General features: G+C 35.7%; 1 protein-coding gene and 7 non-coding genes across 8 annotated transcripts; 2 read left to right on the top strand and 6 right to left on the bottom strand.

Moving 5' to 3' along the window:
* Positions 1-3,986: 3,986 nt before the first annotated feature.
* Trnad-guc (transfer RNA aspartic acid (anticodon GUC)) lies at positions 3,987-4,058 on the bottom strand. Its single transcript has one exon. It is a non-coding gene; the product is annotated as a tRNA-Asp (tRNA).
* A 6,104-nt stretch (positions 4,059-10,162) lies between these two features.
* Positions 10,163-10,234, bottom strand: Trnad-guc (transfer RNA aspartic acid (anticodon GUC)). Its single transcript has one exon. It is a non-coding gene; the product is annotated as a tRNA-Asp (tRNA).
* An 18,045-nt stretch (positions 10,235-28,279) lies between these two features.
* Positions 28,280-28,351, bottom strand: Trnae-uuc (transfer RNA glutamic acid (anticodon UUC)). Its single transcript has one exon. It is a non-coding gene; the product is annotated as a tRNA-Glu (tRNA).
* Positions 28,352-33,446: 5,095 nt separating this feature from the next.
* On the bottom strand, positions 33,447-33,518 carry Trnae-cuc (transfer RNA glutamic acid (anticodon CUC)). Its single transcript has one exon. It is a non-coding gene; the product is annotated as a tRNA-Glu (tRNA).
* A 1,362-nt stretch (positions 33,519-34,880) lies between these two features.
* On the top strand, positions 34,881-35,672 carry LOC105221868 (general odorant-binding protein 56h). The gene is made up of 2 exons (XM_011199002.4): positions 34,881-35,064; positions 35,149-35,672. The coding sequence occupies exons 1-2, from the start codon at positions 35,011-35,013 to the stop codon at positions 35,503-35,505; spliced, it is 411 nt and encodes a 136-aa protein (XP_011197304.2). The 5' UTR covers positions 34,881-35,010; the 3' UTR covers positions 35,506-35,672.
* A 912-nt stretch (positions 35,673-36,584) lies between these two features.
* LOC125777984 (small nucleolar RNA U3) lies at positions 36,585-36,798 on the bottom strand. The gene has a single exon (XR_007422464.1). It is a non-coding gene; the product is annotated as a small nucleolar RNA U3 (small nucleolar RNA).
* A 4,294-nt stretch (positions 36,799-41,092) lies between these two features.
* On the top strand, positions 41,093-41,164 carry Trnae-cuc (transfer RNA glutamic acid (anticodon CUC)). The gene has a single exon. It is a non-coding gene; the product is annotated as a tRNA-Glu (tRNA).
* Positions 41,165-46,664: 5,500 nt separating this feature from the next.
* LOC125777996 (small nucleolar RNA U3) lies at positions 46,665-46,878 on the bottom strand. Its single transcript, XR_007422467.1, has one exon. It is a non-coding gene; the product is annotated as a small nucleolar RNA U3 (small nucleolar RNA).
* Positions 46,879-72,089: the final 25,211 nt, after the last annotated feature.

Raw genomic sequence — 72,089 nt, forward strand, 5'->3', positions numbered from 1 at the left:
GAACACTGATTTTGGTAATAAAATTCAATGATTTGCAAGCGTTGCTCGTTAGTAAGTCTATTCATGATGAAATGTCAAAGCATACTGAGCATCTTTCTCTTTGACACCATGTCTGAAATCCCACGTGATCTGTCAAACACTAATGCATGAAAATCCTAACCTCAAAAAAATCACCCGTTATATTGAAACAAAGGAGTTGAAAGCTCACCGAAAGAGTTCTCGAAGATTTTTATTTGCACTTGTTTCCAAGCCTCATTAATGTCATTCACTTTTGATAAGGGCACCGAAATTTTACACTATTTAATATGGAGGAGTCGAAAAGCTTGCTTAAGAGATCGAATTAAGATTATCGATTAAGATCTTGTAGCGGAATACGGGTGCGTGAGAGGTCGAAGGCCTTTTAGTCGGAAATGATCGGAAATTAATTCAATATCTATAGTAAAAGTAAAGAGAGTCTCTCATCTCAATCACATCGAAAATTCACTTAAGATTTGCTTTTGTCTATAAATCACCAGGCACTTGCGGAAGGCATAGTTAATAACTATCCCATAAAGCATTTGTTTTAGTGAAGAAATCAACCCGGAGGCAGCAGTAGTGACAGAACTTCAGACGTCCAAATAGTCTCTCAGTAGCTAACTCCAGGAAAAAATTGAATTTTTATAATTTTTTGAAATTCGTATCCATTTTTCATGTCTCTCTTCTGTTGCTGTTGCTTCCTTTTCATTGGTGGCGTTTTTTCGTGGCGGGCCCCAACCCAGCGTAACACCCTGACGATGAATGGTTTGCCTTCTCACTTTAGCTCGATTACAAACGGATGTTCTTTGGTTACCTAGAGGATACTTAGTCTAAGACCGGAAGTCGTGAGCTGCTTGAGACATATGTAAAATAATCGTTTCTGACCACTCCCAAGTAAATGGCGCGCGGAGAACTTTCTCACTTGCGTGAACTTCTCCACATGACTCTATCGTCCTTGTAGTGAACAAGGGAAAGACGAAATATCTCATGTCATCAAACAAACAGTCGTCGCACTCGTGGCTGTGATCCAACGTCACTGTTTACAGTCATAACTTCAAAGTTGTAGATAATTTCGTCTATCCTGGAACCAGTATTAAAAACAAAAATAATGTCAGTCTCGAAATCCAACTCAAATTAACTCTTGCCAACAGATTCTACTTTAGATTGAGTAAGTAATTGAGAAGTAAAGCCCTTTCTCGACGAACGAAGGTCAAATTCTACAAGTCACTCATCATCCCCATCCTGCTATACGATGCAGAGCCATGGACAATGACAACATATGTTGAGTCGACGTTACGAGTTTTCCAGAGAAAAGTTCTGCGAAAGATTTATGGTCCTTTGCGCATTGGCCACGGCGAATATCGCATTCGATGGAACGATCAAGTGTACGAGATATACGTTGACATTGACATAGTTTAGCGAATTAAAAGACGGCGGATACGCTGGCTAGGTCATGTCGTCCGTTTGGATGAAAGCACTTCAGCTCCGAAAGTATTCGACGCAATACCCGCCGGGGAAAACCAAGGAAGGGCCAAACCAAGGCCAAGACCTCCACTCGGTTAGAAAGAACAGGTCATATCGCGAATTGATAGAAAAACCACAACGATTACTATTTTTCCGTTTTTTTTTTTTTTAGATCTACTACTACATATGTATATAGTGACCCTAAATGTTGGCAACATTTTTCCTAATTTAACTATTTATAAATTTAGCCGAACTCCTGCTTCATTCTCCATATATTTAGCTATTTTTATTTCGATTTTAACAACTCTCCACAAGTTTTCCGTTCAAATGACGCACAGCCATGCGCGTCGCTTTTACATTTCCGCTTGTCACGAAGTTTTCAAGTTTTGTTTAGGAAATTGTTGATATTTTTTCGAAGTACCAGCAGCAAAATAACTTCATTTTAAAACAAAAATTTATTTTTTATTTGCCCATATTTGTTAAACTTCATTTTCGAATTAGATACAAAACAGCGGCGGATGCGCAACCAGACTAAAGCCATTCACCAAACTCCAACTCAGCGCTCGCAAACTCGAAACAAATGTTTGCAGTCAAGTGGAAAAGGCGCAAAAAGTTTGTTTTCGCAGCAACTAAACTAAATAACAAAATTGGACTTGGGGAAGGCATAGCTATGTGCGCTTATACATATGTAAAGAGTGCAGCAGACGTTTTTTTGCAAATGTGTGTGTGTGCACTTTTGCGCCTCGACGCTGCAAATGACTGCTCAGTGTCATATCTTTTTCCACATTTTCATTTGGGACGTGTGTATTTTTTTGAGCATAGGCGGTCGCATTTCATGTTTGTATGTATGTGTGGCTTATAGGTATGTGCATATAGTCATATATATAATAAATATATATAAATATGTCTACCAAGGGCTTTATATCATTCGCAGTGGCTGCATGTCTACGCTAACTTTATTTACATAGTACTTTGCAGCTGTTATTTGTTTAGTAAAAATTACAAAAGCAAACATATCTACGAACAAACAAGCATATTTTTATTTTCGCATGCCATAAAAAGAAGTTGCATGGGCGAAAAAAACTTTATTCTAAATTAAATGCATTTCTGCCTCTAAACCCAGTCGAATGTGTGCAGTGGAAATGACAGACACAACAGACAACAGAAATGCTGCATGGCGTATGCGCAACAGTTAAGGTTGAACACAGAGTGGCACACCGAACAAACTTGTTCTTAATTTTTCAAAGCAGAAAGATAGAGAAAAATGCATTACAACCTGTAGAGCTATACTAAATGATCAAGAATCTGGTTTCTATTTCATGTTATCTGCGTTTTGTGAACTAGTTTTTTCTACGCTTCACTCTGTGCTTAGCCTAAGACGCGCTGCCCTGTTGAAGTTTGCTTTCAGTACGTGTTCAGAACGTGCCCTTTCTCTAATAGTTTTGTACATATAGTATTTTACACATACTTTTTGCTCTAACTTTTTTTTAACTTTTAACTAAACCAATTTGTAAAGTTAATTTAGGGAAAAAGAGAAAATTTATTAGATATTCATTCAGTTTCAGTATATTCAAGCTTAAATTCTTAGTTCACCAGTCATATTTGCCAACCAGTAAGACAGTTTACTATATCTTAATGATAGACTTTTGAGCACTACAGCTATCAGTTCAACAAACTCAATAGCTCCAGTGAAAAATAGAACCATACATGTTTACCAAATTATCTTTTTCGTGCAAATTTAACTTTACTTTGATTTTAAGGGGTTAGGTGGGTTTGAAAATTTCAAAAAATCGCTTCTTGGTTTTTATCTTATTAAATTCTACAATACCTCTAAAATATTGTCCAACATTTTCAAGTTGATCCGGGTAATAGTTTCGGAGATATAGGGCTGAGATCTTGTACGCTCGAGGCTAGCTAGTGAGACACACAGGGAGATGAGGTCTCAACGGCTGAATTTTCAACATTTTTATATCAAAATCCCAGGAGACATTGTTCATATATGTGCCTATGATATGTCTTATTATATTTTCCAAAAAATAATAAAAAAAATCATAAAAATACCTTTTTTGTACGTCTAAAATCCACCTAACTCCTTAGTGTGAGACTGATCTAGAGATGTTCCCTGACTGATCGTCATTACTACGAAAATGTTTAGAGCGCCACCTCGCGTTTGTTAGTCAAAGAGCTTTACTGACCGATCGCACAATTCAATTTTACACCATACCAACATATATTCACCACTCCCCACCATAACGTATTTCTCCATAAATAACTTCGTGTTGTGTTTTTATTCACCATGTAGTCTCTTTCTGATGATCTTGAACATAAATAATACATTAACGGTGAAGGTCGTGTGTTCTTAGCAAAGATCTTGAACAAAATTTGTACCGAGTAAGGGCTCAAAATATTTCTTTTATATTTTGTAATATTTTTGGGAAAATTAAAATGTTTTTGTAATGTTAATGTAATAAAAAAAGTAAAATAAAGTTCGTACAGAACCACAAAGACTCCCCGACGGGGAATTGAACCCCGGTCTCCCGCGTGACAGGCGGGGATACTGACCACTATACTATCGAGGACCGTGAATTATGCATGTCAGATTAGCTATAAGAAAATAATGCTCGATTAGTCGCTTGAATGTGGTATTGGACTATGTTTTGCATTCTCGTTTTTCTCATTAAATGCGAAACGATTCGATACATTTTTCTTTAATTCATACCTCCTATTATTATTCCACCTTAAAACACACTGCACTTAGAAAACCGAGACACGCTTAATGAAATAGTCACATGATCTTTAACAGTTGTCATATCATGCTTGGTGAACGCACTGAAATTGTGCCATTAATTACGAAAGTCAATTAAAAATTAATGAGACAGCTGACAGGCAGGAAAATACCTGAAAAATGCGTGTATATTGTAACGGTATAGTTATACACACACACGCTCACTAGCCGTTCAACGCAAGCATATCAAGTAAATGATCCGAAAAATCGTACGACAGCCGAATAGTCCTGCCAGCAACTGTTATGCAATACAAAAACAATAGCAACAACTATTCAATAGCGCAGTGAAGCAGACAATTGACAAATATTTTCATTTCATTTTCCGAATTTTATGACAAAAAGACACATTATCAATAAAGCGATGCCGAGCAGGCGGTTAAAGCGCATGCGTGTGAGCGTACATAACTCATACACGTGTATGTGAGTGTTTGTAAGGACTAGTTATGCGAATGTATGCAAAGTTCGGTTTGCCGTGGCAGACAAAAAGTCATTGTAAAATTAATGACAAACCCTTGAAAATGTCAACGAATGATATATGGCGCACAGATAAACGATTGCAATGATGGGGTGTAGAAAGGACGAAGGGAAAACTGCAGCAAAAAATACAAATTTAAATGACGCTGCTTAATCAGCGGGCAAATGGTATAGGTAAGCGTGTAGAAAGGATACAGTCAAGCAGTTTTCAATTTATGTGCGAGCAAGTGCATACAACTGCACATATATGTATATGCATATTTCTATGTATGTTTACCGTGTGCGTTCACTTGCGTGCAATCACGTGAGCAGTTAAAAGCTGATTTGACAACAGTCAACAAGACTGGCCGCTAGCGCAACGAAAATCAGGCTGCAGTAATGCATAATACACCCCATTCAAAGACAACCGCGCGCTCTCAGCACCCCTGCTACATGCCACACGCGCAAGTCAAATGAACTGCAGCGCTGCAAACACGCCTAAAAGTTTACTATACATACTTTTTTCATACTCCCTCACAGCTTGTACTTGTGTTTGTGTGGCTGTTGTTGTTGCAGTTGTAGCTGCATTTCGTTGCGCAGTTGTCAGCTGCAATAAAATAAACAACTGCAAGCAGCAGCAAACAACTAACTTTTCATTGTTGCTGACAGTGCAATAAATATTGGCCGGCCAACTAGCTGCCGCCACGGTGCACCAGCACACTTCTTGCAGCACTCTTTATTGTTATTGTTGCTGTTGTGCTAACTGCAACACCACCTTGCATGCAAGCAGCCATCCGTCCATTCGGAGGCAGCCATTCATTTGCTCGTCGCCAAAGTTTTGTCCACTCACATAAAGAAAATATATGAACTCAGTGAAAAGTCAGTAAAGTTCCTCAGCAGTCAGCACCCACTTCCCCTTTGGCGTCGGCTCTTAGCTAAACTGCTTTGCGTGTAGGTGTGTGTGTGTTTGTTTACTTTTGATTGTAAACATAATTTAGTTGGCTTTGTCACGCAAAAGAAATTCCAAATAACTCACCGAATAAAGCAGCAGCTGAGTGGCTTTTGTTGCAAGATAAATATATTCGTTAGACCATTGGTGTGGATGTGTGTGTATATGTGTACTTAAATTTCTTAGAAACAATGCAGTTTTGTGTATTTATGTCGTACACTTTAGGTGGGCGCGTGAGTATGTAAGTGTGGGTGTATGAGTGCGTGTTGGTAGCCCCAGTGAAGGCGTTCATTGGCTACTGAGTAAGTCGGTTTTCATATGAATAATACAATGTATTTAGTTATCGAAGATTATAACTTGTGTAAACTCATATAAGTAAACAATCGGAATTGTACTGTCATGTCATAAATAATTTATTTAATAATTATTGACAAAGTTTACTCACCAGCAGGATGTCTTCTGCAAGGCAAATATGAATTTATAGTTTCGAACATTTTTTTTAAGAAATACAGTTAGCAACTTCACAAGCAGACGTAGATTTCCGGTTCAGAGCATAAAGCGAAGAGTTAAGAAGCTGAAAAAACGGATGGAGGACACGAAGACCGCTGTGTGCAGAATACAGATTTTTTTTTAATATATACCCTAGTTTCGATTCAAGAAACTCCAGTAAATAAAACCGTGAGCTAGTTAGCATAAAGATATCCAAGCCTAATCACTACCAATACAACTGGTTTACCTGTAACTGTAACTGAAGCTGACTTCGGAGCTGGTGGCAAGAACAAATCAAGATTATCATATTACTCATAACACTTTAACTGGTAAATATATCATCACAAGGTTTTCAATAGAACTGTATTTTTCTTCTTTATTGGCGTAGACACCACTTACACGGTTATAGCCGAGTTTTCAACAGCGTGCCAGTCGTTCTTTTCGCTGCTTGGCGCCGATTTCCAAGCGAAGCCAGATCTTCTCCACCTGGTCTTTCCAACGGAGTGGACGTCTTCCTCTTCTTCCACTTCCCCCGACGGGTACTGCGTCGAATAGTTTCAGAGCTAGAGTATTTTCGTCTATTCGGACGACATGACTTAGCCAGCGTAGCCGCTGTATTTTAATTCGCTGAACTATGTCAATGACGTCGTATATCTCATACAGCTCATCGTTCCATCGAATGCGATATTCGCCGTGGCCAATGCGCAAAGGACCATAAATCTTCCGCAGAACCTTTCTCTCGTAAACTCGTAACGTCGACTTATCAAATGTTGTCATCAACCATGCCTCTGCACCATATAGCAGGACGCGAATAATGAGTGACTTACAGAGTTTGGTTTTTGTTCGTCGAGAGAGTTTAGGTTAGGTTAGGTAAATAAGTTGGGTGTATCGTGAAGCCACGAGTGATCGCACTTGAACTGCTAGGGATTCTTTTCCATTGTGATTCCCGAAACTCCTAGGTATGGAACAAAAAGATTGAAACATCTCGGTAATCTTACCTTCGGCACACCAGAAGACATAGTCGTCTCAACAAATTTATGACAGGCTAAAAGCGCTTTGTCGAACTGTAACCTAAGCTAACTTAACTTTACTCGATGCATTGCTAGTGAGGTCATACACTCCTTGCCTAGCTTTGAACTCACTGTCAGCGAGCTCAATGCCAGTATAGCAACACTGCTATCATAGTTTTCAACAAAGGCATGTCTTCAGTGTAACTGTGTAAAACCAAACAGAGTCTCAACAAAGCAAAATAATTTTAAGCCCACAGATGTTTTTAACCAGTATTAATCACATAAAATTAGGGACTGAAGAAAAGTTACAGATCTTCATAGGAATTACCCAAGTAGTAATTGTTCGTTCTACTCCTTTTGTGCTTGCAAAATTATATCTACATATTATAGTACTCGTAAATCGGCATTTCAAAGCCAACAAACAGCGGATATTGCTTATTCTATTTACTTTCTTTCAACAAAAAGTCAAAGACATAATCTTGAGTACCAAAAAGCTGTACAGATATATTCCTATTATATATTCGCGGTATGAGTATTCTCAAAAGCATTCGAAAAGGCATTAAATAAATTATTTATTAAATAATTCTTATCGCCCACTCTTGCACAACCACTCACTCTCACCATTTTTCGAATACTCGCTAGTAAATAAAAGCACTCGCCTATTTTGACAGCAAAAGTTTTCATTGCCAAAACCGTTGATGATCGGTTTCCCGACAGGAAATGAAATAAAACCTCAAATGTGGTGAATGCCCACCCAAACAAGGACCCGAATTGATACAGCGAAATAAAATTGGAAATTGAAATGAAAATGAAAACGACAAAGCCGAATTGGAAATTCGAATGCGCTGAGCAAATCTGCCAAGCGAGCGACAATACACGCACGCTGAGAGACAGACAGGCAGGCATGGCAGACGGCATACAAGAAAAAGGACTAAAAGCCGCTGAGTGGAGCTTGAAGCATGGCGCATGGTTTGGGGGTACGAAAAATTTGCATGGTTCGTTTAGCAAAGTGGATGTTAAGTGTAATGCGATTTTTATGTAAATTTCACAGTGGAAAATGTATTGTGCACACAAGCAGGGAGGCGGGCGGACACGCAGGCAGACAGACAGGCGTATCGACAGCTGAGCAGCTGCATGAAGTAGAATGGTTGGCTCTGCGGACAGACAGTGACTAGTTTGGCAGCTGCATTGGTGCTATGGCAACAATCCAATATATATTGGCGACTCATTTCATGTTATTGACAATATTCGAGTGTATCGTTGAGCAATGGCAGTGGCGGGCGCTGTGTCGGTGGCTGTGGTTGCCACACTCATGGTCATGGTCACGGTCAACCAGGCCACACAGCAAATACGCCCGACCGCAGCGGCTGCAGCCAACGCTCAGCTTTGCAAATATATCAAATGCTGGGATAATTCAAAATCATCGAACAAATCGGCAGTCAATGCACGCAAGCCTTTACACTTTTTATGCGATTTCCCCCAAAATCGAAGAGGAATGAGTTTTACTTGCCAAAAAATCGCCCTGCGTTAGTAAAATGTTTGAACGAATTTGTGGCGCTTGTGTGTCCACAGCAAGTTCAGCTCAACATTGCTATTATCAGCAGCAGCAGCAGCTTTAACATCATAATCACCTTCGGCGGCTGTCGGCGTTGTTAACCCCTTTCGCTCGCGCCACACGGACTATTGGCTGCCGTCTTGTCTGCTGCTGGCTGGCCGCCACGCCATGCCTGTCTGACCCATTGTCTGCCCTTGGCAGTATTGAAAATCTGAATTAAGCTGCAACACCAAAAGCCGTCATTTATCGGGTGCATGCCTCCTCTACCGCGACACACTTGAAAGCTTGCTGTTCGGCCTTTTTTCGCTTGGCCAATATTTCATGAGTGCATGGGCGTATTTTAACTTTGATTGCCCGTGTGGCCGGCACAGCCCACAATCTCTACCCAGCGCATGCCGCCGTTCGAGCGCACATCCACTAGCACCTTTGTCGTTCCCATGTAAATATGAATATTTGCACAAAATTCACTTAAAATTCGAGTGCCAACGATTGACTAAACCGCGTATTTCACCGCCTTTTCTACAATTGTGTGTATTTTTATGATTATTTGTTAGTGTTGTTGTCTTTTTTTTCCAAATACTGTTCGTTTACTGTTCATCAACCTGCGCCCGATGGCCGGCAACCTCTCCTCTCTCTGTCGTCCTTTTTGTTGACTACCGCAGACTTCGTCACCCACTCGCTTCGCCCACTCGCCACTCAATTTTGCAAGTGTTGACCACTCAAGTGTTTGGAAAAGCAATGAAATGTAATGAAAATCAAATTGAAAATGCTCATATTTGTATTTTGTAATTAACGAAATGAAGTGCTTCGCTGCTATGTATTTACCGCGAGTGTATTTGGCGATATTTGTTCTTTTATTGAACAAAATCATTGCAGAACTAGAAATGTGGGAAAAACAAAATTAATATCTAAAATATTTAAAAGGTGAATTTCAAATTTAATAATCAATCAAAATTTAATAATCAGTGAGTTGAAGGGCTCTGAGGCATACTATTGGAGCCTATTTAATATATTAGTCTAACTCGTTCGCATGAAACAGATTCAAGGTCTACGTTCAAGACTATATATATGTACTATGTATATTATTATTTATTTATTTATTTTTTAGTCCTTCAAAAAATATTCAAATCAGCTCAGCATACACTTTGTCTCCACACCTATAAAAATTTACATGCGAAGCACATGCAATAGCAAGGCATCGACATTTGAACGAAAATTACATATAAAGTGCAATTCTCAACGTTTTTAAAAATATGCACTGTTATACACATATGTATATGTATAGTACTTAGAAAGGTGACCTCCAATTTCATATAAGTAAACTAAAAAAATTCAGTTAAGGGAAAACTTTTCTGTTTTTATTTCATTCGTAAAAAAAAATAATTTAAGTAACAGAAAATTAATAAAAATTAAAACCAAAAAAAACCAACCTTCGTTGTTAACTCCCCGACGGGGAATTGAACCCCGGTCTCCCGCGTGACAGGCGGGGATACTGACCACTATACTATCGAGGATGTTGTAAATTTTGTGCCAAAAGGCTAATATAACACAACTCAAACTTTTCTGTCTTGAATCAAATACAAATATACAACAACATCAAAATTAAAGCAAGAACAAATAATTGTTGAGAGAAATATTCAGCGTATGCACACTCAAATCAAAGTCGAGAACTTTCTTTCAGAAGAATTGCAGACATGATATTTTCACTTTCTTCTCATGCAGCAATTTTTATTTACTTTCCAAAGTCTCTAACAAAGATCATCTCTACTTCGTCAAATGGAAACAGATAAAAAATCAAGCAGATTGTCAAAAACCATGCGCATAGTGTGCACACCATTAAATAATGAATGCACATTAGTATAGCAAACAATAACAAAAAAACAATGCTTGACAACAGCTGCGAACTTTTAGCAGAAACACAATGAAATCAAATAAGTTATTTATAGCTAATCGAGCTGTGAAGGTCGCGACATTTACTTGGTAGAGTTAGAGATGTGTAAACTGATGACGTATCGGGATTAGGGACATACATATAAATATATAATATATTAATGATGTTCTTAAATTTGCACACAACATCATTCATAGCTGGATATATTTCGAGATGGATATTATCTCGATTTTCAAAATTTACAAAATAAGTACATATGTATATACCATCTTTCAGAATTTATAGGATTTTCGATATTTAAAAAATTTTTGAAATTAACACAATTTCCGGGATTTATAAATTCTGTAGCTAACTTTGGGAATTTGGATATTACTTCAAATTTCTACATAAAATGGATAAAACATTTCCCAGCTTTTCAGCATTATTCATTTTTCGGGATTGATATATACATATTATGTAAAAATACAGTAAAAATTGTTACAGATTGCTTTGAATTGCAAGGAAGATCTACAAAATAACTTGTCATCTACAAATACTATAAAGAAGCGTAGAAAATCGGGATCAGGCTTGATCACTACGAGACATACTCATCACTATCACAGACAAACATGTATTTCTTGTACCCCTTGCTTTATTAACCACACTATTTTGAGGTTAAGTGCATATTTTATAAAGTGAACATGTGGTAGGCAAGAACAAAAACAACAACGCCATCAAAAATATTGTTTTATGATCGTATTGATTTTACCACGGCAATATTTTGACAACAACACAATAGAAACGGCGACTTTTCACCAAACCAACCCTTGTTTCACTAAAATATTTATAGCGCGATCCAAACCAAATGCGGTTAAGGGTTAAAAAATTAAAGCTAAACAAATAAACCGTAAAAAAAATGTCAGCATTAAATTAGCAGACGCGCGGGGAAATGAATTACACAAAATACCGCAGGTTAGTGCTAATTTATTTCCATTTGTAAGCGTGGCGAGCTGCTTGGTAATCGTGGCACTGTCTCTTCGTTGTCTGCCACCGACATCGGTGTTTACTACATTTTTGTACGCACCATCGTTAACTAATATCTAGAGAGCATCCTTTCTCAATTTTTTTATTTATGTAGTTTTGGGACCTGCCGTTGACGCAAAAGCAAAACAATACCAAAAAAAAAGATAAAAGTAAACTCATGCGAATGCAACACTGAAATTTATGTGTCTGGCTGAGGACCATCTCGCTGCACTGAGCGTATCCTGCATAAGCGCCCACCCAAGCACCGAAACAACTAACCGAGCAAACCACCAACCCCTTGGGCGTATTTTAATATTATAAACACCAAGGATGTGCACGAATAAAAGAATAAACCACAAAAAAGTAGACGAAAGCAAATAAACGAAGGATTTACCAAACGTACGCAATATGAATAAATATATTTGCACGCGAGTGTGTAAAAAAAAGCAAACAAATGATAGTAAGTGGCAGAGTAACACTTTCCACCCAACCGACGATACATTTTTTTTTTTTTTTTTGTTCATTTGCTAATACACCGTCGTGTGTTCGTTTTATCTGGCATCCCGTTGGGAGTTGCATTTGTTGTTGGAGAAATGGCGCACCATAAAGCGTTAAATGCACCCACTAATGAGAATTAATGGCGATTAGAGACCGGCAAATGAGCAGGCGGGCAGGCGATTGGTTGATAAATGCCCGAAAAGGAGCAAGATTTGATACGATTATGCAAGGCGGGAAGCAAAAGTGTTTGGCGGATACATTTATTTTTGTTTTACTTATTAAGAAAACAGTTTAATATATGTATGTGGTTAAGCTTACCTTGCTTGAAACTATTACTTCAGCAGGTTGAACTAATTAAACTGGATAACTGCACTAAGTGTTCTAGAACTACTGAGACAAAATTTTTACCGAAGAAATGCAAACATATATTATAAAGATTTATAGGTTAAAATTCCAATTTTAACATTATTTGACGAATGTGAATATCTTTTATTTAGATCAAACGCAACGAAAATTTTGTAGAATTGACGAAAGAACGGAGTTCCGGAAAAAATTTAAAAGTAGTCTGAAAGATATATGTACATACATACATATATACTGAAGAGTGGGTTTCGATAATGTGATGATTTATTAGCTTACGAGCCACTGTTTTTAGTCTCTCTTATCAGAAGATATTCCTTTCGAGAAGAAGTTTCGACTTTCCCGATTATGGACATGCGTCCTTTCACCTAAGTTTGGCCACTGTTTTTGTCTCTCATGTAATAAATTATTCCTAAGGATAATCTTAGAAGCTTCAGATATCCTGGATGGTTTCATGCTATCGAAGTTGGGTGTTTAAAGGGTTCAGTCCCTCCCCGCTTTGGAGTTGCTGTCTTACACTTCAACTCTATAATACTTTCTGGATGAGACGTATATTTATATTGTTTCTCAACAAAATGACTCAAAGCTGTCTTCAACCTATCAAAACTTGCACAAAATCGAAACGAACAAACTAGTCTTATACAATAAATAAGGAAAAATTAAATAAAGTCAGTATAAAAAACGGTTAGATCTTGAAACATAATCTGACAAAAAATTACAGCTCAAATGTAATGTAGGAAGCTGAAACAAATCAGAGAGGACTATTATAAGGCATGCTATATGTATCATATATTAATTTATATTTATCGTAGAACAACCACTTCCACTTAGACCACGATACACTCCAGTAGCTTCGTGCGACACGCGCCAAAACAAATGAATCTCAAAAATTCATTTAATATTCATTGAATATGGTGCAACTCCTCAGAATTTTTCATCCCCAAATTAATCTAGATTACGGCTAGAACCATTTGATATATGAAGGTAACGGCATATCCAATATTTATGCACCCCACAAAGTAGGCTATAAATAATAATGCTGGTAATTGCATGTACTTGAAAGTAATTTGACGTGTGCATAACTAAAACTGTGTCCATTGGGAATCAATAAAATGCAATCAACGAAAAAGGCAGCATGCAGTTGTAAATATATACATACATACACCCGTGTATGGGAGTGAAAGCAGTGATACTAGAATTGAAGTCGAATTGTTAGTTTGGCTTGTTAAATATTAGAACAGCTTACTAGACAGCAATAAACTTTAATCAACCAAATTAAACATTTTATTTTGCTATTTAAAGAGTTGAAAATAACGTAATAAAATTTCATAAAAAACATTTCTGCTCTTTTAACATCACACTGCGCACATTCAAGTTTATTTCCAGCATTCAAGTATTTTAAAATATTATGACGTTTGCACAAACATTAAATTTTTTAACAGAAATATGCTTCCTCGTATAATATTTATGCACTGCCGACACAAATACATTCACAAATGTGCTTGCAAGCGCTTGCATGCTGCATTATGCCACAGTCTATATGGCAGTTTGCATGCTACAGCAGACGAGTCTATCCGTTGCGACAGTGATGACGGTACAAATGCGTTTACACACAACTTACACATATGCGCATGTGTGTGTGTGTTTACATAAAATATACCTTTACATGATTTTCAAGTGTATTCCGACACTGAAACCGGCAAACTTGACAGTGAAAATGGCAAATGTGGCAGGAACATTTGCCACATGGCAATGCGTATATGTCTCATTTGTGTCTGCTTGTCTTGTTGGCGGACAGGCCAGATGCCATGAGTGAAGCAACAGAATTATGATATTAAAATAAATAGAAATATGCAAGCTTTCGTGGAAATTAAATTGTTTAAAAGTTTAAGTGGAGAGTTTTGTGTGGAAAAATGAGTTAAAATTTTAGGGTGCATAATTATACACTGAACAGGTTATATGAAGACTGCCTCGAAGCTGCTAAGAAGCTGCTAGTTTGTCAGAACCGTTGATATCAGACCATAGAACGATCCGAATCAAGTACTTGTATGGGAATCTTTTTCATTTGATGAGTTATCCTAACAAAATTTGGTGTGGCTAGTTGTACAAAGCATTGATACAATTTCCGAAGAAATTCTTTAGATTGGACAACTATAACACATAGCTGCCATACGAACTGAACGCTCGAAATGAAGTTTTTGTAGGGAAAACTTTTTTATTTGTTAAAGTATCACCATGAAATTTAGCACAGATTATTAACTAAGACATTGAAATAATATATGAAGAAATTATTCAGATCAGATCTTGCATAAAAAGATTTTTTTTTATTTGTGGCGGCTATTCTAGCTTCAGAGCAACTGAAGCTAATGGCTTATATGCTCTTTGAGTTGAGTATACAATTATATTTTCTTAGACACTCAAGTTAGTTTTTGAGTTACGAAAAGCTTCTCATATTTTAAGCTCAATGATTGAGATTTGAATCTCTTCCTCTTTTCTTCTTCAGCTCAAGCAACCGAAGTTAACTGTTTTCCTTGTTTAATATGCTCGTTAAGTTGAGTATACAATCATATATTCAAGTTAGTCAAATTAGCTTTTTCGAAGTACAAAAAGCTTCCTATCTTCGGAGATGCAACCAGCAAGAAGGCTCATCTAATCGGATGTTTCCCAGTTGTTTGAAGAACCATAGCTTACAACAAAAGCACTCTTGCTCAGACAACAAAGCCTAGCTTACCAAAAAAATCTCTCTTTTTCCACATTTGAAAAAAGTTTTTATTTAATTAATCACCTAAAACACACATCATACATGCTTCAATGAGGTCTTTGCCATTTTAGCATCCTCCCAAACACAGCTCAGCTCAGCTCATTTACTTCCTAATGCATGTCCTTGCACTTGTCATCTAATGCAATAAATTATAATTGCATATAAGAGCAGTCTTCCCCCCATTCATATAAAATTCTAAGCTCATAACTAGCCTTATTTCTATGATTGTACATATGTCAGGCTGCCTGCAACAGCAAATGAGTACCTAACCTAATAAATATTTTATACAATTTATTTTTATAAATTAAATTATGACTTGTAATGTGCTGCACATCGACCGTGCAGACATAACAACAACAGCGTAATATGCGGTTTTGTCGATAATAAGCTTGCTGCCGACAGGAAAGCACCAGCATGGCGAGCAACCCTCGCAGGCGCAGTAAAACCTCTTTGCAACGTTGCTGGGGCTCCGTAGTTGTAAATACTCTTATCTGCCACTTGTAGACGCAAACAATTGTGCGGTCTGGCAAATAGTAGTTGCATCTTCGCACAGTCTCTTGTGCAGGGGGTGGTTGGTTGTAGTACACCACCCCACAGCGGGTTCAATCTGCAAACTGCCGCTGCTGCTGCGTTGCTGTAATGCGTGTAAATGCGTTACGGCTGCATGGCTTTGATGTTTTTTTGTTTCTATGTAACGCACGCATCACCCTCATTCACATATACACGCCGCAAACGTAACTCGTACACAACAAGCGCTCATAGCAGGGTTGTTGCGCCTTCAAGTATGCACTGGTGTATTGTTAGTTTTGATATATGGCGCAAATTGTAGTTCAGCCGCCGCCAAATGCACTTGCCACATGCGCATACAGGCAGACACATGTGTAAACAAGTACGTGCACCAATTTTTGCAATATTGCAAATTACAAAATATGCCGTTACTTGCTATAAAAGTGTAAAATGCGTTGTTGTGTGTCAAAAAAAATGGGAAACCCAAAATAAAATCTCGCACAGATGTTCTAAATGACCGTGAAAGTGCACTTACATATGTGATTGTGTGGTATTTCACTGGTATGTTCCAGCTCTTGACTGCTTTTATTGGCACTCGTTGGTGTATATCGCCCTTTCAAAGCGTGGAAGCGCAGCTAATGCTCATCCTTTAATCTTGTGCGTTATTAAATATTAGATTATGTTTCATATGCGTTGCCTATTACTGACATGCGTGCAAAAATTCGACCATGCATGTACGTTGGTGTGGTAAATGTAGTCGAAAGAGTCAAGCTACGATATGCTGAGGCATATTTATGCCAATATAATGAAACTAATCAATTTTTTCATAAGAGTATGGAATGGAGCCATAAGAGCCTCAGAACTCAGAAAAATAATATCTAGCAAAAACCATTGACCTTTGACCAGTTTTGGTAGAAGACCTCCAGCCACTTGAACCGACAAATCCTGAAGTCGATATAACTTGCTCTCAGATTAACTAAAAAAAAATTTGACAGTAAAATGAGCCAAACGGGCGGCCATGGTAGTTATGAACAAATTGGAAAAGGAAGCGATGCTCTAACTGTAGCTTACAGCTATTTTTATAAAATTTTAGCCAGCAAAAAGCCCCAAACTCTCGTTGTGCGTCTTGTTTTAAATTTTTAAAACTCTCATAGTGTTTACTTCGAAGCACTTATTCATGAATAAGCAATTCTATAACACATATTTTATAGTCGCAAGCGCCTAAAAGTGCACTAGCTAATTTTATTGTTAATTACTATTACCTACATTTAGGCTAAAATGACACTGAAGAGTTAAATTAAATATTATTATTATAAATGAATTAAAATATATATGCCTTGGCATAAAGCAAATATTTTTTAAAGTTTTTGTTTAATTATTTATTTTTCTATTTTGAGATAATTATTATTATTTGCTGAGAATCATATTTGATTTATTTAAAATATCGTTAAATGTAATAAATTAATTAAAATTGAAATTAAGTGCAATTATATGCAGCGACACAAGACAAAGTAGTTTAAAAAATAATTTTGTTGAAATGTAAACCTTTGCTGAAAGTCATACATAACTAACTTAAAAAGTTCTTGAGCCGGTTAATAGCCACGCATGAAGATATGAACACACCATCAACTTTCATATTAAATCTTCTACCCTCAATATTATAAGTGGACTGCAGAAATTAAACTTTTTATGGCAAGTATATGGCGTCGCGTGTTTCTATATTTAGTTTACCACACGAAAATGTCTGCAAACTTCAAATAAACGGTTATATATAGACAACGAGTATTTCCAAAGTAATATACCCGCCTTTCCCAAACATTATAGCATAATAATCTTTATACTAAAAATTTATGACACAAGTCGAACCTTCCGCTGCACTAAGAAACTTTTTCAACTTCCTTCCTTTGAAGCATAAAGCGCTTAACGAGTACACGCGCCTGTTGCTGCCGCAAAAGAAAGCAACGCAATAATAGAAATAAAAATTAAATGCTCTACAATGTTGATACGAGGGTCGATAGTGAAATTTTTATTGCAAAAACATTTACAAGAAATAGTTAAACCAGATATATATGTGTGTGTGTGCGAAAGGGTTGAATGACATGCGCTGCTGACACTTTAGCACTTGTTGGCCAACAAATCGCAGAAACAACTTGGTGATAAAGTTGACGACTAATACAAAATTTGTGGCACTAAATAAAGAGGTCGCCATAAAAGCAAAGGCTACGCCGTGTGGCCACTACAAGCAGATTATGAGTTTTATGCATGAATATATTTAGTTTTATAACCACTACTATAGTTGCACACTTAAATTGGCATAAACTTATATCAAAATGTAGTGGTAAAAAGTTTAATATATTTTATACAAACATTAAAGCTTACAGTTGCGCTCATTTTGTTGAACATTAAGTTATGCCAACACGTTGCTTTTCTTTCATTTCAACTGCAACTGTAAAAGCTGACCATAAACGGACATTTTAACGAGGAGTTAAGCGATTTGTAGGGAAATATGAAAGCACACAGTTAAGGCGGCAATAAAGCGCGCACGTCATGTTATGTAAGTTCATGCAATTTAATTATGTTTTAATGTGACAATAAAGTGCGAAAACACATATTTGGTAGTAAATCATTGATACGATTAAAAATAATAATGCATATTTTACCAAAGTGAGGAATTCATTAAAATTGTGGACAAAATTACATAATAATTTCGATAAAAGACAAAGTACGGCATTTTAGTAGTTCACAGGCATAATATTTTTTATTGGCAGCCTGAAGATATGCTTTGAAAAATATATATTTAGCAACTTTTGTTTGTTATAATTAAAATGTACTATACTTTTAGGCTAATATAAGCAAGATCGATGAAATTAAATACAAATAGATCATCTAGCTAATATTTTGCTCCATCAGCCTTAAGTTATGCTTTTAAAAATATATGTTGAACAACTTTTGCGATTTATAATTAAAATGTAGCCTAATTTTGGATTCATAAAAGCAAGATCAATGAAATTAAGCACAAATAGATCAGCTAGCTAATTCTTATGGTATATATTTATGACACTAATAGATATATATTCCCTACATTTTGGCGCATTGGTATGAATTTTTATGATCAAAAAATAGAGATCCAATTTAAGTAATTTTTGGCTAAGTTTTATTTACTTTTTTTATTACCTTTGATTTATTGAATATATTTCAAAATATTTAGTTTACGAAATCAGAAATTTGAACTATAAAAATTACAAAAAAAATATTACAAAAAGGTGTGTCTTATGCAAAAATATTACGGTATTCTAATATTATACTAATTTAACTAATAATTTATAAAATTTTCAACTTCAATATTGTGTTTGAAAATTAAGTTAAAAAACGTTGCCTACATTTTCGGGCACCGATATCATCGAAACGAATAAAGCAAGGCTGAAAACTATAACGAAGTTGTCACAACACAATTTATGAAAATATTTTCTCGTTAGAAGGAAAATTGCACGAAAGGACCATTGTTGATACTTTAATAAACTAAAGAATATAATTTTAGGATATTTTACCCAAACAATAGATTTTTAAAGGCTGTGAAATTTATATAATTTGCTATGAAAATAAAAGTAGACAAATTGAAATTCAGCATTCTCAACAAAAATTAAATTGTTTTCCAACCAAGCAACACCGCATTCGAACACCACTGCGTCTACACAAAACAAATTTAGTGTTCATTCAATGCTTTGAGTCTCGACAATTATTTTCAGTCAGCACCTCAAAGTCTATTGAACTCTTTTTTACAAATGTGGCTGCATACATACAAGCTATCTACGCAAATTGGCCTAAACACTCTTTCCATGTGATCCAAACCAAATATCGGTTGTGCAACAACAGACTTGGTCAGCTGAGACCACTCTTTATGGCTACAACCGCAGCAAGCCACTGCCCAAAACTCCGCTGAATTCCCTAGTATTTGCACCCGACAAAAAAAGAAGAAGCGTTGCATAAATGCCGGAAAACGACACCCAATCAATTTATTCCACAGCTTCAATTCGGCATGAAAGTTTTTGCTTAATTCGTCGCATTTTGGTGTTTTGCTTTTATCACAATACATACGGACAATTCATTTTCCCAACTTGTTTGCCAGCGGCCTTTTTATTTGCAGCGATTTTTGACTGCAGCAACATTTGGTTGCAAACACTTTTGTGGCGCATTATTTGTTTGTTTCTTTGGTTCATTCTTTTCTTTCTTTCACTCATTCATTTGGTGGCTGGCTCTCAGTTGGCAATGAAAATTGCTGCCGACTGCTCCATTGCGTCCGAATCTTTGCCCATTTGTGCTCGATTGTCTGGGTTGCCTGTGCGCGTTGCGCCTGTGTGCCTACATAGCCTTCTGTCTGTCTGTCCGTCCACATAATTTGCCTGCCAGCTAAAGCGTTTCCTGAGCGCGGCTTTGTCTGTTCACTTTGAGTGTGTGCATGTTTGTGTGTGTGTGTGTGTGTGTGACTTTGTTTGTCTGTCTGCCTTTGCCTGCATTTGAGTGAATTGGCCCTTTTTGGGCATTTCATTGTGAACACATTGTTTGTGCGTCGCTTGCCGCACGCCGTCGCAGCCATCGCCGTATCGTTGCTGCTGCTTCCGTCAATGAAGCGCACTCATTGCACTCACCGCTTATCTCTTTGCCAATTATTTCAGTTGAATGAATTTGCCAGATTTGGCATTTTATTTATTTTTCGTTTCTTTTCCGGCGCTTGAAATACTGGAGATTTTGCAATTTTTGCATTCTGAAACTTATATCGCCAGTTTATTACTATGGCAAATATTTTTACTGAAATCCACAGACACCAACACCACTTAAGCAACTTTGTACACAGATTATAAGCTGCAGGTTGGTGTCTGCAACTTCGGATATTGAAGCTTTTGTGAAAATATTGGCGATGTTAAGAAGATGAAGCTTACCAAAAATGTATACGAAGGATTTAATCTATCCAAGATCTGAAGACCAGGTACCTCGGCTCGATTAAGCGGTGTAACTTTGTAATGACAGCAAACGGCGCAGCTTTTTAGTCGTGATCTTCGGCAACTTTTGCTACTGCATACACTTCCAAATCTTTGTAAAACTCCCAAAAGTATTCGAACTTATTCTGGAAATTAATAATATTCCAGGTGGGTATAAAATCGGAGCATTTCGATGGTTGTAGATCTAAGGAAAATAATTGGTAAAGAGTCTAATGATACCTCATGGGCTCTTCGTTAATTATAAAAACATTAAGCAAATTAACTGATATTAGCAGTCCCAAAATTATACTTAGGACACCCCTCTTCCTTCGTTCAAGATATCGGTTCATAATATTGGCTTACGAATCAAGTGAGAAACTTTTTCATTTTCATTTTTTCATCTCCGAAAAAATTGCTCACATCGGATTATTATGTAATATAGCTGCCATATAAAAATAACTATCGAAATCAAATGCTTGTATGGAAAACTTTTTCTTTTGTGAAGATATCTTCACGAAATTTGGAATGAAATATTACCTAAAACAATAACGCAATCTCTGAAGAAATTGTTCAGATTGGATCACTATAGCATATAGCTGCCATACAAACTGCACGATCGGAATCAAGTGCTTCTATGGAAAACTTTTATATTTGGCGAGAAATCTTCACAAAACTTTGTATGGGGTATTTTCTGAAGTAACGCCACAATTTTTCAAAAAATTGTTTAGATCGGACCACTTTAACATATAGCTGCCATACAAACTGATCGATTAAAATCAAGTTAAAGACCTTTTTATACCCTTTATGTTATAAAAAATGCAATTTTGTTGTGTATTTTTGTTAAGGTCCAGCCGAATTGAAGGTTCTTCTAGTACTTTTTAATATTTTTTTACTTTTTACCACCATCACAAGTCATTTATTACTCATAAATCAAGTAGTCAACAAATAAATTTTATATTTTATCAGCACGAATTACAAATTACTGCGCGGTTAGTAGTAATTTTTTGATTAAATTACAAATGTAGCTACCTTACCATATACATTTATGTACCATATATAGTAACAGACAAGTATATATGTACTCACATATACCATATAAACATACGAGTACTTGTTGGTTTACCTAAGCATAAGTAAGCATAAGTATATCACATGTAGTACACATAGAATACATTTATCGTGCTTCTAAACCGCAGACACATTTATATTAATTAAATTAAATGCATATACACTCATTGTTAGTGTTACAACAACAATTAATAAATAATTATTTTAATTAGAAATTTAAATAAATGCACTTGTCAAGATGTCGATGTAAAGTGGAGAGGAAAGCAGTCGTGATACATTACATTATATAGGCAGCTATACGTACTAGAGCGGGTCGATATTTTTTCTATTAAATGCGGGAAATGTTTTACGGATCATTCTAAACATCTTTGCGTAATGAGTATGGGTCTAAAACCAGTTTCAGATGGGGAGTTTTAAGACAAAGTTTAAATAATCTTAAAATCGTTGTGCGGAAGATATGTGATATAGTTGTCCGATCTGGCCGATTCCGCCAAATGATGAATATAATATCGATGTGCAAATAAAATTTTCTAAAAATTTTTCATTTAAAATTTTTTTTTAGCTCTTGTAATTTACGAGACAAACACAAAAAAACGCGAATTTCATCAGAAAAATCAGGTTTAGAGGCTCATACTACCTTACCGCTGTAAGTTACGACTTTGTCGCAATGTGCACTTTTGTAGAGTGTTCAATTCTGAGGAATACATATCTAAAGTCAAAGTAATGCTATAAAATGCCTCCAAGCATTACGTATTAATTTTCTTTCGGTTATCTCTGAAACTGACAAAAAAGTTTTATTTTCTCTTAAAATCTTCGCCTTGAAAATCGCTGGTTCGAAACGGGTTTTAAACAAAGGCGAGGTTATTTTGAGTAATCCGTAGAATGTTTTTTTTTAATTTTTTCTGTCTTCCTGTAAATCGACTCGCTCTAATGCACACATACACCTACATATCATCTATACATATATAATATGATGCATACTTGTATTTCTAAATAAATTAAACTTAAACTTTTTAATTGAAGCACTGTTTATACATAAAGCTTATGTTTACACAGACTTTTATGCATGCATGCTGATAAAATTTACTTATGTTACAGCATGGATCTTAATAAGAGTTCACATATCTATTGGTATGTACAGACTGTTAAAGCCACATCATTAAATATTTTGACGAGTTAACTTGGGGAATACATGTAAATGTATGAAAATCTCAGTCGTTGCAGTTGCAGCAACTTTTCGCTCACATACTTCGAAACGTAGCGTTATATAAGCAATTTACAAATGCATATTTACCATATATACGTAGTATATGCTTAAAGTGTGTCTGTGCTTTGCTGTTGTAGACGAGCGCACAAGAACCGACATTTACTGCATATTTTATTTCTTCTTATTTTTATTTCATTTTATTTTATTTTATTTCATTTCATTTTATTTTATATCCATTTCATTTTATTTTGTTTTCTCCAACATTGTTTAACTTTTTTGCGACATTTAAACCTGGGCTGGGCTGTCAAAACAATGCAGCAGCCTATGCTAACTGGCTGGCGACAGACAGTACAAATGTTTTTCGCTCATTTATCATAAATAACAGTTTTTTTTATAAATAAATATTTTTTTCAGGCCATTTTTCACAAAGTTTTGTTTTTTTGTATTATTTTTTTCAAAAATTTTTTGTTTTTGTATTATTTTTTCAACATTTTTTTGTTTTTGTATATATTTTACTACTTTTATGATTTTTGGCGAGTGTCATGGTCAACATGTCTAACATTGCCCACTGAAAACAAAAATAAAATGCTTGCACATGTGGTGCAGTGGTTAATGGTCTGACCTTCAGAAGGAGTAGAAAGGTTATGTATGTATATACACATACCATACATTAAAGCGGGTCGATTTACAGAGAACCAAATAACGGAAAAATCGTGGATGCGAGAAATGTGCAATAGATCACTTGAAACAACTTTTTGTAAGAGGATATGGGTCAAAAACCGGTTTTGACCCAGCGATTTTTAAGACGAAGTTTTCTATGGATTATAAACATTTCTTCGTCAGTTTTTTAAATATCCGAATGAAACTATACTACATATATAAAATGCTATCTATATTACCTACTATACCATCGATTATTCGGATTTTTTAAGCTCGCCTTGAAAATTGCTTGCTCGAAACGACGAAGTTTTTCAGACTGATTCCTAGAACATTTTTCGCATACGCCATTTTATAGAAAGAAAAATTCGACTCACTCTAATATACAAATATGCTCAATCAAATTTTGAAATAGCTTTTAAAATACTTACAAACTAAAATTTAAAATAAAGCTTATAAAATTCAATAAAAATACATGTCATCGTCTCAAAGGCAAAACAGCATATCATCGAAAAAATCGAAAATGAGTCTGTTTTGCTTACGATTCAAACTACATCCTTTTATATATAACATCGTAAAATTTCAGACTCCCCGTCTCAGATATAATCAATATATAACCAATATATAACTATTTTATAACCAATATATAACCATTTTATAACCAAAACCAAAAATTGTTTCTATATAAGTGGCTTCTATTTTATGGCGTTTCTTTCGCCAGTAATTTTAAGAAAAGGGATGTTACGTTATTTTGTATTTTAAGTGACGATATGTAAATGAAAAAATTTAATTATTTAAAATCGTATTTAAAAAAATTTCAAAACTTGATATAATAATATTATCAAAAAATAACATTTTCAAAAAATTTATTATTTATTTTTATTGAACATTGACAGTAAACACGATAATCTTTATATATGGCCAACGTTATAAAAGTAATAATCAACAAAAACCCATAATCAATAAACAAAAATTTAAAAAAATATAATAATTGTGATTTTCAAAAACATTTTCTAAATTATCCAAACACTAATTACACCTCTTTCACAATTTTAAATTAAAAAGGCTACTTTCACTAGAAAGCTACTCCATACTTCACGCACACATGCACCCTGAACTACAGCTAAAGTCTTACCAAAGAAAAAATCAAGAGCGGAAGAACAACAAAAACCTTTAGCGTAGAAATTTTAATTAAATTGTCTGTTGGTGACATTTTCATTCCAGGCAGTCAGCCAGAAAGCTAGTCAAAATACTGCACAACACTTGCAACTTCAACACCAAACTAACTGGTCACAAGCAAACGTACAAACACATATGCAAAGTAAAATGCAAGTAGACATGTACACATAAACATACATACAAACATAAAAGCATGTTTACAAATAGATTCGTGTGTATGTATGCAAGCATAACAGCTGGAACACTGCAAAGCCATGTAGCATTTTTTAAAAGTCTTCCACTTTGATTTGCCACTCATCCTTTTCCGCTCTTGTATAGATACATATGTATATATGTATGTAGTGACTTGCAGCCACTGCGATACACAAAATTTAATTCGACTGCAGTGTATTTTAAATAAAAATGTGCATGCATGCATATACAATAAATAAGTGCGCACATATGTACATACACAGACTTGCATACAAATGCAATTTATATATATACGTACACGCATACACATGGTAGTGTGTGGCTTTAAAGTCGCACTAAGGCTAGTGTGTGGACATTTTTACGTGCTTCCGCATTTTCTTTTTTAAATGAGTGTGTATGTGTTGTTGCATCTTTTTGTTGCACATGTTGTACTCACAGTTGTAAACACATTTACAGCGGCGCTTTGCGTAAGTGTGAGTAACGAGACACGCCTAGGTCATTTATAATGGCCAACTTTTCGGACAAGCGTCACGAAAGCAACAACACATTTGTAAAATAAATGTATATTTACATATGTATGTAAGTATATGCTTAACAAAAAATCTAAATAAGTAGTCTAACTCTTTTTCATATCCACTTGGTTTGCGTCCTTTCTCTCTGGAATTTAAGCTGTGTAACTAGAAAAATCGTAAGCCTCGATTGCACCAAATCACCTTCACACAGTTTCCACACAGGAGCTTAATTTTGATAGTTCAATTTGAATGGCAGCTACATGATATAGCGACTCGATATCTTCTTTTCCGACAAATGAGCAACCTCCTTGAGATAGAAGAATGTGTGAAAAAATTTTTGATCGATATCTAAAAAATGAGTGACATGATATCAACTTTATCGGCATACGCCAGAAGCTGTACACTCTTATAGAAGATTGTATATGCTCGATTAAGTTTTGCAGTTCGAATTATTTTCTCCAGCAGTAGATTGCTCAACGTCAGTTGGTTGGTCATGTCTAGAAGTTCACGCACGTGAAGAAAGTTCTCCGCGCGCCATTTACTTGGGAGTGGTCAGAAACGATTATTTTACATATGGCTCAAGCAGTTCACGACTTCCGGGCCTAGACCAAGTATCCTCTGGGTGACCAAAGAACATCCGTTTGAAGGCGAGCTAAAATGAGAAGGCGAAATATCCCCTTCAATTAATTGTTTTAAACTAATTTCTAAGCTATTTCACAGTTTTCATTCATTCTCTTACATTTTTAATGTAATTTTAATTGAAAAAGTCTCCAATACATAAAGGAAAGCGCATTCATATCACAATACGCGTATTTGTAGTTTTGGATTAACGCGCACTGTACCGTTTTGCAAGGATTAGACAATTTGTGTAAACGCGACGTTTTTTTTCTACACAAAAATAGAAATGGCAATGGTAAAAACACATACCAGCAAAATTCCAAAATGCTAAACAAAGCCAGTTAGCTAACTTTCACGTAAAGCTCATTTACCGGACACGACAAACTCACACACACACCAGATTCACATATTTCGCTCTGTTTTTTAATAGCTTTGCAGGATACTGAAACTCACACATATGCAGAAATCATTGTTTGCATTTAAATTTCCCACATGCTCCGAAAAATATGCTCGTGCTTATAGCATATCCTGGTGTTGTTGACCATGGCTGGCTCAGAACTTGCAGCTTCTACGCTGCCGCACGTTTTTGCATATCCGCATAGTTTTTGTGGGTTGTTTTTTGTAATTCCTTGTTGTCGCAGTTTTTTGGCTTTTGCTCTATCCGCGCGCTTGTGCTAACGTGATAATGAAAACGCTTGCGGACATTTGTACTCATATCCTCGTTTTAATCCTTTGAATGCCAAATGTGTTGTCAAGTTTAGCTCGACGCGAGCACTTTGTGTATATTCGTGTGCTTATTTAATTCAGACATTTTTTTTAACTACAAATAGTTAGTTTTCATAAAACTTTCATTCTTCGTAATAGGACTAATAATACATGTGGTTTCCATGGTGGAATTTTGAGGTTGAGGAGAGAAGGAGAATAGATTTAACTGAGTAGAGCTATGTATGAGAATTTGGTATTCTCACGAAATTTATACGGGTTTAAAAGTATTCTATAGTCTCTGACCTAACCTGTCAATATTGGAGAAATCCACTACGAAAATATTAAAGTAGTTGAAACCAATATTATCATCTAGGAACCATAATTATTTGCAATATTTTGTTAATCTAGATTTAAAATTAGTGACTACGCCTCTTATAATTCTTCCCCTCTGCTACCTAAACCCAAAATAAGCCAAAACTATGTATAAAATTTCATTCTGGATCAGCAACCTAAGATTATTCATGATTTTACGCCCTAAAATGTCAGTATACCTAAAATTACAGAATTTCTTCAAATCATTACCTCAGTACTTTAGGCGACATTACCATTTCTATCAAATCTAAAAGCGACCTTATTCTAAAACTAATTTCCTGATAACTGAACAAAATGCTTTGAAACATTTTTCAATCGTTCTATGCACTTCCTAACTTAGCAACGATATCAGTACGAACACACACACTGAGATACTTTTCAACACAGATAATATTTTTGAATTTATTTATTTAAGTGGTTTTTTGGTCATTTGAGGCCATCAGTTCAGCCACTAGTCCCAGGCAGGAGCAACCCCGTCGGAACCGTGGGAGTGATTCTAATCACGATTGAATCATCATCCTGAAACATCACATGACCTTTTAATAGGGTAGAACGTCAGTTCACCTCTACTAAATGACAAATTTTTAACACCAATACCTCAGATATATATACTAGCACTCGAATAAACTGTATGAGAATTTAAGTGAGTAAGCGATAACGAAAAAAATATGTGATTAAATGAAAACGAAAATATGTACAACAACACAACAAACAATTTAAGAACCAGTAGATAAGACGACTTGCCTTACAACGCTACCCAAGCTCAGGTAGCTAGCTAGCTAGTAAAGATTTAAGTATTCTTTGTTAGTAATGCTTAGCATTAGCGTTAGTTTGCGCGCATGGCAACTGCTGTTTGATTCACATACATATTTCGTCTACAAACTATTCAATTCAACATGTGGTTTTTGTTGCTATATTGTGTATGTTTCAAATTTGTTTGCGTGCTTGAACTTTTTGTTGTTACAGCTTGAATAATTTTATAATTCTTAGCATACTCAGCATTGAAAATTTTAAAACTGATAATGTGAGATATGAATATTTATAAAAAAAATATTTCCCATACCGGGAATCGAACCCGGGCCTTCTGGGTGAAAGCCAGATATCCTAGCCACTAGACCATATGGGATATATTGAAATTTGAGGTAAAACACATATTCAAATACAGTATATAAACTAAATGCTGCTGCAGACAGTACACTATAGAAATACATACATACATATATAACAAATTAGAAAATAAGTAGTTTTTACATATACATAATTCTTAAGCTTATTTTCAAAGTCAAGTATATTAATTTTACATTTCACTAACTTTCCTAAATAATATCTAATTATTAAATTACATTTAGCTTTAAATTTTAGGATTTAAGATGAGGTTTGGAGTTATAAAGTTTCTAATGTCCATTAATCATAAATTAGTGTCAGTGCTCTCAACACTGAGTGTGCAGAACTAATATAAAACTTATGCAAAAGACATGTGCGTGAGTAATAAACAACATTGCTTATTAAAGATCTTTATAACAAATAAGTGCTTAAGTACCTATCAAAGTATGCAAGCCAATGCAGGGCAACTGTCTGTCTGATTCTAATATTGTACCAGAAACTATTTAAAATTCCAGGCCATCATCTGGCTTAGGAGTACAAACTTTCTTGTGAACTAAAACAAGTGTCAACACTCGACTGGCTGACCGAGTCCATATGTTGTTTACATATCCTTATAATCCAGGAAAGTACCAAAGTGCATATACGGCTAACAACTGTTAACCCATATATGTATGTATGTATAAGTTTGTGTTATATATTTATATAAAATATTATATTTATCCTTTAAATGCAGCCTTAATCGCCCACTAGTCCCAATCTGGAGTGAGTGAGATTCAGTGCTTTACTAACAAAAAGCACAACTACTAAGCAAGCGAGCACCAAACGAGCTTGTACATAGAGTGACATGACAAGCATACAAAAGAGGTCATTGATGCTATGCTGACAATTTGAGATGGCAATCAATGCAATGGGGTTAGTGAAGTCGAGGTGAAACAGGGCGCTTGTGTTGAAGTATTGTGTCGTATGGCGCCACTGGACCAGCAGCCAAGGGGCATCATTGGCCAGTGCTGCAAAAGTTGAAGCTACAACTGCTGTTGTTGATGGACGACAAGCAAAGGAAGTTTGAGATATTAAAAATGTATGAACATTTGTATGGTTTATTGTTTTATTTGCCAGGATATGAAGCAAAGGATTGTTTGTAGTATGTAGGCAGAGCTCCTTTAGTTGTTCAACGATTGCTTTGAGATTTTTTAACTTGTTTAGAGGGTTTTTATGGGTTTGTATGCAACTTACCCATTTATCCGTAAAGTACGCATATACAGGGTAGGCCATTTAAAGTTGACCCATCTGGCAACGCTGTAACTTTTAACAGCGCTGACAAATCGGCTAATATCATACCGTGTTAGAAGCGTCATTCGAAGACAATTTATACCATGGAACAGTACACTCCAAAAGAACGCGCTGAAATTGTTCAGCTTTATATTCAAAAAACTTTTTCAATTGTGTTAACTCAACGTGCGTTTCGCAAAAAAATAAAAGTGAAAAGTGCTCCAGTTAAGAACACAAACAAGCAAAATTGCCGATTTTATGCCACCGAAAATCCTCAATTGATTGAAGAACAGCCTCTTTACGACCAAAAAGTAACAGTTTGGTGCGGTGTTTGCGCGAATATGATCATCGGACCGTATTTTTTCGAAGACGATGATGGAGCCACGACAACAGTCAATGGTGAGCGTTATCGAGCCATGATAACGGATTTTGTGATACCCATTATTCGCGAAAATGACATGGATAACTTCTGGTTTCAACAGGACGGGGCTACATGCCATACAGCTCGACCAACAATCAATTTATTGCGACCATTTTTCCCCGGGCGATTGATATCGAAAAATGGTGATGTTGACTGGCCACCGAGATCACCAGATTTGACGCCACCAGACTTTTATTTGTGGGGTTATTTGAAATCCAAGGTATACGCTAATAAGCCAAAGACCTTAGCTCAACTGAAAGCCAACATTCGACGTGAAACAGCCGCCATATCATCCGAAACATTGGCCAAAGTCATGGAAAATGTCGAAAAAAGAGTGCATTTAGCTGTCAAAGCTAAAGGTGCCCATTTACGCGATCTAATTTTTAAATATTAGCTGAAACAAATCCCCTTGGACCAAAATAAATTATTTTTGAAATGAACAAAAAACATTGTTTTCTTTTGTTCTTTTTTTTTTAGAAACAAATGGGTCAACTTTAAATGGCCTACCCTGTAGCTAGTAGTTGCTGTAGGCGTCACTGTGCTAAAGTTCCTGTGCCTTTTACATACGAAACGTTGGACTCAAAGTGTCTGTTTATTGTATATCACATCCTATTTCATTTAAATTGTCTAATATAAAACTGGAAACTTAGCATCTGGTTCGGCTTACAATATACAATATGTTTTATCACATCGCTTAAGTTTATATGGATCATAGAATGCTTTATAAAAGTACGATTATTGTGGCATTATCTGTTTTTTATCAAGCTGGGATACTTCGTTTATTGCCATAAAGAGTCTTTAAAGTATTCTAAGCCGATCCAGGTATCCAATTTAATAGGGTCGTCCGAGTGTAGAGTCTCACAGAGACAGGGTATACATTTACTATACATTTTATATTTGTATTTACGCCTAATAAAATATTTTTTTCAACGTAATTAAATTCTTCGTTTTCTTCTTTAGCAGTTCTTATGAGCTTTAAACTAAATGGAAAATTTTGGAGGCCAACCCAACAGTCATGTTTAGTCTGCCCAGACAACGTTAAATCATCTGGGAATATACCCAAATACGGGATCGTCTGCTAAACAGTGACACTAATGTAAGGAGCAGTAAGGAGGAAATTGCGTTTACCTATTATCTTGAACTTCAGGAGTGAGGTGTTTGGCTTGTAACGGCGCAAGAACATGAAAAGTGTATTTACTACTTAACTTTCAAGAAAGGGAGAAAATTGCCGGAAGTGTAAGGCAGGTAAGGCCTAGCAAATGGAAGATACAGTGTCAAAATGGAAGAGATAATATAAATTAATGCGAAAGGCTCAACGATAGCTAGACAGTTGAACGGCAACGATGTTACTTGATAAAAGTGGGTGTTTTGTGGTTTCATTACGAATTGCGATTATTCGTTTTTTTTTTACTCCAGAATTCACCTCTGAAAACCGTAAAGTTCAATTACGATAGTTTTTAGATCATTGTGCCCCTTCTTATTTAGCCAAAGGCTTAGTAAAGGTTCATGTAAAATATAAACAACTACTTGTAAATATGGAGAGCAGAAATAGTTTTAAAGTTTGCTGACAATTACACGGTACCCATACCCATGCACTGCATGACGCCTCTAGGCTAACGGCAAACAGTTGAGAAAATAAAAACGTGTAGAAAAATGTGGCTTTCCTCTATGATGGCAAAAACATAATTTGGACCAACAACACACATGAAAAACATAAACTCAAACAAGGAAGTAAACAAAGCTCACTCCAGGCTAAATAACTTACAAACGCATGAGAGACCATTGAAGCTGAAAAGTACAAGTAAGATGACTTGTTGTTAGTAGACTTAGAAAAGAAAACAACATGCCTCGGAACTTTTGGAAACTCAGTAGATACACGCAGCGAAAAATTGGGTGAGCATATAAGATAACAGACGATACTTTGAGATTAAACGGCCAGCAACCCCATATCAAGAGAGTAGATAGGTACACCCCACAACTGCACAGGCGACGCACACCTTTGGGATTTGGTGCTACTGAGCCTTTCTGTATACAACAACCTGTAGAGCACTCACCTGCATATTCATTGCCCTGTATACTTTTTCCTCTCATTTTCATTATTTTTGCGTCTTTCTTTGGTGCACATAAGACACATTCTGTTTTCTTGCAGGCAATTTGTAGCTACTTTCTCATTTCTTATTTCACTTTTACAGTAAAACTGCTACCGCTTGCGGTTTACCTCAGTATATATCTGACCTTTTCTGGGTTCACAATGAGAAAGAAACATTTGCCCCCCTACCTTCTGGCGATATGAGCCTGTCTGGATGGGGTCTGTCTACTTACAACTTCATTTTGGTTTGAATGTGTCCCTGAGGAGCGAGCAGCCGACGGCAAAAAGGCGTCCAACAAACAAGTGAATGCAATTACGCATTTCGGGCATATACAGATGGGGTGCATATTCTATTGGTGGGGTTTTGGAGCTACACAAACTCCACTGCCTTTCAGTCGAAAGTTCAAAGCCACTTTGCCCAGCACACGCTTCCTTATTGCTCGGTGTTTGCTTTTGGTGCTCTTTAATTGTCTTATCGTTGCATTTGTGGCCTCTTCTTGTTTAGAGAGTTATTGCCCCGTGGTACTGTTCGTATTTTCTTTTAATTTAATTCATTCGGGGCGACAAACTGAAAAATATTATTAACTTGAATTATTTATTCTATTGTTGTTAACCAATTTTTCGGCATTGTGCCGGATATTTTGTTATTATGTTAGCTTAAGCGGGAAACGCGTAAAAGAGCAATAAAAAGAGCACTAAAAACTTTTTTCGTGCGCGAAAATTGAATTAAATTACCTATTCAAATCCCCGACGGCACAAGGAGTGTGAGTAAGCCACGTATACGCGGTTATGCCCACGTATTCTGATTTCTTTGAACCTACGTTGTATGAAAACTAATTCAAGTTTCTTTTTATAGTTCATAGATCTTATTACAAATCTCATTTCTTCAAATTCTATAAATTTATTATCATTTCTCAAATTGAATTTGGGTTCATAACCGATTTAAAAGATTTAACCTCGAACCAAATATGGATCCCGAAATTTCACTTAAGAGTAAATGAATAATGAAAAGCTCTTACTACATTTTTAATAATACAAACCTGAGGTCACAAATATGTTATACAATTATTCAGTGCCGTTTTCTCAATGTCTGCTTAGAAACCTTCTGCCATCTAAGTTCTGGTTAACCTTATTGGAAGAAGGAGTCTTGGTTAAATTAACCAGTACTTAACTCACGATGATTGCTAATTAGACATTGAGAAAACGGCCCTAAGTTCAAAGCGCAGCTCACAGGCTTAAATAGACTAACTACTAAATTGACTAGATGCAAAATTATTATTATATTTTTTGTGAATTGTTAATTAAAAACAAATAAAATTTAAAAATAAAAAAAAGCTTTTCCCATACCGGGAATCGAACCCGGGCCTTCCGGGTGAGAGCCGGATATCCTAACCACTAGACAATATGGGACTGTTACACAGTCAATCACATATGCAACACTTGTATTGTAGCTAATACATTTACTCACCACTGCTATTTTTATACACCATTTTAAGCAGTTTTATGGTGAATGTTCAAGCACAAATAGAATACATACATATATTGTCGACGGTATGTGTACATACAAAACAAGAGGCTTCCACTGTAGATGAGTGAAAAAATAAAATTTGCCAATAATTATGATGATTCATACTAAAATTTGATGAACAATGAAGGATGTTTCCACGAATGAAAATAATAATTTTATCATAATTTTTACAGACAAAGAAATTTATATATTTTTAGTAAATTAAGTTGTGTTTTTTAGAATCATAAAATATTATAATAATTAAGTTTAATTGTATATAAATAGCTTATAGAGAAGAGTAAAACAGCTTTTTCAATGTTGTTGGCTCTAATGGGTAACTAATCAATCGATATTCGCTTCAAAGGTTGAAATCAGTAAAACAAATATACTCTATTATACTTATTATTCTCTAATTATACTGCAGGGAAACACTAACATATAACATTAATAAACGCATAGTGGAAATATTGAAGTCATTGAAAGATATGATATCATGAAACAAGTTGCCTGACGGACCGGCGCTACATAAGTAGTTTAGGTTAGGATAAAGTGGTAGGTCAATAAGCCACACATAGACCAGTTTTGGTCCTTTGCGACACCAGATGGAGTTCAGTTCCTAGGTTCAAGAGAAGTAGTCTGCGTTTGATGCGAATTTTAACAGACTCTACGGCCCCACTATCGGCACATCGTTCAATATATCATGCCGTGGGAACCCCAGATGCAGTCTTGCCAATGAGGGACAAGTGCACAGGCGCTACATAGCCATTATAATCTAAGTGAAGTAGTTCCGAAAACCCAAATTGGTCAATGATTTTGTCACACATTTCCACAAGCTTTCATACAGATTTTATGGTTGGAAGACTTTAAATAATTTATTCAAATTTCATTGAAGCTTCGAATGAGATACGACAACTAAAAATATTTAGGAATTTCGCAATGACTTTTTATTCTTGCTCTATGCGTTTATTCGATATTAATTTTAGAACTAATAACAAAAGCTCACTGTAAGCATAAATCAGAAGCTGACAGTTAAATTAGCTTATAGTTTAGTTAATTGACAAACAAAAACCTTCGTAATTGACAAATTACGGACAATTGCTCAGTGAAATTCTGCCGCAATTCTAAAATGTTATTAAAAAACTTCAGTTAACTGAATAATTTTAGCGCACAGATGACACAATTAGTGCGAAAATTACTCGTGATGAATTAAAAATTGGGCTTTTGTATGTATGTTTACAAATGTGGTAAACAGACCATGAATTTGATAATAAATAAAAAGTGGCAGGTATTTTCATTGTCCGAGTATAAATTTAACGGCATTATTCAGATAATTCAGTAACATTTCTGACCTCATTAAAACAACACAAAGCTGCTCGCATCCTTTTTTCGATCACGATGCAAAAGTTCTACATTTTGACAATAATTGCGGCTTTAGTCACGCTGGCTGTGGTAAGTTCAAGAACAAATAAACAAATACCGATAGATGTAAAATAAGTCGAATAGCTCATACTATATCAAAATTTTTTGTGGCAGTGTCAATTGCCAGCGGATTTAGAGAAATTCCACAAAGCTTGCATGGACGAAGCCAAAGTCACGGATGAGCAGATGAGACAATTCTTTCAAAACGGCATGAAAGCTAGCGATGCCACAGAGAATATAAAGTGTCAAATGAAATGTATGATGCAAAAGCAGGGCATATGGAAGGATGGCGTCTTTGATGCTGATGCCAAAATTAAGGAATTAGTGCAAAATCCAAAATTTAAAGGAAAGGAAGCAGAACTAACAAAAGCTATAAATAATTGCAAGAATGAGAAAGGCGCAAATGAATGTGATACAGTATTTAAGATTAGCATGTGTATCAAGGAATTCATGACACAGAATAATCTCTAAGGTTTAAGTGTAGTGTGCTTTGTCTATTTTCTCTACTCTGGATTGTTGGTCAATAATTTTAAGTAACTTTGGTATTAATATTTGTATATATTTCGATGTTTTTAACATTGATATGTGTTGGTTATTTGGTATAAGGGATTAAAAAAAGTTTAATTATGTAAATAAAATTAAGAAGTTTCAAATGAGTATATTCGAACAGTGGGTATGCTGCATAATTTATGCATAAATCATACTGAAACATTATATAAATTTACAGTAAAAGTTACAGTTTAAATGCCTAATGAAAGCTACCAGCTTTTTGAGGTATTTAGCCGCGTTGGGTAAGCAAGTAAGTCCTTCGATGAGTATACAACAAAGCCCAATATTTGGGGTTATGTAAGTGTGAGATACTTACTAAGCTTTAAATGCACTTATTACTTGGATTGGAAACAATTCGATATTTTAAGACCTACAACGCGTTGCTTACTTCTTTGCTCTGACAACCACGCAATACTCATAATAAAGGTTATTTCAAAACGACGATAGGCGGGCAGCAAACGACACCTTATATTTTCCCCGCTTGTTTCAGTAAGACTTGTCATTTTCCAACCCAAACCAGCCTCTTATACGTTATTCCCAAGCTTTGCGCATCACTGTGACGTCGTTCTGGCGAATTTTACGAAAAAAATCTTGGCCCACATCCTTACAAGATCAAAGTAACGCAAGAACTGAAGCCGCTTGACCACTAGAATCGTCGTATGTTCGTGAATTGGGCTGAGCAACGACTTGAAAGTGAACCGGATTTTCATCGAAAAATCATCTTTAGCGCTCTTACTGAAATCCCTGTTACAATGACTTGCCGGACCTCAACAACCGGATGTAAAAAAAGAAACAATCCCGATCCTATTCTAGTTTTTTTAACCACACCTTAAAATTAGGTATTTTGGACAATGTACTTACAAATCTCAAACTTATAACGGACTCCACACGGTCAACTTAACAGTGCTAACTCTTAAACAAACTACACTATTATTCCCTGAGCATATGGATTTGTTTCTACCTTAATATTGTAATTTATTAATTTAAAATGTTTTTTGCGGACCACTCAGAAGTCGTTTTATCCGTTGTAACCGAGCGATCATCGAAGAAACATCATTTCAAATATGTCATAAGACAGAATTAGAAATGAAGTTCATAAACCTCACGCTGTCAGATAAAACGATATACCTCCTCATCGCGGGTGCTAATACTTTCGATTTGCAAAGAAAGTAAATGAAGACTGACTACAGAAATGATCCTGTGAAGTATAGTCTTAATTTTACCACGATCAATGCGCAGTATTTCAACGAAAATACACATAAAGTGGTTGAGAAGTAAAACGCTAAGAAAAATTACAGAGGCAACGATCGAGCTATTTTTGAGGTACGTATTCATTTTACAAACAAAAGAAACTAACAAATAACAGCTGCCTATGTAAAGAGAAGCTAGATACAGCTCTCGTAACTATGAGATACTCAACGCTCACTAGCGCGCTACTAAGAGTACAGTGAGTCATTAGGTAGCGATAATAGATAGAATTAACAACAATGCTGTATCGAGAGAACTACTATGACATGACTTATACCTACATACATACATAAATTTATATGGGCCAAGAAATACATATCTTGAAATGTATGTGACGATTTATTATATGTTTAGCCTCTACATCAGATAGTATTAGCATTACTGTATTATTACATGATAATTTATAAAAAGTTTTTTTTTGCTTTTGAGTTAGGTTTTCTTCAAGGGTTACTTCACTTGTTCGAAATTTCATATAATAGTTATAATCACGTGCATAATGCCCATTTTCACCAAATCATTACATACCTACCATAACTTATTGTTGTTGTATACTCTATGACATGCATACATGCAGTTTCCGTATTCCCCCTTCTTATTCGCCGCAAATATTCTGTTTATATTCTCACATTGTTTGTTGGCTAAGTGGAAAATTGGTAATAATATCAGAGTTGGAAGGAGCTGCTAATAACGAAAAAAGCAGAAAATAATACATTCTACAAGCTAAACTAGAAAAACGAGGATAATGAAATCAATTATCATTTTCCACACATAGAAATATATACCGCATATGCAATTATCTACTCTGAAGTCAACTAGTTACTGACTACTGTACAATTGGAATCGACTAGCCTAACTAGATGGTCAACGATATTTTTCCATTGAAGAAACCCCTTGTTTTATGTTTTGATGTAAACCGAAATGTCTGAAGTTATAATTGGGTTGGTCTGGAATCAACTAGTAACCTAACAAGTTAGTCAACATTATTTTTTCCATAGAAAAAACTCTTTTTTTTGTATGTATTAATGAAAACTGAAATGTTAGTGGTTCGAATTTGGATAATAATAGATTTTGGTTAGAATTATAACATTATTTTCGGACTAGTTTATTTTTTACTAACAAGTATGTATGTACATACGTATATATGCCAACTATACCTCTAAGTACACATAAGCATGTATAAAATTTGTAGACCCTCCGCTTATTCCAGGAATGAAGGCATTTGAAAAGTGGTTAAACCAGCACAACAATGTTTTTTGTTGTTTCATGCACGTGCATTTAGCTCGTTAAAGCATTGACCGCAGGCAGTTAACAGCTGGATGAAATGACCGACTGAAAGAAGTCAAAATTAGGATTTTGGGTTGAACGATACTAGTTTTATTGCTACAAACAAAAAAATTCAAGGTGTGGAGGCGAGAATTCGGGCCAAAGTATCAAACATAGAACACATAGAACTACTTAGAACACCATGAGGAAAATTATCAACTAAGATGCAATTTTAATGAGAAAATGTTAAAAATAGCTTATGTCTTTTGACAACTGCTCTGTGAATACTAGCACATTATTTTGGAATTTTTTCTCATAAATTAAGTTTCATCGTAGAATCCGGATCTTGAAGGTTTTTTATTGAAATTTTTACATACTTTAACCAGCATTAAATTATCCTCACAACCCCTCATATTCTCATAGTAGCGCCAGCTGCCACACCTCTATTTCCAGCTGGTTGCACGGATTAGGTTGCGGTCATCGATGGCTTGCTTTAATGGCAAATGTGCATGCAACGTCGATAACTGCACATTCCTACATATATGTATGTACATATATAGTGTATATTTGTAAGTATATAATTTTTATTGAAAGTGCTCTAGTTATTGTTTGCTTTTCCTTGGCTGACTTGTGAAAGAGTTGAAGCAGTCAGCGCTGTTTGCTCACCCTTAGCGAGTCAGCTCCAAATGCACATGTAATCATATGAATTGGTCACGTGATTGTTGGAATGCGAATTTTTGTACATACATACATATGTACAGGGTGGTAATCCAGTAAAGTTTAGAGAGTAGACTTTTGATAAATTTTTGTATACACTTATGTAAGATACTTTTTCTTGTGCATGCTTATGCATGCTATGTAAATAGTAGTAGTATTTTTAAGTTATTTACAATACGTTTTTCCAGAAAAATTTTGATTTTCATAGGTTTTGAGTACTTAATTCTGCAGTTTAATTAAAACTTTAATTCTTTTTTTTTGCAATTAATTTCAATTTTTAATTTAATTTGGATTTCAATGATTTTTCTGACTGTAATTTTAGTTACAGTTTTAATTTTTACAGTAATTTATTTCTAATTAATTTTTTTTAAATTAAAATCTTTAATTTAAATTTAAATTTTTGTTATATTTTAAACCTAATTTTAATTTTAAATATATTTTTAATTTTTATTTTAGTTAAAGTTTTAATTTAATTACATTTTTTTTCAAAAATGAATTGTATTTTCCACAGCACAATTGCTCGCTGTGCATTTATTTACATACATACATACATCCTCAGTATTGCTGTTTGTATATGTATGTGTGTGTGTTATAAAAAACTTAAGTATACACTCCTGCAACTGTTAATGGACTTTACTTTTCCAAGAAAGTGCAGCCATTACAGCACTTGCCACTAATTCCGATTCCATTATATTTACGTTATGATTTCCTCACACACACACACACACACACACCTACTTATGGGTGTTTGTATGCCAATCAAAAATAACAATGTAATGTTTTATAAAAATGTATACAGGTTTGTATTCCTAGTACAATATGATTGCACTTACATAAATATAATTTAATCAAAAATCCATAAAGAACTCACATTCGCCATTCGTGTTTTTTTCAGCACTACACACACACAAACATATATGCATATGTACAGTTAACAAGCTTTTGGCCGCCACCAAGAAAAATGGGTCAAAGTGGCAAAGTGGCCGAACACGTAGCACACGTGATAAAGTGACGAATGACTGTGGGAACGTGAAGTGGAAATTGTGATAAAAATCGGGCAAAATGCAGCACGCAGCCCCTGTTGAGGAAGGGAGGGACGTACGAGGTGTGTATATTTGCGGTGGAAGGCATTGACTGCATGTGTGACTTGTGAGTGGCGTTTGGGAAGCCGATACTTAAGAAAGCTTAAGCACGCAAGTCAAGTTGGCTTCAAGGCGCTGTGTCTACACACACAAACACACACCATCAGGTGCATATGACGGAAACGATGGACAAATATGGTTATGAGTACATTTATGTACTTAACGCTATGCATGTATGCGTGTGCTTAAAAGCGCGTTGTGTACACTGCATAAATTTGCCAGCTTGTCGGGCGATAAGAAATTACTTTTATTTAATGTATATATTATTTGATTTTTGCCAGCAAATTGAATTTGAAATGTATGCTTTCCATGCAAGTGCTAATTGAATTCGGTTGTATTCATCACTTAAGTATGTATTTATATACATAAGTGAGTGAACATATATGTATATTATAATAGCTAAGCTTATGAAAATTCTGCGATATTTTAAGACATCACTTTTAGGATTTATGAATCGTTGCTTTCTAATTATTTTCAAAGAAATAACTACAATTGCGTATAAACCATATAATAGAAACCATTTATATTGAAAAAAATAGTTTTGGTTATAAACTGATATACGTATGTATATTGGTTATATCTGACCGCGGCAGTTGAAAATTTCATGCTGCAGAAACATAAGTAATATGAAATAGTGAATCATAAGCAATAAAAAACTCAATTTCGAATAAATTTTGTCTTTTGGTTATATATTGGTTATGTATTGGTTATATCTGACAGCTACAGCGACAGTGAATCGTAATCACTATATTTTAAAAGTAAATTTCCAATAAATTTATTCTTTTGGTTATAAAATGGTTTTATATTGGTTATATTGTATATTGATTATATCTGACAGCGACAGTTGAAAATTGTATGCTACATACATGTAATATGATATAGTAAATCGTGAGTAATAAAAAACTAATTTCCGATTTTTTGTATGATACGTTGCTTTGTATTTTAGTTGACGATATGCATATACTATGTACATATGTATGTATGAATCAATGTTTATTCATGCGTGGTTCAAGGTTAAACATAATTTTTATTTCTATTTTTGTAATTAAATTATTATATTTCTAACAATTCTACTAATGATCAGTAATTATCGATCGTCGATTGGCTGTAATAAGTCATTTGTCAACAAATGAATCAAGTCCCATATTGTCTAGTGGTTAGGATATCCGGCTCTCACCCGGAAGGCCCGGGTTCGATTCCCGGTATGGGAAATTTTTTTGTGGTTTTAATTTATGGAATTTTTTCTAATAAAACTGAGCAAATAATTTTTAAAAATTTTTTTATGCATATTAAAAAAATTAAAAGAAAAAAAATTAAAAAAAAATTATAAAAAATAAATGTAATATCTTCTTAGTAAAAATCGGCCAAACAAGGAAAAGAAATTAATCGAATTTAATTGAAGCATTTAATTTAAAAATTGAAGCTTAAAATAATTAGCAACAAAATAAAAATCAATGAGTAATTAATTTTAATTTTCAATTGAAAAACAGTATATAATATGAAATTAAATAATATGTATATAATTTACGCATTTTAAGTCTACAAACTTTTTGAGCGCATATTAAAGATTAATGATTTCTCACTTGAAACTGCTAGACCATTCATTTCGCTGAAAGTAATTATTGCAATAAATGTTGCTCGCACTAACTTCATAACATAATATTTATCATATTATATTATATACCTACATATTTCATATATCGGTGACTTTGACAAGGTGTTCGCTTGGAAAATGCAAGCTGAACACTCATTGTAGCATGCCGCACGGAAGACGAAAAATTGCAAAACAATACTGGTGGGAGTTACAAACGTTTTGCTGATAAGAGAAAGCGACATACATATCGGAGACCTACACCTCCATAACAAGAAAGAATAAATATTTTCCATTCTATTCAACCGAACTGTTAAAGTTTTCACCGATTTTTTTCTAACATTTTTAACTTTGATTAAGTTTAAAACATTCAATTATCGATCATCATTTTATCAATTGTCATCATATGGCATATTCATATCTTATTTGATAGCTGTCATTGTACATAAGGTTGACAACTTCCATCCGACAGACGTCATTTTGCAGCACTTATTTCAAAACAGCCATAAGGGAGGAGAAAATTTTTGAAAATTTGTCAATAGAAAGAGTTAAATCTCTGACTTATGGTCAGCTGATGCCTATATTTTCTGTACAAGAAGCTGGGAAACTCTATCAGATCGTTGTAGATACTTTTCAAAAACAACGAAAGAAGTGTTTGGATTTTTAGTTTTGCTGGCAAAAAATTGACTTAAGAGACTCACTTTGTACTTGTTTAAAACAATTTTTAACTTAAATAAATTTATATCTTTCTGAGACTATATGAAACCCCTAACTATTTTATTTGAAAAAATATCAATCTCGAAAGCTTTGCGAAAAATCAGTACAAGATTTGTGTAGCCTTGAGTTTTGTTGTAATAATTGTTTAAATTATTTTCTTAAATTTTATTTTAATACATAAAATTACTCAAACAACTCGTATTTAATACATTTTAAAATGGACACACAGCCACATTCAACAACGTCAACAAAGTTTTAAATTACTGCCACCACAACTGATAGCGTCTAAAGTTTCGCGGAAGTAATTGCTAAGGTTTCAAGCGCAGTCACCTGCAAGTCAAAAACATGGCGTGCAGTTGCAATATGTGTTATAAATACAAGTGCAGGCAAATATGCGCCGTGCTACATGTGTGTGAGCTTATAAGCTCCTCCGGCACTGGGGCGTATGAGTGACGCGCATGGCTTTCAGTTTACTCTGAGTTGAGTCATCGGCCACATCAACACTAGTGGGCGAGTGAGAGTTGGCTCGACTATTGCACCGCAGCGCATGTAATACGCTTATCCAAGCGAACAGCATGTTGCATGCAACACTGTACCAATGTAGTTTATTTATATGTTTAATTTTTTAATTCCTGCAACGAATTGTGGCCGCGTTGGTGGGGGGTTTGCGCGGTAACACAGCTTTTTGGCGACGCTTATCGCATTGTGGCATTCCTGCTGCATATTTCTGTTTTTACATAACATACACCGCGCGCATGTTGCAAGCAGTAAATGCACATGGTATTCGTTTGTTGGCACGCACTTATGTGAAATGTGTGTCGCTTGCCGCAGCGTTGGCGGCGTGTGGTGGCGTTATTCTATAACTACGGTACATGGTTATTATTTACTTACATTTCAAGTGCTTTTCCATGTTGTTTTCATTATTATTACGAAATGCATTCGCAATGCAGCGGTGTCATTCATGCTCGCATGCAAGCGCATATGTATGCATGTGTTTGTGTAGATTTCTATATAAGCATTAATGCATGTGCGTGTTGGCAACTTTATGCCGATTAAGCACTTGCCACTTACGATTTATTTATACAGAAAGCTAGTTTTCGTTTTAAAATTTGCAATTGTGTGAGTATTGGTGTGGGTTGTGAAGTGAAATGTAGACTAAAATGCAATTCACTCTCGAGATATATTTATACATACATATATATGTAGTCGTAAGTATTATAAATATAATTATAAAGCTTCATAATAAAGTGTGACGTAAGTTGTAACAATGCGAACCAAGTGGAATTCACATATCGTCACCGAAAATGCAAAATAACGTAACATCACATTTCATAAGTTCAGAGGTGAAGGAAAAACAATAAACGAGGGCTGCTATATATACAGTTGTCCACAAAAAAATAGGAGTGGCCACATGAGAAAAACGAATTGTTATTTTTCATTAACAAAAATGTTTTTTTTTTTTTCATTTTTGCACAATGTAATTTGCTAAATATCTATTAATATTTCCAGATTTCATTTATTTCAATTAAGCACAAGAAAAATTTTATATCGCAGTTTATATCAAGTAAACTAAAAAACTAGTTCCAAAAAAAAATATGAGTATTTTATTGAATACGTGACAGTTATATATTTTTAATTTATAATGCTTCAATAGTTTCACAGAATATTAAAATAATTAATTTTCCGTTGAATAACCTCGATTTTTTTTAACACAGCATCAAATCTCCGAGGCATGGAGTCTATGAGATCCTGGCAACGCTTTATTGGTATTTCTTTACAAGTCTCTTCCACTACTTGCCATAAATCTCTCAAATTGATTGGTTTCTCTTCTGCTACTTTCTTCTTGATATCTTTCCACAGGTTTTGAATGCGGTTGAGGTCACGAGACTTAGCAGGTCACCACAAAACCTCAACTCCGTTGGCCCTAAACCATTTTTTTGCGCACTTGCTAGTATGTTTAGAGTCATTATCCCGTTGATATACCCATATTAATGGCATATTCCATGAGGCATGTGTTAACTTTACCTCATATAATATTTTGACATATGCCCTTTGGTCCATGATGCCTTCAATTAAGTGAATTGGACCAACACCACAATGTGAAAAACGACCAAGTACCATGATTTGGCATCGTTATGTATAACGGTTTTTGTGGTAAACCGGGGATTATATTCTGAGTTAGGGGGACGTCGGACAAAGTTCCTAGAGCCTGTACTACCAAATAACTCAACTTTGGATTCGTCTGACCACAATATGTTTCGCCATTTAGACGCGGGTCAGGAGCCATGCTCTTTTGCAAATTATATGCGGGCTTCCTTGTGTTTCTTTTTTAATGGGGGTCTTTTTCGTGGACTTCTGGCAAATAATTTGTTCTGCTCCAAATGCCTACGAACAGTTTCAGTATTAACTGACAAATTTAGTTCGTCATGGATGCTCCTGGCTGAAGCGAAAGGATTAATTTTGCAGTAGCGTACTATATTGCGATCGTCTGAAGTGGATGTTTTGCGCTTTTGTCTACGAGTTTCATTTTTGTTTCTATAATTAAAGGCATTTTCTATCATTTGAGGAGAGCATTTTACGATTTTTTGAATCTCTTTATAAGTTTTTCCTAGTTTTCTCAATTTTTTTGTATCGTTTTCCGCTTTTCCTCTGTATAATGATTTTCTCTACCCACTGGTGAAAATCTCAATGATTAAATAAAATAATAACTAATTAAAATTGCTGCTAGATTATGGAACTATATTTACTTTTCTAATTTTGTGAAAATTTTTTATGTTAAGGGCTATTTTGAAAATGAAATATCTAACACTCCTATTATTTTGTGGAAAGCAATAACAAGTGTCTCCGAGAACTAGCAAAGCAGAAGAAGAACAGCAATCATCACAATAAAAATTTGTTTTGTATTCTAATGCTAATATCCCGTTAAGTGTGCCGTTATTGTTTCGTGTCATTTACATGTGATTTAAAAAAGTTATGCAGCCAAACACATTTTTCAGATTGGCACTCCTATTATTTTGTGGACAACTGTATTTCTGGCGTAATAATGAAAATATGCATATTTATCAACGAAAATGGTTTTTATTTATTTTTTTTAATAGAAATCACTAATATTGAAACAAAATTTGAGTTTTGGTTATAAATTGGTTATTTATAAGTTATGTATCGGTTATATATTGGTTATCATACACTCTCATTGAAACAAAATTCAAGTTTTCGTTATAAAATGGTTATATATTGGTTATTGTATCTGATAACGATTTTAAATATTTTTGATGATACGTTTTTTTGCATTTGAGGTGACGACATATGTGCCTTAAACTGATAATTGCATAATTTTTATTCAAGGCATTGTTTAAGCGCATTCCTCCTCGAAAATTATTGTAGTCTGCAATTTAAGTTCATATGTGGTAGTTTGCTTGGAATTATTGCATGTGTGAAATTTGAGTCGAAAAAAATCCCACGGCTGCAGAAAAAGTGAAAATATTAGTACTTAACCAGTAACACAATTATGAATGTATAATAAGGTATTAAGGTATGAATTATGCATTTTTCATGCAGCACGCGCTGGTAGTTTATAGAACTATGGGGAAATGCTTGACATGGCGTCCTAGCTGTGCAGACAGCTCAAAATATAAACTTTTATTTATTGGATTTTAATATTTAAGCTCTTCACGACCGGTTTCTAGCCTATACATATGTATCTACTTTATTCATCCCTCTATCATAGCGCAAATGAGAGTGTCTGCTCGAATTTGAGTTCTGGTTCAAATGATCTACAAACTTTATTAAGGGGTGACATGGGTTTTCTCGGGTAAAAAATAGTATTTTTTCAAAAATTTTTTTCTCATAAAAAATTAAATATTTTATTGTTACAAACATACTCTACTAACAAAGAAAGTCTGAAATTTTTGGAAAAAAGTCATTTTTTTTTTTAATAACTATAATCGAAAAAAATCCTTCCTCCAAGTCTTTAAGAATTGTATTTCAAAGACCTGTGTAAAATTTTACAAAGATCGGTTTAGTAGTTCTCGAGAAATCTTGCAAACCGACTACTAAATCACAGTTACGAGCAAAACCAGTTTAAAGACGGCGCACTTAGCCTAACCAGCCTCGAGCGCGCACAAGTGCTCAACGCTGTGTCTCCAAAACCATTACTCGGTTAACCGGAAAATTTAGGAGAATATTCCAGAGGTGTTGCAGAATTTAATATGAATAAAAAAATCGGAGTTTTTGAAACCCGTAATAAACCCATGTAAATCCCTTTAAAGATCTCAATCTCAAATGTCGGGGTTAGCACCTAACTGCATTATTTTTACCCGTACAATTAGACTAACACATCGAGTTTCTAGTTTTCTACCATAATGTTAAAAGTTTGAATTTATCAATTAAAATGTTTTTTGCGGACCACTCAGAAGTCGTTTTATCCGCTGTAACCGAGCGATCATCGAAGAAACATCATTTCAAATGTGCCATAAGACAGAATTAGAAATGAAGTTCATAAACCTCACGCTGTCAGATAAAACGATATACCTCCTCATCGCGGGTGCCAATACTTTCGATTTGCAAAGAAAGTAAATGAAGACTGACTACAGAAATGATCCTGTGAAGTATAGTCTTAATTTTACCACGATCAATGCGCAGTATTTCAACGAAAATACACATAAAGTGGTTGAGAAGTAAAACGCTAAGAAAAATTACTACAAAAGCAGCGATCGAGAAATATTTCAGATTTTTGAACAGAGAACAAAAACAACTATACAAAAAACAGCGTGCGTATAGAAAGGTAGGTAGATATAGACAACAATGAGATACTCACCTCACACTAGCACGCTACTAAGAGTACAGTGAGTCAGTAGGTAGCGTTAATAGCTAGTAATAGCAGCAATGCCAATTATATGAAGAAACATAAATATACTTGTACATATAGTACATATATCGTCATCTGAAATGCAAAATAACGTATCATCAAAAAATTCGAAATTGAGTGTCTTATTGATTACGCTTCACTACTTCAAATTACATACATAATATTACATACGAGTATGTTCAACATTTTCAGGTTCTGCGCTCAGATAACGGGTGATTTTTTTGAGGTTAGGATTTTCATGCATTAGTATTTGACAGATCACGTGGGATTTCAGACATGGTGTCAAAGAGAAAGATGCTCAGTATGCTTTGACATTTCATAGACTTACTAACGAGCAACGCTTGCAAATCATTGAATTTTATTACCAAAATCAGTGTTCGGTTCGAAATGTGAAAATCCGCTTTTTTATCGACAAATTTTGTTCAGCGATGAGGCTCATTTCTGGTTGAATGGCTACGTAAATAAGCAAAATTGCCGCATTTGGGGTGAAGAGCAACCAGAAGCCGTTCAAGAACTGCCACATGCATCCCGAAAAATGCACTGTTTGGTGTGGTTTGTACGCTGGTGGAATCATTGGACCGTATTTTTTCAAAGATGCTGTTGGACGCAACGTTACGGTGAATGGCGATCGCTATCGTTCGATGCTAACAAACTTTTTGTTGCCAAAAATGGAAGAACTGAACTTGGTTGACATGTGGTTTCAACAAGATGGCGCTACATGCCACACAGCTCGCGATTCTATGGCCATTTTGAGGGAAAACTTCGGACAACAATTCATCTCAAGAAATGGACCCGTAAGTTGGCCACCAAGATCATGCGATTTAACGCCTTTAGACTATTTTTTGTGGGGCTACGTCAAGTCTAAAGTCTACAGAAATAAGCCAGCAACTATTCCAGCTTTGGAAGACAACATTTCCGAAGAAATTCGGGCTATTCCGGCCGAAATGCTCGAAAAAGTTGCCCAAAATTGGACTTTCCGAATGGACCACCTAAGACGCAGCCGCGGTCAACATTTAAATGAAATTATCTTCAAAAAGTAAATGTCATGAACCAATCTAACGTTTCAAATAAAGAACCGATGAGATTTTGCAAATTTTATGCGTTTTTTTTTAAAAAAAAGTTATCAAGCTCTTAAAAAATCACCCTTTATAAACCAGTTTTAACCAATATTAATTTTATTTTCACTCATGTTCCATTTTATTTCGTGTTTCATTCATACCACTCTAAATTTCCGAAAATGTTGTTACGTTATTTTGCATTTCAAGTGACGATATGTATATTTATTTTGTTGGCAGCTGTAACTTGCGGTATGTAGGTAGATACATTTAGAAACACTGAGGAGTTTCTGCAATAATATGAGATAGATAAAAAATATAAATATATAGTATATAAATTAGCAGATAATCTTAGCATTAATGAATTTACTCCTGTTTATTTCAGATCACGTAAACCGAATGATATTTCAGAAATAAAAAAATTAGAATTGAAAAACAAAATCAAAAAATTGTCGAATTAGAGGCGGTTGGAGTGAGGGCTGTAAAAATGGCCCTTCCTGCTTGACATGCTTTTAGTGATTTATGAACAAATAAATTGAAAAAAATCTTCATTAGTAAAGATGTTACCAACAGATTGACCATTGTTAAAGAAAAAAATCACAAAATGGCGTCGAATTGAAAAAAAATATATATTTTTGCTCCCTTTTTTACTTTTTCCAGTTTTTTTAAATACATTTTTTTTATTTTCCGAAATGCCAGGCAGGCGAAATTGAGGGTTGTATACTTGAAAAATACATTTTTTTCAAATTTCGGGTAGAACTTTGGAGATCATGTCAATCACCTGAAAAAAAGTAGTTTCGAGAAAAATGCGTTTTAAGTTCAAGGTAACGTTTTCCGGCTCAGTTGCTAGCACAATAAAGTGGCTATAACTTCGGAAATGATTTTAAATTTTAAAAATTAATTTGATTTTGAAAAAAGAAATATATTTTATAGTAAAGCGCATGTGTCAGACTTCCTCTCTTTTTCAAACATTAAGACTCTTCAGGTTTTCTTGATTGCGACTTAATAGATCCCCTCTGCCTAAGACGTTCTGTATACTTGCTGTGGTCCAGTTTTCTAATCACTGCTCTAGTCTCATCATGTTTGGTTTGGAAGTTTTAACTTGCTCAAAGGCCGAAATTTCTTTAATAATATTCCTAGGATCAATTAGAGTTTTACAACAAAACATTTTCTTTAATTTGAGCTAACCTTTCGCTCTCTACATCTTTCAACTTGCTGCATGTCATTTACATTTTAATACCACTTCATTCATAATTAACAAATGCCGTCATTTTCCCTACCAAATTAAGTCTATATAACTAAAAACAGCGCGGTCACCCAGCGCCGTACTTAGTGCAACACGTTGAAAATGTCAGCTGCCACAGACGCCGCTGATGACATTTTAGCGCCACAGTTCGGGTTTGGCGCTGACACGCTGACACTTTCAAGCAGCAACCAACCCACATAAATAGTCTGCTGTCACAGCTAGCGGTCATCCACTTCATGCCAACGCGTTTCCTTACTTTGCATTAGTATATACTACTTTTGATAGAAACAAGTTAAATACAATGTAGTCTAGTTGTGCTATTATTTGGTACTTTTTTGTTGTGTGTTAAAAAACATTATGATTGCTTTTGTTTTTGTTTTTGCTTTGGCATTTCTATTTTAATTCTAATTAGTTTCTTGCGTTTTGACAGTTCATCCGCCATTCCACTAATTTGCAAGTTCACTGTTTTTCGCCATCCCGGCCCCCCCTCGCACTCACACTCGAAAATGAATCGTAAGTTGGTTTTTGTAGCATAACTTCTGGTGCTCAGCTGTCAACTGTCTGCTTGCTTGCTTGTTACATATTTGGCGCGTTGTTATTGCTGTTTTACTTATTGTCTTTGCTGTTTTCTCATTTGTATTGTTTTTTGGTTACTTCTTTTGACGGTTGTGTGTTGCTATTGTAGCTGCTGTCGGTTGGTTTCCACTCGTCGCTGCCGCTGACAATGAAGTAGAAAATGAAGTTTTCACTCACCAAACCGTTGATTGACATTAATACGAATTGGACAGTTATTTATTAAATGAGTTTTCTTCGCAGATAATATTCTTGCGTTGTCTTCGGCTGTATTTCGCCAAAAAGCTGTGATTATCAGTATCAGCGTAAGGCTCAACATCATTGTACTGACTTTTCATTTATAAAAATTTGTTTTCCAAATTTATGTGTAAAATGTGATAGTATTGTTGGCACGAGGCGTCAATTTCCGCATTTAAATTCAAAATCTATAGAAAGTGGAATTAATTGGCAAAAAGTTGTGGAAAGACTATATAAATTATTTGGAATTGGTTTTCGGGCGTGGAAGGCAGCTTCTAATTGAGTTCTTTGTGTGATAGGGTTCTTTAGGATTAATACTAGAATTCCATTTTATTTCCAAAGGCCTGTTAGACCGATTAGTTTACCAAAATTTACATTTTACAGGCGTCTTACAAAATATTGGGTAGTCGAAAAAGTATTTTCGTATTTTGTCAACAGATGTTTTTGCAGTCGTATATCTCCAGTATTACCTATCACATTGTGTCACACCATATAGAGTTGGAAAGTTGAGACCTTAAGCTTCATTAACCAAAAAAATTAAATTCGGGGTATTAGAAAAAACGTTACAGCTGTTCAAAAATGAATGAAAATAATGTGGAAATGCGCTACATTTTGAAATTTTTGATAAAAAAGGGAATAATGCCACGGAAGTCACCAAAGAAATTTATGAAGTTCGTGGAGACAATGCTGTATCAGTTCGTGTAGCACAACAGTGGGTAGCTCGTTTCTGTTCTGGAAACTTCGATGAGAAAGATGCACCTCGATCTGGTCGACCTATCGTTGAAATTATGTAAAAGATTGACCAGGACCGCCACATAAGCAGCCGTGACTTCGCTAATTCATCAACAAACGGTTCTGAACTATATAAGAAAAGCTGGCTACAAAAAGAAGATCGATGGTTGGGTACAACATGAATTGTCTGTGGGAAATTAAATGAATCAAATTAACATATGCGAAACGTTGCTGAAACGAAATGAAATTGAACCATTTCTGAAGCGAATGGTAATAGGAGACGAAAAGTGGATCAAATTCGACAATAATGTGCGAGAAAGATCATGGTCCAAGCGTGGTGAAACTCAACAAATGGTCACAAAGCTTGGATTGACGCCTCGAAAGGTTAAGCTGAGTGTTTGGTGAGATTGGAAAGGAATCAATATCACTATGAGCTGCTCAAGGCTGGTCGAAGGATCGATTCTACATTTTACTGTCAACAACTGATGAGATTGAAGCAAGCAATTTAAAAAAGTGGCCAGAACTAATCAACAAGAAGCGCTTCGTCTTTCATCAGGACAACGCTAGACCACATACATCTTTGATAACTTGCCAAAAACTGGGAGAGCTTGGCTGGTAAGTTTTGATGCATCCACCATATAGACCTACCAGGCTACCATTTCTTTCGGTCAATGCAGAACGCTGTTAATGGAATAAAGTTGGCTTCAAGAGGGCCTGTAAAAATTTCTTGTCGCAGTTTTTCGCTGAGAAACCAGAAAAGTTTTATACTGATGGAATAATGTCGCCAGCGAAAAAAATAAAAAAAATGGTCGACCAAAATGGTACATATTTGGGTCATTAAAGTTTATTAAAAATTAAAAAAAAAATTAGTGGAAATTTGATTAGAATTACGAAAAGACTTTTTCGACTGCCCTATGTATCCAGAAGAAGAAGAAAAAAGGGACGATTTGAGTCCATTAGTAGGCGAATTAGGATGTATGTAGTTAGAAATGCATAAATATAGGCGCATATTTAAGACTACATGTTTAAATAGTGGAAAATTCAGTACCTTCTTTTGTTTGCTAATAAAATATCCAATACAATTTGATGATTGCTTTTCATCCACTGTTATAAAATTGGGAGTTGAAGAGTTTCTATAGGAAGCTTGTGGGGATAATTTGTTGTGCAACATGGAGGTTATGGTCTATAAATAGAAAAGATATTTGTGAGATATTTTCTTAATATGGTCTAAAAATTAAAGAAACTCCGAAATCTGGTTCGCTCGATCTCTAATGTGTTGATGACTGGATTACTTCATTGAGGCGCCGCAAAAATTATAGAAAAAGCTGTCATATATTTTTGCAACAATAAACTCCTTATAAAATTTATAGCCTCCATCCTCTTTATTGCCCAACTCATGTTTAAAATTGTAATCCCTTCCATCTCAGACAAAGCTTCTTAGTCCCACCAACGTATTCTCAAGCTATTTAAGAAATATTTTTTTTTAACCAAAAATCTGTCACAATCTGTCTGTCGCCATTTCCGCCGCTCGGTGACAGTGGCCATGCTTGGCTGCTTGCCAGTTGAATTGATTTCATGTCCATTAAAATTCTATTGCACCATTTACGCTTTTGGGCGCAAACTCTCCAAAAACTATTACTCATTCGCAGCGCCGTGCAGCGATCCCTTTAAGCGTCGCCATTGTCCAATGAACAAAAAACAAAAGCCGAAAAAGCAAGCATTGTTATTGTTTAATGTACTTATGGTTGAAATTATGTTTGCTTGTTGTAAGCTTTTTTGTTTTAATGTTGTACAACATTTGCTGTCACTGTGGTTGACGTTGCGGAAAAGTCAAAAATTGACGCATGAAAGAGTAAATAAAAGCGCACCGAACGAGAGGAATAATGAACTGTGCGCAGGGACAAAAGAGCACAATAACAGCTCGACTGTGCCGACGGGGCGTAAAGCGCCGCAAACAGCCCCGAAGCATAGGTATACCGCCCGGAGTTAGCCCAACCCAAGCAGTCTATGGAGGCAGCGGCGCCTTTTCGCCAGCAACACAGAGATATACATATACATATGCATTCCAAGGCAACTTTTCGCTGTCTGACTGCCCACAAGTTCGCCCACATCGGTGCACAACTCATTTGACGCCATGATTAATTACCATTTTGACAGCTTCGCAACGGCAACGTCACATGCGCGTCAACGGCGCACCCGTACAACAGCAGCGGACACATATACATATATAAACGCGGGCATTAGCTACGTATGGGTGGTTGTGTGCGTACGTCGACAGCATGACACGTGACACACATACTTAATTGCATTTGTGTCGGCTATGATATCCTTTTTTCCTTGCAAATCATCTTTCCCTACGCATTCGGTGTGCCACGGTTCATTCTTCCATTTCCGTTTTCCTTTTTCCGCATTATTATTATTATTTTTGTTCATACGCTCCATACGTTGCGAGTAAATGATAAATGAAGGCGCCAGGCATTGGCATTAGTTTGTATCTGTGCATGTAAGTGTGTGTATAGATATGCGACAAACAACTGACAACGTCTACGTCGCACCGACCACGACAATTACGCCTCACAGAAGTCAGCATCCGACTTTGGCTTCCGGTGTCACTGAGACGTCACTTAAGCTTGAAATTATACGAGCAGGAGGCAGTGCAGGCGGTCGACGGTCGTTAGAAAGATGTGTTTATTTTAGAAAGTAGGTGTAGGTGTGAAGGCAAGAAAGCTGTAAGTGAAACTCTTTAAAGATTTAAATTGGGAAACTTTAAATGTTTCAGTTTGCTTAGAATATACATATGTTCATTTAGTATAAATCTTAGAGCCAATGAGAGAATTTGTAGATATACCGTAAAACTGATATTTAACAACTGATATCGCAACTAGCTTGACTACAGAAACTAGGAAAACAAGTGTTTAGCGGAAATAGGAAGTCTGTTTCACTATACACAAGTCAGTCTTATTCAGACTCTCAACGGTCAGCTGTTCGTGGAACTGACAACCTTGAAAATCTTCAAAACACAACTGCTAAACTGTCGAAAAAAGGTGGAAAACTTAGGTATAGTTGGGTTCACCTTTGGCCATTTAGTGTAGTCTACCTTTAGGAGCTATATGCACAAAATACGTTTTCTGTCTTTGATTTCACAAAAAAAGTTGTTATATACTTTACAAGGAATCAGGTCACCAAATGATATTTACTTTTAACATATTATTTCATGCTCTCTCTTCCAACCACTCTTTTTTACTATCCTTTGCCGGTCATAATTAATTACTTTATGATTTATTATTTCTTATCATGCGGGACTTCGCTTCAATTCGTCACATTTTGGCCAGCACAGCTGCTCATCAACAACTGCAGCTCCATAAGTTGTCATCAATATGTATCTTCTTTCCCATTTAAACGAAATTGTATTTAAAGCGGCTGCATAATTAAATTGTGTCGTTTAAATGTCATTTTCATGTTTATCTTTTGGCAAAAATAACCATTGCGTACGCAACAGTGAATAATTCACGCATTAATTAAATGAGTAATTTAAAGAAATTTCAACTTAAATATAAATAAGTTATTTTAAAGGATTTTTCAGAAATTTCGAGGTGAAAAGTCATAAAAAAATAAATTTTATTATATTCAATGTATTTCTTTGCCAGTTTAAACCAAAATTTGCCACAAAAAGCACAAAGAAATAAAATCAAAAATTCTCTAATCAAATTGCAATTAAATTTACATCAGCAACATGAAAAAACTTAAAACTCTGTTGTACCAGCATAAAAATAGACATGCCTAACCAAACCCCTATGGACCGCTGCACACATAAACACGAGTGTAGGTCCATATACCACGTAATGAACAACTAAAATCAGTTTGGGGGCTTGATTGTGTGCTGAACAAACAAACATCACTGTCTGGTCGTAGAACTCGCCAAAGCTCAGTTGCTCTGCAGGCCACTGTCATTTCGCAGTGATTACAAAATAAAGCTGTCACGAGTCGGGGGGGATATTGCAGCGCGTCAACAAATGAAGTTATTGCCAGTGGACGTTTGAATGTGTGTGGGTGGACATGTGAGTCACAGCAGCTGTCAATGTGTTGCTTTCATACTTTTTAAGTGCTTGTAAGTTTTTGATTTAAATCCGTGTTTTTTGAATTATATTTTCCAGATTGAGATAGTCTGACATGTGCCAATGAGTGGTGTTTTAAAAGCAATTGATTGGTTGGCGTGGCAAGTGTGAAGAATCCGGGAAGTTTTTTAAGTGTGTTAAAAGGAATTAAAAGTTAGAGATTAAGGTTAGTGTCAATAGATAACACTGTTTGGTCATATGCAGCTTAATAAATTTCAGAAAGTGGAAAGTACTTTAATCATTTTTATTTGATGACCTAATGCGAGTTTCAGTCCTTTACAGATATTATGGTTAGCATTAACGAAAATTTCGGTTGAGGCCTTTGAAATCAGTTCTTTTTCCTTACTGGCGTAGACTGGAGCGCTGTTAGTAACTGATGCAGGAACCAGTTATACAGCTGGAAACTCCTTAATTTTTGTTAGTTGTGATTGCTTCGAATTATAATTATTCCAGTCTACTAATGGCTTCAGTGGGTTCAACTGCGGTCAGATACCTTTTCAACAATTCCCTAAAGCCTTTTTAGTTTTAAAATTATATAGATATGAACAAGAACTCGGGACAGTGAATCCACAGGTACATTCAGGTACAGCTAGCTTATCTTTTCCAATATATTATCAACCTTCCTTTAGACAAAGTTACATTCGTGAAAAGCTCCATCCGTCTACACAATCTTACAGACATGACCGTAGAAAATAGACTACAAGAAGTTGGTTCTTATAAAAAGCGAATGAACTAGCAGTTTCGATGATTTTAGATTGTGAAAGTCCTAGATCTATATACATATTGTCACATGAAATGCAAAACAAGGTGTCATCAAAAGATAGAAATTGTGTTTTTTATTGCTTACGATTTACTACTTCATATTTCATAAAATTTCCGGTTTCCGCTGTCAAATATAACCAATATATAACCAAAATGTAACCAATAAATAACCAATATGTAACCAATATATAACCATTTTATAACCAACACTCAAATTTTTTTTTTTTCAATATGAGTGATTTCTATATTTCTCTTTCACCTGTTAACTTATGAAAAATGATGTTACGATATTTTGCATTTTAGGTGACGATAAAACGCTCTAAGTACTCAGTCAGTTTCTATTGAAGACCATTTTTTGCGTACTCCGCCGCGCAACACTGATATTGTCGAGAGTTTACAAAATAGTCTTTCCACAGCTGTAAAACTTAATGTAATTTTAACTTATATAAATACAATTATATGAAATGTATGCCATTAATTCTCTAAAATACAGCCACTCTTCGCACAACTGTATAAGCTGTCTATGAATAAATCATAAAAATCACTGAGCGGCGGACAAATGCATTTACAGGCGAAGCGATTTTGCCAAGCAAACAAGAGACATTAAAAACAAAAACATACCAATAAAAGCCATTAATATGATTTATTTTTGTTTTTGTCTTATTTTTTGCTTTTCTGTTGGTCGAATGGTTCGATGGTGTGATGGTGCGATGGTCGGTTTTGAGTGCAAAGTGTTAATGAATTTTAAATAAGTCGAATGCGCTGAGGGAAATTAAAACGCGTGTTTATTTTGCGGTGACCATAAACCGTTGGGAGTTGCAGTCGAACCAAATCGCCAATGAGCATAAACACCGAGCATGTAAACAAATATATATACATACATATGTCTGTCTGAATTTGCATTAACATCAGTGCAAACACATTTGCACACCAACACATCCAAGTGTAGAAGAACGGGTGTATTGGGTGTTCGTTGGGATCGCCAGCAAGTGACATTTTGTGCCGGCGTCTGTTGGCTGACATGAAAGTGAAATTTCTGCGGGCCTTGGCAGCAACTGTTGCCGCAACGAGTGACAGACATGTGTGGTTGGGAAAAGTATTCGTTGGAGGCGATGTCATTGTGGCAGACAGGTATGTGCCCAGCCCAACTGCCGCCTGATAGATGCACGTCACGTCACCCCTCCGTGACTTTGTCAGTGCGACAGTGATGCTTTGCGCTTGTCCATTTGACATTTTGACTAAATTTTGCGAAATGTTAATGTTGTAAATTGACAAAAACAAAACAAGCACAATGGCGCTGTTGATTATGTTGCGATGATGTGATGGGTAAGCGATTGCCAGGTGAGTGTGAGCGCTTGATTATGAGAATTGTTTGGTTAGCAAGCAAAATTTTTAGGCTTGAGGCTTATTGATTACATGCTTACCATTCTCTTAAATGTGTTAGTTCTGTTTTTTGGAAAAAAGTTAAAGTTTTCAATAAAAGAACTGCAAAAAAATATTTCCAAATTTGTTTATAGAAATATACCCTTTGCTGATATAACAAGTTGAATAAGTTTAACGTACATACGTATATTTCATTGGAAAGCTGGAAAAAATCATAATCATTATGCCAGTTACTTTTAATGTATTTTTTAATAATTGAATTTTTGAAACCACATAAATACAAAATTTTTTATATAGAGTCGATATTTTTTCCTAAAAAACATAAAAAAACATTTCCAAAAAAAATGTTTCTATATAAATTTTGGATGGAATTATCTATTATGTATATTATATATGGGATAGTCGAAAAAGTCGTTTCGTATTTTGTCAATAGATGTCGTTGCAGTCGTATATCTCCAGTCCTAGGCATCACATTATATCATACCATATAGTGTTGGAAAAATGAAATTTTAAGCTTCATTTAACCAAAAAAAATTAAATTCGGAGAAGTTAGAAAAGAGTTACAGCTGTTCAAAAATGAGTGAAAATAATGAATGAAATTCGCTGTATTTTGAAATCTTTGTATAAAAGAGAAATAATGCTACGCTTGGCACCAATAAAATTTGTGAAGTTTACGGAGACGATGCTGTATCAGTTCGTGTAGCACAACAATGGTTCGCTCGCTTCCGTTCTGGAAACTTCGAAATTTTCATTTACACTGACGAAAGTTTTACACTGAGGGAATAATGTCTCTAGTAGAAATATGGCAAAAAGTGGTCGACCAAAATGGTATGTGTATATTTGTTTATTTATTTATTAGTATATATATAAAAAAATAAGTTAAAATTTGATTAGGAATACGAAAATACTTTTTCGACTAGCCAAAATTTATGAAAGTTGTTCAAGAAGAATATTCAATAACTAGTTTGCCGCTAATATTCAAAAAATGAAAGCTTAAAGGAAAGTATAGTCGGCACTGTTTTTAATAAAAACTTATCTACCAATGGTAGGATTAGTGAAGTTCATTCCTCCGTTAATTAATTGGTACGTCTCTCATTGTCGCTTTAAAAATCATAAGGCATTTAAAAAAAAAACGGTGGTGTCTCAGCTTCCTCACCTTACTTCGCCAGCATCGACACGTGAATATTTACCGTTGTCTGCTTTGATTTGTTTGCGTGCTACACTGCTTTCCATTGCTTATGCGGGCAACAGACGACAGGCTACACTGTCTCCATCAAATCTAACGCTGTGGCCACTATTTGGACCAGACATGCAGGTGGTCAACAAACGAACATACAAATATAACAAAAATGACAACAACAACAGCAATGTAAGCGGACATTTCCAACATACACCTTCGCGTGCCATCATCCAGCCAAGCGGTGCCCTCAAAAGCACATTGATATGCGTGCATATGTGTGTGTATTGTAATGCGTCGACGATTTTCAGTTTGCTATGCACGCATCCACCAACACACACACATACACCAGCACGCAGTTATCGCCATATTTGTTTAGTTGAGATGAATTTGCAAATTACTACGGCGGGATGCGTGCACATTTGTGGATTGACGTCGAGACAACGTGGCTAACGGTAGAATAAAGTGATGAATATGTTGCAGAAAGGGGCGGAGGGGGTGTGGGGAGCTGTAGTCAACCATTCTGTGGTATGCAACAAATTTTGATTGTGATTGTATGTGATTGTTTAATGGCAAAAGCAACAAAGTCCGATTGATACGGACCCAGCAGGGTGCGTAAGTGTACGAGTATGTGTGTGTGTGTTAGAGCGTGTTTATATGCATAACAATATGTGTTGCAAAGTCTGCATTTACATTTGCATTTCATTGCATTTTGTCCACTTGTGCTCGTACCTGTGCCGCTGTTGTTGTTGTTGGTTTCGCATTTGTTCGTTTTGTGCAAATTTTAAGCAAATATTGAATTTAATCTTAATTGAGTACAAATTCTCAATTACAGACACGCCACATCGTCATTTGTGTAATGTACAACAAACAAATGCAAATATATAAATGTCCAGTGGACGACATGTCGTTGCAACGTCAAAGCAAACATTGCAATGAGCAATGCTCACTTGAGGCAGAACCCTCGAACAGGTTACGTAATAGCATAAATTGAAAGTATAAAGGTGGAGTAGAGTGGTTCAAATGATCAACACTTCAGATAATTTTGATTTGGAACTCAAGTTAGGTAGGCTAACGAAGGAGCTTCCACTAATTTGTGGAGCTTTCAGTCTTGAAAAGCTTAATTCCATCCTTCCAGAAGTTCTACGGTCCTCTTGCTTGAAAGCTTTACAATTTTTTATTTCATTATTCCCACCATGATTTCTTTAAATTACAAAAATTTGTGAATAATTAAGCAAATATATGAACTCAGTCAATAAACTAAGACTTTGTCCAGAAAGCTTGTTAAATAAATTTAAAATCTAAACTTGAAAGGATATCTCAATAGCAGTTTTAATTGTATAACATCCACGCAATGATCTTTTTAAGAAAAGCTTAGTAAAAATGAGCTTTTTAACGAAAGCTTATTAAAAAGGAGCTTTAATGTGAAAGCTTTGTAAAATAAGCTTTCAGTGTAAAAAATATGAACAAAACCAAATGGCATTTGAATTCATAAGAAAAATTTTATAACAAAGAACAACGAAATTTTACATTGAAACCAACGTTTCTTTTATAAAATTTTTTTATGTTAACAATTTCTACTACCAAGAACTGTTCTCAAAAATTTAATAAGTAAATAATTTTTATTGAAGAGCAATAGTTATTAACAAAATGCATTTCACAATGCATACATTTACTCAGAAGAGCTTCTATAATGAAAGCATATATTAAAGTAAAGCGTTTGCTGAGTAGCCAAAGATTTCATGAAAAATCACTTAGCTCATAAAATTCGGACTTAAAAATGTACTACAGTATTTAAGGGATTGCTATCCTTTAAGTATTCATAACAGACGAAGCTTTTTAAAAATATTATATTTCATAATAAGCATATCCCATCAATCACAACAAGTCAGTCAATTAGTAAATGCAATAATATATATTTATATATACTATATATGTCAGACTATAAAAAGAGTAAACAAATATTCATAGAAGACAATTTGTTTCGCTTTGCATACAGGTAGGCGCATTGGCGTTGTTTTGGTAGACAATCAGTCGGTGAAATAGTTTGGCCACAATATTATGGCGCCAGACTGGCAGCGGCATAATGGCGCGCTGTATTTTTGGCTACATTTGACTATCCATATTTCTTTCGATCAAAATTTTAATGCTTCCAAGTTACTCCACTAAAAGCTACTAGCTAAAGTTTATTTTCACCATTAAATGCATATGAAATTAAAGTGTCAGTGACCAGAATTTTCCAATTTAAACTTTAACCCTAACTCACACGCAGCGCTGCGTCGGCCCTAACCACCTGCCGGAAACCTTAACCACAACAACTCTTTATGTGCCACTTGGAGCCGGCAATATGTCTGCCAACTGACGTTAGTCGACTCACTCTTACTGCTAACAAACTCCTTCTACGTCGGTATCACCTGTGTGTCTCCGCATTTTTGAGTGTGTGTATGTGTGTGTGAGTGTTGCCACTTTATGTGTACACATATGGAAATCCAATTTTCCGGTGATTGATCTCATACATATGGAGACTATGGCCACATATCAAGTTCGTGGTTTGTCATTGGGGTTTCAAGCGTCGCATAATTACACACACACACACATACACATGTATGCAAATAAATATATGCACATTTGAATGTGTGTGTGTGAGTGTTTTGAAAGTTACATGCCTCAATGGTTAGACAAAACCAACTAACCAAAGCAATGCAAACAAACGCCGGCACATAGGAAAATGCAAAAATTCCTTCCACCCATACATAGGCATGCTTATGTATGCATGTAAATACGTGCCAACAAGCGTTATAATTGCTTACATATTTACAAAAATTGTTGCATCTAAGCACACAGCATTGTTGCAGCTGTATGTTGTTGTATTTGCAGGCATTGGTATTTGTTATTTGCTTTATTACTAAAGTTGTCTATTGTGCGCCGACTGCAATATGTGTGTGGCGGTATGGGCGCCTAAATGCATGCAATATATTTTGTGCTGGTGGCAAGAGTGGTCGCCATCGAATATATTGCAATTACTCATCCCACGTTTAGGCGCTGGTGGAGCGTTGTGGGCGTTGCGAATATAAATTTCAAATGATTTTCAAGTCAATTATTTGTTGCATTGTTTTATTTTCATAGCAAATTTTTAGGATTACAATTGTGTGACACATGTTGATTGATGAAATTGTAAATTATTAAGTAAATTTGTTGCTTTCATTATTGAAAATATTAGTGTAGTTAATTGCTAAAGAAACGTGGCTTAGCGGAAACGCAATTTTCAAAAATCACTTAAATATTTTAGTTGGAAATTCCTATCAGATTTTTTCTTGTCTTCATTTACATTCCCCAAATATTCAGATCAAACTAACTACTTTCCAATTCTACACCGTCAGCCATATTCCTCAGACATTGTACCATCGGATTATTGTTTGTTCTGTTCGATGGCATATGGTTTTGTTCAGAAGTAGTTCCACTCACAAGATGCCGATGAAAAATTGCTTGATTCTAGGTTAGCTTTCAAGATGAAGAGTTTTACTGTATTGGTATTCAAGCTTTGCCAGGAAGTTGGGAAAAAGTTGTGATTTGCTTGAACAGTCCTTATGACCTCTTCATTTGATGAAAAACTTTTGCCAGGCATACATTTTTTGAGTTCTGGAAACAAAGGGAAGTCACTGGGCGCCAATCTGATGAATGCTCCAACAATTCGAATTATAATTCATGGATTTTAGCCTTTGTCAAAATGCTCTTGTGGCACCGTGCATTGTTCTGTTGAAAAAGGATTTTTTTCTTCTGCAAACCGGACCTTTTTCACGAAGTTTTTCCTTCAAATGGTTCAAACGGTTGCAATAATATTCAGAATTAATGATTTCACCACAAAAACAATTCCTCTTGCATTCCTAAAAACTGATGACCTTCTTGGTCGATTTTCGAACACGGACTCGTTTCGAAGCCGAACAACCAGGTTCACACCACATGGTGATAGACTCAAGTCTCATGAATAGTGATGAATTGACGCACAAAATCCACTTTATCCTTTTTGAAATGCTCCAAATGTTGCTCTGAAAGTCGCATTCGAATGTGTTTTTAGCTTTCTACTTGTAACCTAAAATTTCACTTAAAATATGGCTCACACTGCCCAATGAGATCTGTCGAGCCTCTACTAAATCTCTCTCAAGCAATCGACGATCTACCAAAACCATATTATATATTTTGGCTATGATTTCTGGGGTTTGGTGTTAAAAGCCTGTCAATCTTCCTTCAGGGCTCTTGTACATTATCCTGGCGAACCTGAATACCCTTAAGCCATTCCATATCGCCCTGATCTGCCAGTCAGCATTTTCGGAATTTTAATTGTATAATGTTTTTAGTGACTTCGGTATATTGGTAGACAATCGGATGGTATTTTTAGCAATCTCATCAGATATTTTCTTAGAGGAAGTGTGGAGAGTTTCCACCAAGCTTTTATATAATACCTTTCTGACGAACTCAGATGTCAAATAGGTATATCTCAAATCAATAGTATTATCATGACACCATCTGGCGTCAAATTGTTTATAAAAATTTTAATTAAAAATTGTTAAAATTCTCCGTATTTTCCTTTTCTCAAAATTAACACATCACAATATGCAAATCACTGAATTTAAGTCAGAGATTGACTGACAATGCATAGAAATAACCAATACGCTTTGCATACATATACAAACTCGTAGCTTTTCTTGATATAGCTGTGAATGAGCATGGCTACAAAAACCTCAGAACAGGAGTTGATATTTGACGTTGCGCAAGCAATGCATAGAAAAATTCTATAAATAATAAAAGAGACTGATTGACTGGACTCACAGCTGTCTACATGCTTGAAAGAAAAAGAGAAAGAGATAAGAAGAAATCGACGAAAAACCAAATAAAATGAAATTCAGAAATTATTTGGTGTTTCAAATAAAGAGCGTACAAAAAAATCTTAGACAAATAGTAAATTTCCATACACTATGCAACACAAACAATGTCAGCAATAGAGTTGTTTATTTATAGAACTGTATAGCTGTTATGTATTGGTGCCGCAAATTCGTTTGCCGATTGCTGCAACAAAAGAGCAAAACATTTATGTCTTTTAATGCCACTGAATATTTGATGAAACAAATCGAATTGCATTGCAAACAGAAAAATGCAAAAAAAAAAAACAAAAAAAAAACAGCAAAAAAGGCAATAAAATAAGTTTGAAACTCAAAAATAACTCACAACCTAAAACTTGCATTGTGGCAAGCACAAGCAAAGAGTCAAAAAGTAGCAAATCATCTAAAGTGGTGAAAAAAAATAAAAATAAAAAAATGAAAAATGCTTAGACCACACGGCATGCATAAACAACTTGCGAAAATTGCCAAACAGACTTACCGAAAAGAGCAATCTTCCGGTGGTAGACTCTAGCGAAATCTCGCGTTGCCAAAACGTGCTTAGAACGCAATAAACAATCATTTTGCTGAGCAACCAGCAAGCTAGAACACTATGCACCGCGCACAGGTGCATGCAGAACGCAACGATATACCTGTCTGTCTGTCAGCTATTTGATATTCGCGGCCAAGGTGTTAGAATTGCAGACGATAGTAAAGTCGCCGCCGAGCTGGGAATAAGTCAGCCGGTTCAATATGCAGTGAATCAAAAGGAGTTGCTGGCCGCAGTTGGTATGCATCATGTGTTTTAGCAAAAGTTGCACGCGAGTAAAACGACGGTATACTTGGTTTGAGGTTCATCATCTACGAAAGGTTTTTAGGCACCGTTGCTAACTTTATTGCTTTTAACTATTTTGCGGTTGGTACGTGATATTAGAAGTAGCTTAGAAGGTTTGGAGAGACTTAGATACAAATTAGGGTTTATACCAGCACTAGTCATCCTATCGACTTCTCATCTGAAGTTTCAAAAATTAAATCTGGATCGTTGTATTTATGGCTTTCAAAGTGTTTTCGTATAACTGCTGGTTTTCTGAGAAGCCTTAAGGATAAAAAACTCACACGGAAGTTGTGGTTTTGCATTATTTTCCTAAATTAAGTAAGTTCGGCCAAAGACTAATAAGGTGACCCCTTTCACAGCTTCGTTCTGGATACTACAGCAGGTTAAACTGCTACTTATCCAAACACGAGCCCGACGTATCAAACAATGTCCAGCGTGCAACGAGTCTCCGCATGGCAGTAACCATCTCTTTGCATGCCCAGCTAACCTTACACATCTGACAACCTTATCCCCTTGGTCCGACCCGTCGAAACAGCACGTTTCCTTGGCCTAGCGTTGGATGATGCCGATGACAACTTATCTGAACCTAACATCAAGATAACAGGTCTTCTATGAAATATCTTTTGGTATTAATCTTTATTAGCCTCCATCCGTATCCATTCAAAGCTTGTGATGACCAACTTGTCACAGGTGCTATTGAAACCTATAACTATCGTTATCGGTAACGCCTAATCTTTTCCACTAGAAGTTTACGACATTTTATGCGCAACTAAGTCATCGGAAGTTGTGAGAATTGGCTGCAGCGAAAAACTGTTGCCTAAACCTGAAAGCTGCCTCCACCTTAAATTGCTTTATGATTGATATATCGAATAGGAAAACATAACTTCTATGTGTGATCAAGGTTGTGGCAAGTCATTGAGAAGGCTACATTAAAATATTGGTTAGCTTGAGAATATTTTTCAGTTAATGAGATAGTGAACAGGACCCGTAGGTATTAAATACTTGAGATTATTTTTTAAGCAAGGAGCATATTTCGGTCGGTAAATTCAGCCTCCATGATCCTCTGCCCAATTCACAATAAGGGAGACCCCATAATCTGCCTCTTCAACATCCCATTTCGAACGTATTGTGTGAAAGACTGAAGTCCATCGTCAACAAACTGATTGGACCTTATCAGTGTGACTTCAGACCTGGAAAATCAACAACTGACAGACCAGAGTTGTAGATTACTAATTTCTGAGAGTGAGAAGAAAAACTAGTTAAACGTTAGAAAGCAAAAGGCATAGAACATCGTTATCACGGTAAACAGTTCTACGTACCCGAACGAAAGCATTTTTAAAGTTGGCCATGGCCTATCAACTCTGCAGCATTCCAAAAAATCTGTCTCAAATCGGGTGCCTTTACAACTTTTTCATGCTTGTTTAAACGTTTAGTTATTCCGCATAAGATCTATATCGCTCCGACACGTCTAACTATAGAGCATGTGAGATTCCTGGTTTTGATATATAAAAAAGGAAAAGACAATTGTGATTTTCCTACTGGGTAGCTACTTCATTCGTGCTCTTGCGCTATCGAAGCAACTTGGAGCCACTGCAACGCCGCGGTTTGGTCCATCATGATGTGTTTTGGTTTTGTGGCTAAGTGAAGTTGAAGTTCTCACCGCTGCTAAATATACCGCACACACGCACACACTAACACCAGTGTACAAGTAAATACTTATAGCTAGTCATCGATATGCCAGCATCCATCAGCGAATAGTTTGCCATACCCGCATATGGGTGATACACCAGTCTACCGAGGTTAGTTGACTGCGAAAGGCTTGTTAGTTAACCCTGAAGGTTGTAGTCGGAGTCTCGTGGCTCGCTCATGTCGCTGGGGCAAGTCAAGTTTATGGCAAGCTTAAGGTACAAAGTTTGCAGACGTCTCAATTGCCATTTACATTATTTAAAAGTGCAGTCGCACCAATGGCAATGCAGCATTTCATTTGCGTGCAACCATACACACATACATATATGTGCAGGCACTTGATCAAAATGCTCACAAATCGCTGCCATAAACTGCTCGATACAGTATTTAAACCCAAACAAAGTTGCAATTTGACGAAATAATTTTCCACTCAGCGTGGCGGAGAGAGAAAAAAATCGAAAAAGGAGTGGAAATTGCTAAATGCACAGCAACAACAATGTTAACTTTTATGGCAGCGCATATGAATTGTGGGTGATTGCAAGTGTATTGGTGAGTCATGTAGTGGTCTTTTAGTGGAATATTTTTAACTCGCGGTGCTTTCTAATTTTCCTGCTTTCCACTTACCTTTCTTAGTTTCAATAATTTTTATTTTCTTCAACTGTTCGCTTCAACACACCAAAGTGTGTATGTGGTTGGAAATTTGGAGTGGTATTGCTCAGTGCCTGCAACCTGTGTTTGTTGTTAGTAGTGTGCTTTTGCCTGTTGCTTTAGCTAATTTTATTGTTGCTATATTTGCTGTCGATTGCTGTCGATATTTTGCAGCCAACTTTATACAACCTTCGATGGATTGTTTGCACTCCAATATAGAGTAGGGAAAGGTTGTAAAGTTTTTTCTGTTGCACGTTCGCTTGGTGTAAACAAATTAGAAACTAATTAAAAACGTTTTCAGTGAACAATGCTCAAGCGCACAGAATATTGCATATGTATTAAAGTTTTTTTTGTAAAGTGTGGATTTAGAAAGAGTCATGGGAAATATTTGCGAGAGAAAAACTAATCTAGTTGGATATCAGTTATCATCAAAGCATATTGAACCTATCACAAACATGATAAGACGTTTTATTTCTAGTTTTGTTATTTCACCTGGATGGCTTAGTGTATGAGAACCGAGGTGATTTTGACTTGTTCTGGCAAAAACGGGACATTCGAGAAGAAACTTTTGAGATGTTTACATTTTATCTTCTTCCATATAGCTGATGCTAAATCGTAAGATTTGCGATACCACTGCATGCATAAATTTCGATGAAAAAGTGTTCGGTTAGAACGCCTACAACCATTCAAAAGTGAATCTTGCTGAGACCGAAGAGCTGCCTATTCTTCTTCCGATTTACAACAGGTCAGAAGTACCTTGTGACTGCACGATTGTTGGCAGTCGTAAGCTGGCCTGAGGCTCAGCTGTTCATTAGCAAACCATAGGAAATGAATCGAGCTTCTACCTATACCTATTTCAAAGTTATTGAGATTGAAGTACCAGTTCTAGCAAGCTTATTAGTCTTAGTTAGTTTTCGAACACAGTTAGCAAACACACTACTATTGGCATTGATAGTCACCCCTCTGATATTGTAGTATACGCTCTGGAACTCCCATGCCTCCCTCGAAGGTATATGAGTAAAGAAATGACAGCCAGAACTAGGTTCGACGACCGTGTAATTTAAGTATTTTACAATAAAATGAAAAAGTGCCAAGATTTCGGAGTATTCAGGATCGCAGTAATCTAAGTACGAAGATTTTCTTAGTCTGAGGGCAATTTTAGCCGCCATACGGGTTGCAGCCTCGTCTACCGGTGCTATATGCAGCAGGGCCATATTTAATGTAATTCGTAATGCACCACGAATGCTGATTAGAGCAGCCAGTTGAACACTCATCAATTATTTTGCGAGAGTAGTTTTTTCCAGCGCACTTCACCATATATAAATTCTGTGGAACATTATAGACATAATAATTGCTTCATACAGCCAGCTCTTTCTTCTATTCCTTTATTGAGTTATCCCACATTTTTGTATACATACATAAGTATATGATCATTGTATATATCAAGAGTGTCTATGTGTGTGATCTTTTTGAAGAAAAAGGCGGACTGTGACCATTTTCGGATTTGATACATTTAGAAATACGTTACACACTTTGAGGATGAAGGAAATGAAAGAAATGGTCTTGAACTACACCCAATGTTCTGCCGTAACACCTCTTTAATTGCAAGGCTCGGTTTTAAGTCTCCATCTATAGAACCTAAGGTATAATGGGGTCTACGGAGACACTAACCAAAACACAGACGACCTTATTGTGGTATCAGTGGCTAAATACCTAGATGACCTCCGGAGCAAATGCAAGTAATGCATAAACAGTCTGTGCCAAGGTTCTCCTCAATGAGGTTAGAGCTGGCTGAGCAAAATACAGGAAGTCTTCCCCCTCCCTCATAAGTGGAGGAAAGTATATCTTTCACCATAGGAGAGTGTGAGATTCATTCACAGGCACAACTTAAGTATCTGGGAGTAATAATAGACTCGTGGCTCGAATTTAAGGATCACCTAAAACACTCTGTAGGCAAAGTGAATAAAATCCTAAACACCTTCTCAAGAATGATGGCATATGTATAAAGACTGCAAGCGTTTCAGCCGGCGATTTTTACTCGCAAAGGTAGGCGATCGGTTGTATTATATGCGGATCCATTAAGGATCCAGGCGCTAGGCATTAATTCATATGCCAGACAAATAAGCGCAGTGCACAGGCTGTTGGCACTAAGAGTTATCAGTGCTTTCCGAACAATATCAAGCGATGCTGCTAAAGTAATAGGCACTATGATGTCGATTGCCTGGGTGACGAATACGAGCGGGTATACTAGTTATCGTCTATAGGAGCCATAAGAGAAGAGTGAGTCAAAAGCTTAACAATAAGGCAACAGTGGTGGCAAACCTCACTCAAAGGACAGTGGAGCCACAGACTGATACCGATCATGCATTCGTGGATAGACAGAAGACAGTGGATAGATAGATGACATAGGAGCCTGGATTTTTATTTAAAACAAATTTTAAGTTTAGATGTGTGCTTTAGCAGCTACCTGTACATATTCCAGCACGACATTAGTTCGAATTTTCTGACTCTGAGCATGTATTATTTTCTTGCCCTCGATTTTTAAGTACAAAGGAAAATCTTAAGTCATAATTTTGTGATTGGTTTTTCAGGAAAAAGTTACTTTTTTCCAAATTTGGTACTTTCGCACAGTATCGCCACATGGAACACTCTGTACTGAAATATTGAGTTCAATAATGCTTTAATTACAAAACGTATTATATTTTGTAAATGTAGTAAATTATGCTTCAAAGGCAGTCTGCAGCGCGCATTTAGCTTTACAAAAGCCAAAGCCTTTTGGCCAACAAAGCAGCATTTGGTGCTTTTGACCACTTCAATTTGCGCATCAATTTATTTAATTACAATTTTCAAGTGCAACACCGCAAATTATAGAATTGCCGGCGCTTTTGCTGTTGTTATAAGTTTTATGCGATTACAGTTGTTACCGCGCACATATAGAGCTATGGCAGTGTGCTGGTGTGAGTGTGAGTACATGCATTTGTAGTGAATTGTTTAAATGCCACTTGAGCATGAACATTTGAAACATTCGAGTTGATTGGTGCAACGCCATGAATTTTGATTCGCTGCAATATGCACTGCGAGCATTGGCTTTTGATGCGTGTGCAATGTGTGTGTGTGTGGGTGCATGCGATAAGCCCATCACCACCAATTAACGTTGCCGCGCGTGCCGACGACATTTAATCGCTGCCAATAACTACTGGCCGATTGATATGCAGCAGCGGCGGCGGCGGCGGAGTATTTAAACTCAACATGAGTGCTAGAAGCATGAGTCGAGGGCGTCGCATCCATAGTTGCATTGTGCGTCATGGCGGAGGCTGTCGGTGAAGTGGTTGGCGTGCAGCCCTAGTGGCGGCCGCTGACCACTCATTTACCCTAACGAAGTGCATAAAATTTCCAATTAGTGCGCTTTGCATGCGTCTCCGGCACTTGTGAAGCATAAGGCTCGCCGTTCACTGTGATGCCCAATGCAATGCGCCATGGCGTATACGTAACCGGCTAAAGGTCCGTGTACTTGGTGCGTTCATGCGTCTGCCAATTTGGTAAAACTGCACGAGAATAATGCAAAGCGCTGCTATACGAGCGGCTACTCTTCACTCCTCTCGTGTCTCGCCGATGTGTGCATATTGTCTGTCTGTGGCAGTTGCAGTTGCAGCAAATTATTACCAAAAATTGTTAAATAAAAATTCGTCTGTTTATGAGTGCGGGTGTGTGTGTGGGAGTGGTGCGTCCATTATAATGCCGTGATTCTTTGGTGCTTGTTGTTTTGTCGGCGCCTACATGTATGCCACATAAGTGGCTATTTGCTGTAACAGTTGCATCTGAGTTTTGCTGACTTTTCGTTGCGGCTTTTCGCATTTGAAGCGGGCGAATGCACTAAAGTGCAACTACATATATTCACATACACCAATATTAGTTTGTTTGGGAAATTACGAAACGTGCTGATTTTGCAGTTTTCCTGCAATTCGCAGCGTTTCTAGTGCTGTAGTAGCGCATTGGAATTTACGTTAATTTGGGTATTAAGTAATTTTTGGATTGCCATGTACAGATTCACAGAAATGCCTGTTTGTATGAAAACTACGGATACACTGTCTATCGAAAGCCCACAGTTTGAGCTTATGACTTCGGTTTAATAGTTCAAATAAGTGTTTTATAGCTGGTTTGAAGCTGAATTTTCTTGCGAAATAACTGTTTATCGAATAGCTTGCCGAAAACAGTTGGTCTCTTATGTCTATATTTAAAATTTCTGTATTGAATATCAGTCAGTTAAGAATAAACGTTTTTTAATTGAAATCAGAAAGAGTTGTGAGACCTTAGAGAGACTTTGTTCTGAACAGAAACAAAAAATATCATCTATTTTTCAACATAATTAGATTTTTAGCATACTTATAGGCGTACTAGACATTAGCGTAATTTAGTCAGCAATTTTAGCCTAAAAGTATACTAAATAATGTAAAATAAACAAATTTAAGTCCAAATTTGTCACAATTACATAGACAAAATTCAAATAGTAGAGCGTCTTTTAAGCCCTATAGAAATATAAGTCATTAAAGCAACATCTGGTTAGCATTTTTAGCCTAAAAGTATGAAAAATTGCTTGGTAAAATGTACAATAAACAAATTTAAGTCAAAATTTGATTCAGTTGCGGAGACATGTATTTAAACAGTCTCTTTAAAGGAAATTCACAAAAACTTATGCGGGATTTCTTTAGATGTGAAAGAAGCATACATTTAGGCATGTCATAATGACAGAATGCTTCTCGTTGTTGTAAAAAAACGCATACAGAAAGTCCTTAATATGCTCATGCTTGTTTTTGTAAGCTTTAAATCATATAAGTTAGCTAATTTCGGTAGTGGTGCGCATTATGTAGCAGCTTTGGTTGTAAATTATATATGAATTTATATAAAAAACTACATAGACAAACAACATAAGCGTGCCTAAGACAATATAAACAGGAACTTGAAGTTCCGTCACAAAGTTAGGCGTTGGTAAACAAATGCATATGATAAAGGTTGCCAGATGTCAAAACAATTTTAATTTTTTCAACTAATTTTGGTAATAAAATTTAGTGAAGAAAATTATATATATGCTAAGTTTCTACGAAAATAATAAAAGCTGAAGGTACTCAAAATTTTAATTTAACTTGCTGGAATTTTTTTGAATTTTTATATAAAAATATTTGGTATTTTACTATTTTTTATAAGATTTTTTGCAAGAAATTATTTTCGGTTGTTCTACGTCACCCTAAATGTAGGCAAAACTATTTATATTTTTTGAAACCATCCCAAATGTAGGCCACATAGTATTATTAGATCGTTTGAAGGACGTAATCGCTGAAAATGACCACATTTGAACATAAATCATAAAATTTAGTTATTGTGGGTTTTTTTATAATTAAACAGATACTAAAAATATTGAAATTTACGAACAAGAAGTTTTTTGAAAAAAAAAAAAATAAACAAAGTGCTGTTTCACCAAGATAATGTACCGGATCCCAAGTCAGTGAAAAAGATGGCAGAAATCCATGCATTGGGTTTGGAATTGCTACCGCATCCATTGCATTCTCCAGATCTGGCCACCAGCGACTATATCCTAAGATCTCAAAAGAATGCTCGCGGTAAGAAATTTTCGTAGAATGAA

The sequence above is a fragment of the Bactrocera dorsalis genome, chromosome 3, assembly GCF_023373825.1.
Source record: "Bactrocera dorsalis isolate Fly_Bdor chromosome 3, ASM2337382v1, whole genome shotgun sequence".
NCBI lineage: Eukaryota > Metazoa > Arthropoda > Insecta > Diptera > Tephritidae > Bactrocera > Bactrocera dorsalis.

Coding starts and splice junctions, on each gene's coding strand:
- LOC105221868 (XM_011199002.4), top strand. CDS start 35,011: ATGCAAAAGTTCTACATTTTGACAATAATTGCGGCTTTAGTCACGCTG. Junction 35,065..35,148: donor CTTTAGTCACGCTGGCTGTG/GTAAGTTCAAGA, acceptor TTTTTGTGGCAG/TGTCAATTGCCAGCGGATTT.